We start from the raw sequence: 72,089 nt of genomic DNA, 5'->3' as shown, positions 1-72,089 counted from the left end.
GAGGTAATTAGGCATTGCAGAACCAGGGGGTTGGATGTATAAAACCACATACTAGAAGGATATGTAGCATCAATAAACTAAGTAGTAGAAATACAGTGGTAATGAGTTTATACAAACAATAATGCCTAACAGAGTGGGACTTATCAGGGAATTAACAGCTGCCCGGACAATATTTCCCTGGTAATGCCCACTTTGGAGAGTAAAATTGAGCTTAGACAATGGGCTCTCTGTTAGATTGTTTTATATATATATATATATATATATATATATATATATATATATATATTTTACGTGCTGGCTTGCCGGGCCTAATGCACAACCTTCAACAAAGGAACGCCCATTCATGCATGTCAACAAACAGAAGACGCTCTAACTGAGAATTGAACGTGCAACGTCTAACTGTGAGGCGACAACGCTACCGCAGCACCACCACCGCAGTCATATATATATATATATTTCTTTTTTTTTTTTTACTATATTTTTTTAAATATTTTTGAATTAAAATAGCTCTCACATCTAATGTTTCAGACTTGCTTATGCATTTGTTGTTGGAGGAAGCATTTTACATCCAAGATATAAGTTAAGTATTTAATGTCCACGCATGCACACACACACACACACATGCGCACACACACACACACACACACACACACACACACACACACACACACACACGCACACACACACACACACACACACACACACACACACACACACACACACACACACACACACACACACACACACACACACACACACAGAGAAGTCCAGCAGTTATAGACACTTTGTTGACTGAATATGCCTCAGATGTATCATTGTGATCAAATGGATGAAAAACAATCATGTAGTGCAAGGCATTGGAACTGTCTGTTGCAGTTGTAAAAAGTAAAGTGCTCTGTCTGTCTCTCTTACGTGCATACAGACACACACACACACACACACACACACACACACACACACACACACACACACACACACACACACACACACACACACACACACACACATACAAACACACACATACACATACATTCCTGTTACTTTTCTTATTCATCTTGTTATATGCTTTTTAAACAGCATAACTGCATTTAGCAAGTATAAAAAAGCCCATACAGACTCACACACTCCTGACAGTTTTTCCTTTATTTACTTTTTTGTTTTCTTCTCACTGCATTTAGAGAGTGCAAAAAATAGTGTCCGTTTACTTTTTTTTCTGTCCAAGCTTCATGGTAGTTTAATATGCTGACATGAGGTAGCAGACTTTTTTGTGAGGCTTTATTTGTACATTAGCACCTTCAAATCTCATTGTATTTATAGCATTAGTTATTACAAAAGGTAAATAGTAACCCTGCTTTCTTGTTTTTTGTCTATATTAAAGTAAGGCAGACATCTCATTGCCATTGTCAGCCCAGGCTTTATTATTGATAAATTCATTGTAACCTCTGTCTCTGAGTCACTTGGATAAATTATCAGCAAAATGCATATAATCCTGGGGTTCAGAGCATGTTCTTTTGAGCCTACAAAATTGTCATTTTGGAATAGTACTGAAAATGTGGCAGGGATGACAACTGCTAACATCCAATAAGGAATTCTTAGAAAATGGTTTCCTATATAATGTTGTGGACAAGGTGTTATCAGATAGCCTGTTAACCATTACATCAAAAGAAGTGATGGAGAGTGGTAATCATTGTTTAAACTAAACAGTAGCCTCCATTTATTTTCATTTAAGTTTTTGACAAAATCTTATAAATCAACCACATTAGATGACCAAATCATCCAGTCATCCAGACATCTATGCCACATATTCTTGTTGCATAAAACCAAATTATGTGTAGGATCATAAATAATAATCACCCCCCTTTTCCCATTTTCTACATGGGTCAGGGTGTCGTGGTAACTGCCACCATCTCTCTTGATTCAATATCACACTCCTGCCTTCTTTGACACTCATGCCTGACTGTCACAGATCTTTTCTTACATAATCCATCCACTTCTTTACTGGACATCCTTGTTTCCTCTTAACTTCTTCCTGTCTGTCCCAAATCTTCCTCACCAGGTTGTCTTCTGCTTTCTTGCACTTGTCCAAACTACCGTAATCTGTTCTCTTTGATATTTTATAAAATTAGAGCTACTTTGGCTTCTGCTTTTATGTCCTCATTTCTTCATCTGTCCCACAGTGTGCATCCTACCACCCTTTTCAGGCACTTAATTTCCATCACTTCCTCATCTGCTCTGCATTTACTGCCCAAGTTTCTGTACCATGCAGTAGTACTGGTCACACCACTGTTTTGTACACCTTATTTTTCAGCTTTTTTGACATTCTTTTGTCATACACTACACCTGACACTCTATGCCAATTGGGTGCAGCACTTCTGATTCTAGCTCTGCCTCTTCATTCAGACTTCCCTTCTCTTCGACTACCCCTCCCAGATACTTGAAGTTGTTAATCTATTCCACTATCTTCCCTTCTATCTCAATTCACAGCCTCTTCTGATTTACCAGTTGGCTGCTTTTACCACTGTCTTATCTGTACTTACTTTCATCCCATGTGCCTTCAGTTTTGCAATCCATTCTCCTGTCCTTTGCTGAAGTTCTTGCTCAGAGTCTGCCTGTAATGCCACATCATCTGCATGCAGCAACTTTGTTGATCTGTCCCCTCTGACCTATTTGCTATTGTAGTCCATCACCAGTATGAACAGCAGTGGGCTCAGAGCTGAACTCTGATGCATACCCACTGGGAACCCCTCTGTGAGACTGAACACTGTTCGTACTTGAGTCATTGGGTCCTTGTTCATAGCCTGCACTAATTCTGCTAATGTTTCTGGAACTTCGAACCACTGCAGTACTGCCCAAATCAGCTTTCTTGGGACCTTGTCATATGCTTTCTTCAAGTCTGTGAATGCCCAGTTGGACTCTTTCCTCATCTCTAGCTTCTTCTCAGCTATCTGTCTCACTGCAAACATTGGGTCAGTTGTGCTGCATCCTGATCTGAATCTAAACTTTTCATCTCTCATCTTACTTTCTACTACTCTGAGTATTTGTTTATCAATCACCCTCTCCAGAACTTTCATGCAATGTGATATGAGTTTGATATCTCTGTACTGTCCACAGTTCTTGCATACAGCATGCGTATGCTTACTTTCCAGTCATATGGAATAAGCCTTTCTCTCCACATTGCTATGAGTACCCGCAGGAGCCATTTCTCTCCTATCTCACCCAGTATGTTTATCATATCTGCTGTGACCTCATCTGAGCCTGTTGCTTTCCCTGACTTCATTTTCCTTAGTGCTATTCTTACTTTTTATAGGGTGGGCTTCTCTTCTTCTCTCATTGTAGGCTGTGTCTCAGGCAGTACAGCTTCTTTGGGGTTTTCTTTATTCAGAAGCTGCTGGAAGTATTCCTTCTATTTGCCTTTGGTGTCCTGTGGACTGGTGAGCAGGTTGTTGCTGGCATTTCTTTTGAAGGGTGTCTGACTGTCTTCTTTATCTTTCTGCCTTTGCCTTGCAAACTGATATAGTTTCTTTGTGCCACCTACTGAGTCATTTTCCAGAAGCTAGGAGAGTGCCTCTGATGCCCTGTTCTTTGTTATTGCAACTCCTTTCTCAGCTTCTTTGTTAGGCAATCAGTATTCCTTCCTAGCCTGGTCTTGTCTTTTCTATCTCCCACTTTTTCCTGCACTCCGTTCTTTTGATGACTTCCTGGACTTCTGCATTCCACTACCAGCTTTCCTTTTGTACCTTATTTCCATACCTGGCCTGGCCACATATCTGTTCTATAGTCCTTACACATGCTGTTTTGAGGCGCTGCCATTCTTCTTCATCTCCACCTATTTCATCCTTTTCTTGGGGTATTACAGCCCTGAATAATTCCTTGAACTGCTGTGCTTTCTCTCTGGTCAACTTCCAGGTCTTCATCCTGGTATCTGTTGACCTTAGAGCCTCCTCTGACTACTTAGAGACCACAGTAGACAGCAACAACAGATCACACACGACCAGGAATCCACCAAGCAGTTTTCTAAACAGTAGTATTTTATTTAGATAAAATCTCTCTTAGCACTTTGGCTAAAAAGCCTTTTTTTCAGAGTATAAAAACAGAAATAATAAACATCCTTTATATACAAAACAATTTCCCCTGTTGTAATTTTGTGGTTAGATTGTTCCAAAATATTAATGGAAAAAATATGAGACACAAAATATTTTCAGATGTGACACTGAAGGGGTTGTCTATGTACTTAGATGCCCATGTAATAAATATTATGTTTGTGAAAGTAAAGTTAGAATTTTAGAACATATTAGGGACATAAAGAAATGTAAGATGGAGAGACCATTTGATGCGCATTTTAAAGAATATCGTGGTAGTAATGTGGAAGGACTTCAGGTCAGTATATTAAAACAAGTTAAGGTGGATAGCGTCAATACTTCTCTTTGGAAACAAATTATTATAAAAAGAATTTTGGACTGTTTCCTCATCTCTAGCTTCTTCTCAGCTATCTGTCTCATTGCAAGCAATTCTATTTTTATAAAGTATGAAACTTTAGTTCCTAAGGGACTTAATACAGAATGTAATTGGACGGTTTTATTTGGGTAAATGTTTTGTAATGATATAACTGCTTTAGTTATTTTATTGAATAATTAGGGGAAATTGTTTTGTATATAAAGGATGTGTGTTTTTTTCATACTCTGAAAAGGCGTTTTAGCTAAAGCACTAAGAGAGATGTTATCTGAATAAAATACTACCGTTTAGAAAACTGCTTGGTGGATTCCCGGTTGTGTGTGATCTGTTGCTGCCTTCTCTGACCACTGCTTGCAGCTGATTGTGGTAACCAGTAGTTTATACCATGGGCTGACTGTTTCACTGGAGATGACTTTCCAATCGCAATCACTGATTCTACCCCAGTGTCCTTTCCTTCCTAGGAGGAACTCTCCCTGAGTTAAATGTTGTCCACTCTTGTGTGTTATCTAGTGACTGACTCTCTTTCTGAGCCATGTTTTGGTTACCAACAAGCCATTTGTCAGACAGAAGTCTAGAATGGCCTCTCCTTCTTTATTTCTGTTGCCCCACCTATGTGGGACTAGGTAGGCCTCATATCTGAATGCACTCTTTTTCTCACTATCCTAACCTTGTTGTGGGGCATAGGCTGAGATTATGAATACTACCCTATCATTTTACTGGAGTCTGATTACCATGAGTCTGTCACTAATTTTGATGACATTGATTACTGTCATCTGAAGCCTCTCTCTTGATACAATTCCCACACCATTTCTAGCTTGTCCTCCTCCTGAGTAGTAAACTCTGGATCCCAAGCCAAGTGGCTTTGCTGCACTACCCTTCCATCTTGTCTCTTGTATACATATGATGTCCAGCCTCCTCTGTATCATCATGTCATCTACTTCCAAGCTGCATCCTGTCAGTGAACATACACTGAGTGTAGCAATTCTTAGTTCATGTTTGGCAGGTTGATTGGTTTTACATCCCTGCTTTCACTGAGAGCTATCCCAGGTAACCCAGGCTGAGCAACTGGACACCTGATGGCCAATAGCTTATTTACTCAGGGCTGCTGGACTATGGTGGGCACACACTGGCCAAAAGGGGCACATACACACATCCCTCTATTAGCATGCGTCCCTGACATAGGTTGAAATTGGCCGGGTCCTCAACCCATTTATCCCCAGCAAATACTTATGCCCATTTGGCAACATAGTCAACATGACCGAATCACCTAGATCCATAGTTTACACCACTGAGTGGCCAGTCCTGCCTTGGTGCTCAGCCGGTGATCCGTGTTTTCTTATCTAAAGGATATTGCGCACTACAGTAGATGCCCAGAATAGAAGGTCTATGCAACTCTTCCACCTGTAGGGCAACATGTAGAGTCTATGCTGATGCCCACAACTCCATTCATTGGTAAGTTTGAGATGGAAATACTCAGCACGTTTTTTTTGGAGGTGGGGGAACCCCACAGAGACACAGGGAAAAAATTGCAAACTCCAAAGATGCATTGGTCAGAGGTCAGGACTGAACCTTGTACCTGGGAGGCGAAGACCTTAATCATTATGCCAACTGGTCTCAAAACATCATAACTCATTACCTCTTCAAAAATATCACAAAATAGATTGGTATAAATGGGGAAAATGGATGTCCCATTGCCATCCCATTTAGCTATAGGTAGCATTGTTGATCATAGTAAAATACATTTTAAGTCAAAACATGTTCAGCCAGACAAATCAAGGAATGCATTATATCCTGGAAAATAAATTGTACCCCTATTTAACCAATATTCAAGAGCCTGAGCCATGACCAGTGAGGAATTCTAGTGCATAAGGACATTGTGCCCAATGTACATAGCCATTGAGAATCTATTTGTATATCACTCACCAGTTGTAAAACTGTCTAGAGGCTTTTAAACATAACCTATTATGAGTTAATAAAAGGTCCAGTTGTAAAGCTAGAAAATCTGCCCATGCAAGCCCCAAGTAGTCTCCCAGGTGGATTTTTGTCATCCTTATGAATTTTAGGTAGGATGTAAAAATATTGCGTAGCTGGAATCTCAACAGTTAATTCATAATGAACCTCACCACTGTTCTATTATTCCTTCCTCCACTGTCAATCTCAAAAATGAGTCAATTTAATGCTTAAGGTTGCCAGTGGGATCCATCCTGAGACTGAGATAATGCCTCAGTGTGAGATTGTTCAGAATTCCACACAAACATTGCCACCCTTATCAGCTGCTGAAATGTTAATGGATTTATTTCTCTTTAAAATATCTAAAGCCTCCCTATCTTCCCTTGGCAAATATTTATGACAGAAAATGTCCTGTCTGTGAAAATATACATCACACATCATTGCTTTTTGTAAGGTAGAGATAGTATTGTAAGGAGGTTTAAAGGTAGAATTCCTTAACATAAAAGTTATAGAATAATCAGGGATCAGTCTTGGGACCACTCCTTTTTGGAATTTACTTCTCTGAAGTCAAGGCCAACATCAGTACAGATGATTGCAAATTAGGAGCTGTAATTGAATAGCTCACTGACACAAATGTTCTCAAGGACGGGCTGACAGACGAACAACTGGTTCCAGAGCCATGGACTAAAACTAAATGCCAAGAATGCGTAATAGTATCCTTTAGGAAGTCATCCACTCCTGGTAACTATCATATTGACAACACACCCTAAGAGTTGAGCCGGTGGTCAGGGACTTGGGGCAGACATAGACAGTAATCTAACCTTTGACCATCGCGTGTCTACAATAGTGAGGAAACCATTCTCTGTTGTGCAACTTATAAATGAAGGTATGGCATGTAGGTCCAAGGACATCATTGTTCCACTGTATTTGGCATTCATCAGACCTATCACTGAGTACAATGCCCCCTTGGTATGTACCTTACGTTCATAGGTTCATAGGACCATACTAACCTATTGGCCTGGAGGCCCTTATAAGCCCAGCCAAGAATTTCACCAATGTTCCTACAAAGTCAGCACCTGTTTCCCCTGTCTAACAGGGACTCAGGTGGGATTCCAGGGGTGTATTTTTTGTTTCCCATCCAGTAGTTCAGTTTTCTCTTAAAGAGGGCTAGTGAGGTACTCTGCTTGACATGGAGTGGGAGTCTATTCCACAGATGAGGGAGTCTTTGGGCCACAAATCTATCCTGCCAACAAGTTCTATTAATGTCACATACCAGGTTGAGGCCTTGCATGCAGGTTGCATGAGTGGAGCTTGACTTATAGATGTGCAGCAACTCCATCAAGGCTGGGTCTGAAATGGCCTTGTATGACAGACACAGGTCACCTCCGAGCAGTCTGTATGAGACTGAGTAGAGGGACAGGGCTTTTAACCTATCTGTATGGGATAGGTGTTTGAGACCCAGGAGTTTTCTGGTCAGGAATCTCTGTGATCTCTCCAGCTGCTGCATGTGCTTGGCAAGATACGAGGGGGCATTGTACTCGATAATGGGTTTGATAAGGGAGGAGTACAGGGATGTTATGACCTCCTTGTTCCTGGGTGGAATACCATTATTTATGAGGTGGGCCATGTAGAAAGCCTAGTTGCCTCGTGGTTTGAGCGTCTTTTCAGGCTTGTTGGCTGTTGGTGAAGCACCCTCCAAGAGGAAAAAACGCTGAGAGAAGAAGGGAGCCACTTTTGAGATTTTAAGTATTTTTTCTCTGTTTATTTGCTAAGTTTTTCTGCATAGCTGCCTAGCTTGAGCATTTTCTGGCTTGTTAAACTTGATTTCTGTATTAGTAGCTGTATTTAGAGCACAACCAAAAGCTGTTTGCTGAATTTCCTGTTTGCACTTAATTTTAAATCGTTTTTTTCTTAAAACTTGCATATTTTCTGTCCTTGACCTAGCACTCTTGTGTGGGGTCATTTACTGCACTGTTATAACTTGATATTACTTGTGAACCTCTGCTATCTCTGTAAAAACAAAACAAAAAAAAATCTTGCTTTTTCCCACTTTTCTGAGAGTTAAAAGTTCAGTTACAGGCTTGCTGTTCCTGAACTGTTTGAAAGTTTCTGTGAGGCCATTTTGCTTGGGCTGAAGGAGGGTCTCTGTGTTTATCAGTGGCAGTGACTAACATTGAGCAGCTTCCCTGCCCCCCGGAGAGGTGATTACTGACTTGAAACTGTAGTTTTATTGGCCACTAGGGGTCATTTCCATAACTCCTTCATCTTCCTCTCTTAAAACCTAGTTGCCTCGTGGTTTGAGCGTCTTTTCAGGCTTGTTGGCTGTTGGTGAAGCACCCTCCAAGAGGAAAAACGCTGAGAGAAGAAGGAGAGCCACCACTTTTGAGATTTTAAGTATTTTTCTCTGTTTATTTGCTAAGTTTTTCTGCATAGCTGCCTAGCTTGAGCATTTTCTGGCTTGTTAAACTTGATTTCTGTATTAGTAGCTGTATTTAGAGCACAACCAAAAGCTGTTTGCTGAATTTCCTGTTTGCACTTAATTTTAAATCGTTTTTTCTTAAAACTTGCATATTTTCTGTCCTTGACCTAGCACTCTTGTGTGGGGTCATTTACTGCACTGTTATAACTTGATATTACTTGTGAACCTCTGCTATCTCTGTAAAAACAAAACAAAAAAATCTTGCTTTTTTCCCACTTTTCTGAGAGTTAAAAAGTTCAGTTACAGGCTTGCTGTTCCTGAACTGTTTGAAAGTTTCTGTGAGGCCATTTTTGCTTGGGCTGAAGGAGGGTCTCTGTGTTTATCAGTGGCAGTGACTAACATTGAGCAGCTTCCTGCCCCGGAGAGGTGGTTACTGACTTGAAACTGTAGTTTTATTGGCCACTAGGGGTCATTTCCATAACTCCTTCATCTTCCTCTCTTAAAACCTAGTTGCCTCGTGGTTTGAGCGTCTTTTCAGGCTTGTTGGCTGTTGGTGAAGCACCCTCCAAGAGGAAAAACGCTGAGAGAAGAAGGAGCCACTTTTGAGATTTTAAGTATTTTTCTCTGTTTATTTGCTAAGTTTTTCTGCATAGCTGCCTAGCTTGAGCATTTTCTGGCTTGTTAAACTTGATTTCTGTATTAGTAGCTGTATTTAGAGCACAACCAAAAGCTGTTTGCTGAATTTCCTGTTTGCACTTAATTTTAAATCGTTTTTCTTAAAACTTGCATATTTTCTGTCCTTGACCTAGCACTCTTGTGTGGGGTCATTTACTGCACTGTTATAACTTGATATTACTTGTGAACCTCTGCTATCTCTGTAAAAACAAAACAAAAAAAAAATCTTGCTTTTTCCCACTTTTCTGAGAGTTAAAAAGTTCAGTTACAGGCTTGCTGTTCCTGAACTGTTTGAAAGTTTCTGTGAGGCCATTTTTGCTTGGGCTGAAGGAGGGTCTCTGTGTTTATCAGTGGCAGTGACTAACATTGAGCAGCTTCCCTGCCCCGGAGAGGTGGTTACTGACTTGAAACTGTAGTTTTATTGGCCACTAGGGGTCATTTCCATAACTCCTTCATCTTCCTCTCTTAAAACCTAGTTGCCTCGTGGTTTGAGCGTCTTTTCAGGCTTGTTGGCTGTTGGTGAAGCACCCTCCAAGAGGAAAAACGCTGAGAGAAGAAGGAGCCACTTTTGAGATTTTAAGTATTTTTCTCTGTTTATTTGCTAAGTTTTTCTGCATAGCTGCCTAGCTTGAGCATTTTCTGGCTTGTTAAACTTGATTTCTGTATTAGTAGCTGTATTTAGAGCACAACCAAAAGCTGTTTGCTGAATTTCCTGTTTGCACTTAATTTTAAATCGTTTTTTCTTAAAACTTGCATATTTTCTGTCCTTGACCTAGCACTCTTGTGTGGGGTCATTTACTGCACTGTTATAACTTGATATTACTTGTGAACCTCTGCTATCTCTGTAAAAACAAAAACAAAAAAAATCTTGCTTTTTTCCCACTTTTCTGAGAGTTAAAAAAGTTCAGTTACAGGCTTGCTGTTCCTGAACTGTTTGAAAGTTTCTGTGAGGCCATTTTTGCTTGGGCTGAAGGAGGGTCTCTGTGTTTATCAGTGGCAGTGACTAACATTGAGCAGCTTCCCTGCCCCCCGTAGAGGTGGTTACTGACTTGAAACTATAGTTTTATTGGCCACTAGGGGTCATTTCCATAACTCCTTCATTTGTCCTCAGAGGAGTGGTTTAAGGCAGTAACTTGTAGTTTATTGGCCATTTTGGGTCATTTCCTGTCCTTTCCAGCCCCCTGCTATAAAGCACGCTTTAGCCCGATTTAGGCGGAGTTGCTACTGTTGCACACTAGGGCAGCCGGTTAAGCAGGTTTAAAGAATTAGGGTAACCTAAAGTCCACTCTTGTAATTTTCCCTTAAAACTACCTACCTCGAACTATACTACTGATCTAATCAGCGTATCCTATAATTAAAAAGATCATCTCTACTTGACTCCAAGTAGACTATTTTCTATCTGTTAAACGTAGCACTTGCTCCTACAGTACTTATTACCTTGATACGGCACTCTTGTCATAGATAGTACCCCAAAAGGCAACCCCCATTTCTCGGTCACCCACGTCCCCGGAATCTTTTTAAAGTTTTTTGTCTATTCCTTCTAGCATGTCGAGGGATCAGTTGCTAGTGTCCTCTCCTGCTCAGCTGGTGAACCTGGGAATATTGAGGCAATGTTACAATTGCCTCATGTACATAGACAACCCTCTCCTCCTCCCACAAAACACAAATACATGCGAGAGATGCAACTATATGGCCAAACTGGAGGCTGAGCTCTCTCAACATAGGACTGGCAAGACCAGTCAGGAGGAGAAGGTTACCACACACACTATAGACCCAGTCTCTCATATTACCATTACAACCTCAAATCATACACATAAACACACAAAGACATACTCGGAGGCTCTGGTCAAAAATCTACCAAAACAGCAGAGGCCACCAAAGCAGACACCCAAACAACCACCACCTCAGAACACAACACCTGCAACGCATAGACCTCACAGTCAGAGTGTCAAACAGTCACAGCCCTTAAGGCCAAACACAATGCCAGACACACTAGTCATTGGTGACTCCATAGTCAGACACACTGAAGTCCCGCTCACCAGACTGAGTAAGGAGAAGGTCACAGTAAGCTGCCTGTCGGGCGCTAGAATCCACCACATAACGCAAGCACTCAGGTCTCTCAACAGCAGGTACAAATATGATTCAGTCATTGTCCACGCTGGTGTAAACGACCTGAGACGTACCTCCTTGGACTACATGAAAAGAGACATTGAGGAGCTCTCTGATTATGTAGCCCAGACAGGTATGACCCTGACCTTGAGCAGTATCCTACCTTCACCAAGAATGATGCCACAATACAGAGATAAGATGATCAGCTTTAACAATTGGCTTAAACACTGGTGTCATTCAAAGGGGATCCAGTGTCTGTCTGCCTGGGATGACATGCTGGACAAGCCACGCTGCTTCCCAAGGGACGGCTTGCACCTGTCACCCCTGGGATTCCAGATATTGGCAAAGGCTCTTGCCACCCCATAGTGCCTTTTTAGGCAAGGCTCAAATTCTAAACCTACCACCCTAGAACACAAAAAAGGAAAAAAACTAAGGGTAATGCTGCTCAATGCCAGAAGTCTAAATCTCAAAATGCACACACTCGAGGCCCTTCTCAGTATGGAGAACATCGATGTCTGTGCTGTGACAGAAACCTGGTTCAAGGCTCCTGAGAGCACCCCAGCGCTATCAGGTTTTACCTCATATCATGCGTTCCGGCCCCAAAATCTGGACAATACCAAGAAAGGAGGGGGGGGTATCCATATTCATCAAGGACACCCACACCTCAAGACTGGTGGCAACGACGATGCATCGGAGACCATCCAGGTGCAATTAACCATAGGCAAGACTGCTCTGCAAATTGTAGCATGTTACAGGCCACCCTCACAAACTCAGGAACCTCACATGGCCTTCCTGAAAACACTAGAGGGATAAATGTATCACCAAACACCATCATACTAGGTGACTTCAATTACCCTAATATAGACTGGGAACACTACTCAAGCCCAAACACCCTAGCCCAAAAGTTCCTGGAATTCATAAACTCAAATGCCATAGAACAACTAGTCACCATCCCCACAAGAGGAGATAACATACTTGATCTCATCATCACGAACATGGGAGCACAATGTTCAACACCGGAGGTGTACCCCTCACTGGTGAGATCAGACCACAAACTAATCTCGCTGGAGGTCCTCATCCCACCCCACCTGAAATAAAAAGACCACAGTAAAGAACTTCTCAAAAGCCGACTTCACACTTCTAAAGACTAGTGTGGTCTCCTTTAAGGCCCCGAGCGGAAAACAGTACTCAAGCCGCTGAATCACTTACAAATGCCTTCTACCAGCACCTGCAGGACTGCATGGATAAGGCAATCCCAAGCAAAACAAAGACTCTTTGTACCAAAGGCAAGCGTCCAGTCTGGTGGACCCCAGCCATAAACAAACTCTACAACAAAAGGAGGAAGCTACTACAAGATAGAGCAAAATCCTTAAAAGGTAAGACACCCTTGATCACTATAAGTAAAAACTAAGAGCTCTCATAAAATCATCCAAAGCAAATTTCGAGAGAAAAATAGCTAAAGACTCAAAAGACAATCATAAGGCCTTCTTTAGCTATGTTAGAAACCTGGGAGGAAACTCCCAGATATGCTCAGAGCTAGTTCAAAATGATGTGAAGATTACTGATCCTACAGACATTGCCAACATACTGGCTGACAGGTTCAGTGCAAACTTCTCCCCTCCCCAAAAGGAGAGATATCTATACCAAACGATTGCAGCCCCCAAACATCTCCAGCGCCCAAGTGAGAACTGCTCTCTCCAAAGCAAAAACACAGCATCCATGGGACCTGATGGTGTCCCCGGCTGTGTGCTCCATGAACTCAATGAGGAATTAAACCCACAGCTAGGACAGCTGTTTAATCAAAGTCTTACCTCTGGATACGTACCCAGCGAGTGGCGCACTTCAACTGTGGTACCACTTTCCAAACGCGGCGCCTCCCCCGACCCTGGAAATTACCGCCCATTAGCTTGACAAGCCTTATCTGCAAAGCCATGGAGAGGATCATAATGGACCTCATAAATAAAGACATAGGGAATTTGCAGACTTTGGATCCAACCCAGTTTGGCTTTGTCAAAGGCAGATCATGCCTTTTAAACTTGGTTGACTTTTTGAAACAGTCACCAAAGCCATTGATGAGGGAAACGCAGTCCATACAGCCTACCTCGATCTGGCTAAGGCCTTCGATACAATACCCCATTCGGGTATCATTGAAAAACTCATCAGCTTAAATGTCAACCCATACATCACAAGATGGGTTGCAAACTGGCTGAGTGACAGAACCCACAGGGTCAGAGCTGCTGGCGCCATGTCAGACTCAAAGCCTGTCACAAGTGGTGTCCCACAGGGCTCAGTCCTGGGCCCACTCTTGTTTGGCATCTACTTTTCCAAAGTACAAGCAAACACAGGAGGGTTATGGCTGACAAAGTTTGCAGATGACTGCAAACTGGGTGCCATTGTAGAAAACACATCTGACACAGATATCCTTCAGAAGGGTCTCACAGAAACGGATAACTGGTGCCAGAGCCACGGCCTAAAGTTAAATGCCAAAAAATGCATAGTCATACCCTTCGGGAAAAACAAGGTTACCCCTAGCTACCAAATAGGTGGCAATCCACTGAGCACAGAAGAAGTTATCAGGGACCTGGGGACCCAGGTTGATAGTAGTCTGTCATTCGACACCCATGTAGCTAAAGTAGTTAGGAAGACCTTCTACATTGCCCACCTTATCATGAAGGGATTCTCATCTAGATCAAGGGAGGTCATAGTCTCCCTTTACTCATCACTCATCAGACCAATGATTGAGTACAATGCCCCATTCGAATGTATCTGACCCGACACTTGCAGCAGCTGGAGAGGCCACAAAAGTTCCTCACCAAAAGGATAAAGGGTCTCAAAAATCTGTCCTATGCTGCCCGACTGAAAGAACTCCAGCTCTATTCAGTCGCTTACCGCTTGCTCAGAGGTGACCTTTGCCTAACATACAAGGCCATGTCAAACCCAGATTTGATGAATATGCTTCACCTCAAAAATCTAGATCCATCAGAGCCACAAGGGCGGGAGACTTAAACCTTGACACGGCTATTAATAGGGCGTGCTGGAGGGATAGATTCATCACCCAAAGACTCCCTATGCTGTGGAACAAAATCCCGGTACATGTGAGGCAGAGCACCTCGCTGGCCTTGTTCAAGAGAAATCTTGACCAATGGATGGGAGATCGCAGATATACCCCAGGGATTACCTCAGTGTCACTGCTCGACAGAGGCACAGCAAAATAATGGGTATAGTTCCCCATACTAAAGGGGTGGCGTAAGCCACAAAACGAAGGGCTAGGCTTGTAAATGCCCTCGGGCAGATAGCCTAGTATGAACCTATGAACCTATGAACCTATGTATATTGGAGGCAACATGGTGGTCAAAGGTCAGGTTGCTATCAACCTAGGTCCCCAAGTCCCTCACGACTGATTGCATGTTTAATACATTGTTATTAATGTGATAATTAGTGGGGACACCATTTTCCATAAAGGGGATAATGATGCATTTCTTGGCATTCAGTTTGAGGCCATGCTTCTGGCACTAGTAATTAGTTTGGGTAAGGCCCTCTTGGAAGTTGTTCACATCACTAGGGGAATTTAAGACAGCACCCAGCTTGCAATCATCTAAAATCTTGGTCAGCCACAGACCACTGGTTTTGGCTTGCACCTCAGAAAAGTATATCCCAAACTGTTGAGGTCCAAAGGATAATCCTTGGGGTACACCACTCATTACAGGTCTACTACTAGAGGTGGCTTCCCCTACTTTGACTGAGTGGGTTCTATCAGTGAGCTAGTTATTTACCCATCTGGTAACACATGAGTTGATGCCTAGCTGGGAGAGTTTATCTATTATTATGCCTGAGTGGGGAATATTGTCAAAGGCTTTGGCTAGGTCAAGGTAGGTGGTGTGCACTGTCTTCCCCACGTCCATGGCTTTGGTGGCTGTTTCAAAGACGTCGATGAAGTTTAACAGGCATGATCTCCCTTTGACAAAACTAAACTGTGTAGGGTCAAGTGTTTGGAGGTTGCCAGTGTCCTGTTTATAAGGTCCATGATAATGCATTCCATGGCCTTGCAGATAAAGCTAGTTAGGCTGAGGAGCCTATAATTGCCTGGGTCAGTGGACGCTCCACCTTTGTGTAGAGGGATGACAGTGGCTGTCCTCAATTCAGCTGGGAGAAAGCTAGTGCTCAGGCTTTTATTGAATAGGGTGCCTAATGGTGCTGAGAGCTCTTGCCTGAGTTCATTTAGGATGCAGCCAGGGATTTTGTTGGGTCCCATGGAGGGGGTATTTTTCCCTTTGAGAGGACATTAAAGACCTGCTCCATGATGATGAAGAGAGGGGGACAGGTGCTGGGATGTCCTGGTTTACTGATGGGGGGACAGGCAGGGGGGTGATGTTTTCACTGAACCAGTCTGCCAGCAAGTTGGCTATATCTACAGCTTTTGTGTATGTGGTGATTTTGACTATCAGCTCAGAGCAGATTTGGGTGCTACCTATGATATTGCTGACATATGTGAAGGCCTCATGATTGTCCTTAGTGGATCTGGCCAATTTGGACTCGAAGTTAGCATTAGAGGATTCCAACAATTACCTCATTTCTTGTGCAGACAAAGGAGAGATTGCTTTCAACTTACACCTGCTTCTTCTTGGTCCTGAATAAAATAACTTGAGCACTGGCTGTATCAGGCACACAAAACATGTAATTTATTAGGATAAGTGCTTTCAACTGGTGCACATCACCAGACTTCTTCAGACAAATGAATATATCACCATGACATTTTTATATTAGCAGCTGATTCAAACACACCAATTAAAAGACATATCCAATTCATCATTAAAAAAACACTTAATCATTATTGTGAATTAAAATCAGAAGGACTTATACAAATAATACAATACTTTTACAAACTTATCAAATGTCCTTCACAATTAATAAATATACCTTCATAAAATATGAAATATAATAAATAACATTGGCTAACATCTCATCTATCGTAAACCTTTAACTTTAATGTACTAGTAATAGATACCAGTTCGTTTAAACCTGGGGGGCTACTTGCATCAGTAAAAATCTGCCACCATGTTTCCCTGGTCTCTAAATAAACTTTCCAAGGTCCTCCCCTGTTATGATGTCTGACCTGCTCTAAAACTACACATTTGAAGGTGTGTTGTGGGTAAATTTAAATATGCCTGTATAATGCATTCTTTTCATTGGCCTGTCTGATTTCATACATGTGCTCATATTCCCTCTGTGCCAGTTTTTGTTGGGTTTTACCTATGTAAAATGCTGGGCAGTCCTTACACAATGCCAAATAAACCACTGCTTGGGAATTATAATTGTATTTTCCCCTAATGCTTATTCTTTTATCACAAACCTGAACATAGGTTGTTGGAAAAATGTAGTTACATTGTGAGCACATACCACAGGCTGTCATAGGTTCATAGTTTCATAGGTAGGTACTAGTCTATCTGCCCGAGGGCATTTATAAACCTAGCCAGAGTGTGTCGGCTTTCGCCGCCCCATTAATTAATTAACTGAGCCTCTGTCAAGCAGAGCCAATGAAGTGATCCCAGGGGTGTATTTTCGGTTACCCATCCACTCGTCAAGGTTTCTCTTGAAGAGTGTTAGTGAGGGGCTCTGCCTAATGTAATTAGGAATTTTGTTCCAAAGCATGGGGAGTCTCTGTAACAGGAATCTATCCCTCCAGCATGTTCTATTTATTGTTGTGGCGAGGTTTAGCTCACTAGAGCACGTGGCTCGCAGTGGCTTGGATTTCTTTAGGTGGAGCATGTCCATCAATTCTGAGTTGAGTCAGGCAGAGATCACCTCTGAGTAAGCGATATGCCACTGAGTACAGCCTGAGTTTTTTCAGTCGGTCTGCATAGGACATATGTTTGAGGCCAGTAATCCTCTTGGTGAGGTACTTTTGTGGTCTTTCCAGCTGTTGGAAGTGTCTTGTGAGGCACATCCCAAATAGGGCATTGTACTGTATGATGGGTCTGATGAGTGACGAGTAGAGGGGCACTATAACCTCTTTATTTCTAGATGTGAACCCTTTAGTAATTAGATGGGCCACATAGAAGGATTTCCTAACTACTTTGGCAATATGATTGTCAAAGGAAAGATTACTATTTACCTGGGTCCCCAGATCTCTTATTACCTCTTCTGTATTATGGGGGCTGCCACCTATGTGGTAAGTCATGGGTGTTTTGTTTTTTCCCAAATGGGATGACTATGCATTTTTTGGCATTTAGCTTGAGGCCATGACTTTGACACCAGGTGTCCATCTCAGTAAGGCCTTTTTGGAGGATGTCCGTGTCAACCGGTGAGTCAATTATGGCTCCCAGTTTGCAGTCATCAGTGAACTTGGTTAGCCATAGTTCTCCTGTGTTTGCCTGTACGTCTGAGAAGTATATGCCGAACAGTAGGGGTCCCAGGACCGAGCCTTGCGGGACACCACTTGTGACTGGTTTAGAGTTGGACCTGGAGCCTGCTATTCTTACCACGTGAGTTCTGTCTGTAAGCCAGTTGCCAACCCATCTTGTGACGTAGGGGTTTATGTTCAGGCTGGTGAGTTTTTCCTATAATACCTAAGTGAAGAATGGAGTTGAACGCCTTGGCGAGGTCAAGGTAGGCTGTGTGAACCACCTTTCCCTCGTCTATGGCCTTGGTGACTGTCTCAAAGAAATCAACCAGGTTTAGTAGGCATGATCTGCCCTTAACAAAGCCAAACTGGATCAGGTCAAGTGTTTGGAGGTTTCCAATGTCTTTGTTAATGAGTTCCACGATGATGCGCTCCATAGCCTTGCAGACCAGGCTAGTCAGGCTTATGGGGCGATAGTTACCAGGGTCAGTTGTGGCCCCTCCTTTGTGGAGCAGAATAACTGTTGCTGTGCGCCATTCTATGGGCACATAGCCTGTGGAGAGGCTGAGGTTGAACAACGTGTTTAGGTGGGGGTTAGTTCGTTCTGTAGTTCATGCAAGATGCATCCTGGGACACCATCTGGTCCCACTGTGTTTTTGGCTTTTGAAAGGGCTGTTTTCACTTGTGCGTCTGTGATTCCTGGGACACTACACTTTTCCGGTATTGCTGTGGATCCTTTTGGAGGTGAGAGGGGGGTGAAGTTTGCATTGAATCTATCTGCCAGGATGTTGGCAATATCAGTAGTTTCAGTATATTTTGTGCTATTTTGCACTAGTTCAGTGCGTATCTGCGAGTTTCCACTTAGATTCTTGACATAGCTAAAGAAGGCTTTGTGGTTATCTTTTGAATCCTTGGCTATTTTTCTTTCAAAGTTAGCCTTGGATGATTTTATGAGGGATCTTAGTTTCTTACTGATACTGATCAGGGATGTCTTTCTTACTTGGGATTTGCTTTTTTTCTGAACTAGTTTCCTCCTTTTGTTGTATAACCTGTTTATGGCAGGGGTCCACCAGACTGGTTTCCTTCTCTTAGGGGAGTGAGTCTTGGTTTTGCTAGGGATGGCATGATCCATGCATCCTTGTAGGTTATCATAGAATGCATTTGTAAAGGATTCTGCATCTTGGGCAGCGTTATCCTTTAGCATGGGGGCTGTGAAACTTACCACCTCTGTCTTAAGTAAGGTGAAGTTTGCTTTAGAAAATTTTTTCACTGTGGTTTCCTTGGTTGGGGGTGGTGGTGGGGTGTGGACATCCAGAGTGATTAGTTTATGGTCTGACCTAACCAGTGACGGGTTGACCTGCGGTGCGGAACACCTGTCGCCCATGTTGGTGATGACCAGGTCCAATATGTTTTCACCTCTGGTAGGGGAGTTTACCAGCTGATCCAGGGCATTTGAGTTGATAAATTCCAGGAAGTGCTGAGCCTGGGAGTTTGTACTCAAGTAGTTTTCCCAGTTAATGGTAGGGTAATTGAAATCGCCCAATATCAGGGTGTTCGGTAGGACCTTCATGTTTTCCAGTGTCTCCAGAAAGGCAGACTGGTGATCCTGGGTCATGGAGGGTGATCTGTAGCAGTCCACAATTTGCATTGCAGATTTGCCCGATGTTAGTAGCACATGGATGATCTCAGAGGTATCATGCTGCGGCACTAACGTGGAGGTGTAGGTACCCTTGATGAATATGGATACACCCCCTCGTTTTGTGTTTTGGTCCGTGTTCTGTGGCTGAAATGTGCGGTATGAGTTGTAGCCCAGCAGTGCTGGAGTGCTCCCTGGAGCCTTGAACCAGGTTTCAGTTACTGCACAGATGTCGACGTTCTCCATACTGAGGAGTGCTTCGAGCACATGTATTTTGAGATTTAAACTCCTGGTGTTGAGTAGCATAACCCTCATTTTTTTATTTATGCTGTTTATAGAGGTGGGTTTGTCTTTTGAGCCTTGCCTCAAAAAGGCACTATGGGGGCAGCAAGAGCCTTGGCCAGTATTCAAAAGCCTAGGGGTGACAGGTGCAAGCTGTCTCTTGCGAAGTAAGGTGGCTTGTCGAGCATGTCGTCTCAGGCTGACAGACACTGGATCCCATTTGAATGACATCAGAAGCTTAGCCAATTGTTGAAATTGATCATTTTTTTTCTTTATACTGAAGTATCATTCTTGGTGAGGGCAGGATGCTACTCAGCGTCAGGGTTATACCCGCCTGGGCTACATGATCAGAGAGCTCTTCCATGTCTCTTTTCATGTAGTCCAGGGAGGTATGTCTCAGGTCATTCACACCAACATGAACAATGACAGAGTCATATTTGTACTTGTTCTGGAGTGACCTGAGTACGTGGGTTATGTGGTGGATTCTGGCTCCCGACAGGCAGCTAACAGTAACCTTCTCCTTGTTCAGTCTAGTGAGTGGGACATCAGTGTACCTGACTATAGAGTCACCTATTACTAGTGTGTTAGGTATGTTATTTCGCCTTAAGGGCTGTGATTGTGTGGCACATTAATTTTGTGTTTTATGTGTTGTCTGGTTTGTGATGGGAGGTACATGTTTTTTGGGTGTCGGCTTTGAAGCTCTCTGATGCTTTTGCATGTTTTTATTTAGAGTTTCCGAGTATAATTTAGTGTATTTATGTGTATTTTTTGCCAGTGCTGGTTTAGTAGGTCTATGTGATGCTGGAGGTGTGGTGCAAGTGTTAACCTTCTCCTCATGACTGTCTGTTCCAGTCTTGGGTGGAGAGAACTTAGCCTCCAGTTTGGCTGTATAATTGCATCTCTTGCATATGTTAGTGTTTTGTGGTAGGAGGAGAGGGTTGTCTGTGTACATGAGGCAGTTGTAACATTGCCTTAGGATACCCAGGTTCACCAGCTGGATTGGAGAGTACACCTGAAGTTGCTCTTTGGTCATGCCTGAATAGTAGGGTGAGCTGCTTAGTCGCTTGGTTGGTGAGGGGTGGATAAAGAGCCTTGCCCTGCTGGGCAATCAAGTGTTGGTGTATATTAGTACTTGCTATTAGGTCTGAGCAAGTGCTGGACTGTAGGATGCTTTTTGAGTATTTAGGTTGAGAGTTAGACTAGTTTCAAGGGAAAAACTGAAGAAGAGACTTAGTGGAGCAGGGAATAATTTAACTGTAGCTAACTGGCACTGCTCGGTGTCAAAACCGTGCAAACGCAGTTTTTAAACTACTAACTCCTGGGCTGGAACCACTCCTCCAGGGACAGATGGTTGCTCAAAGTTCCCCTCTCTCACAGGTGAACAGAGAAACTTCTCTAGCCAAGTAAGGTATGGGCAACTCAGAAACTTGTAACACAGCCCTGAATTCAGCACTAGCCTGAAAACTGGACTATACTAGCTTAGAAAGGTGGGAAACAAGGAATGTTTTTTTTTTTTTTCAAAGATAAGGCAAAAACAATAAAAAGTACACTTAAAACAGCTTTAATTGACTACAAGCGATTAGAAAAGGCTACCGTACTTTAGTGTGTAGTCTACAACAGTTAAACAAATTATTTAAACAAAAAACAACTTTTTAAAAGTGTAGGCAGTCAAATAAGTACAATATGTGAAAAAAACAAGCTTTTAAATCACAATAAATGCTGGAAAATCGGTATTTAGGCGGAAAACAGTTAAGTATAGCAAGAAAATACAGAAAACTGATACTTAATCACTCCAAAGACTCTCTTTTAAGCTAGAAGGCTTGTATCAGTTTAAGGCTTTCTAGTGCTTTCTAGTAGGTTAGTTACAGGAACGATGGGAAACAAACGCAGATGTGGTCTTTCAAACCAGACAGTTGAAAGTGATGGACAGCTTCCCAAATGATCAATAAACTACAATTCCTGGGCCACGAACCACTCCTCTTGTGGTGGACAGGCTACCTAGTACTTACCACTCCCACTGATAAGCTAGAAGGCTCCACTCCAACACAAAGGCTTGGGGGGCTCAGAGGCTAACAAACAGTCCTGGATACAGCAAATCTGTACCTGGACTAGACTAGTTATGGGAAAGGTGGGGATCAAGTGCAAACACGGGCTTTAAAACTAGAAAGTTGAGAGAGATGGAAAAACTGCCCAAACGGCCAATAAACTACAATTTCTGGGCCAGAACCACTCCTCTTGTGGTAGATAGGCTACCTAGTGCTTACCACTCCCACTGATAAGCTAGAAGGCTTTCTTGTAAAACAGAAAGGCTTGCGGGGCTCAGATGCTTACAAAGAGTCCTGGATACAGCAAATCTGTACCTAGACTAGACTAGTTACAGGAAAGGCGGGGAACAAGCACAAACGCAGGCTTTTAAGCCAGCAAGTTGAAAGAGATGGAAAACTGCCTCCATTCCACTCCAACACAAAGGCTTGGGGGACTCAGAAGCTTACTAACAGTCCTGGATACAGCAACTCTGTATCTGGACTAGACTAGTTACAGGAAAGGCAGAAAACAAGTGTAAATGCGGCTTTTAAACCAGAAAGTTGAAAGAGATGGGAAAAAACTGCTCAAACGGCCAATAAGGTACAAATTCTGGGCCAGGAGCCACTCCTCTTGTGGTAGATAGGCTACCTAGTGCTTACCACTCCCACTGATAAGCTAGAAGGCTTCCCTCCAACACAGAAAGGCTTGGGGGGCTCAGAAGCTTACCAACAATCCTGGATACAGCAAATCTGTACCTGGACTAGACTAGTTACGGGAAAGGTGGGGATCAAGCGCAAACACGGGCTTTAAAACTAGAAAGTTGAGAGAGATGGAAAAACTGCCCAAACGGCCAATAAACTACAATTTCTGGGCCAGAACCACTCCTCTTGTGGTAGATAGGCTACCTAGTGCTTACCACTCCCACTGATAAGCTAGAAGGCTTTCTTGCAATACAGAAAGGCTTGCGGGGCTCAGAAGCTTACAAACAGTCCTGGATACAGCAAACAGCAAATCTGTACCTGGACTAGACTAGTTACAGGAAAGGCGGGGAACAAGCACAAACGCAGGCTTTTAAGCCAGCAAGTTGAAAGAGATGGAAAACTGCCTCCACTCCACTCCAACACAAAGGCTTGGGGGACTCAGAAGCTTACTAACAGTCCTGGATACAGCAACTCTGTATCTGGACTAGACTAGTTACAGGAAAGGCAGAAAACAAGTGTAAATGTGGCTTTTAAACCAGAAAGTTGAAAGAGATGGGAAAAAAACTGCTCAAATGGCCAATAAGGTACAAGTTCTGGGCCAGGAGACACTCCTCTTGTGGTAGATAGGCTACCTAGCTACCACTCCCACTGATAAGCTAGAAGGCTTCCCTCCAACACAGAAAGGCTTGGGGGGCTCAGAAGCTTACCAACAATCCTGGATACAGCAAATCTGTACCTGGATTAGACTAGTAACAGGAAAGGCAGGAAACAAGCGCAAACACAGGCTTTTAAATCAGAAGGTTGAAAGAGATGGAAAAGCTTCCCAAACGGCCAAAAAACTATAATTTTGGGGCCAGAAACCTCTCCTCCTGTGGTAGATAGGCTACCTAGTGCTTACCACTCCCACTGATAAGCTAGAAGGCTTCCCTCCAACACAAAAAGGCTTGGGGGGCTCAGGAGCTTACAAACTGTCCTGGTGGACTAGACTAGTTACAGGAAAGGCAGGAAACAAGCTTAGAATTTTTTTTTCAGAAAACCAGCTAAAACAACAAAGTAACAATATTACAGCAAATATAGTTTAATTAAATGCAATTAAATTAACAAATGACTAAAAAACAAGTGCAGAAGGCATTAAATTAAAAGGCTACTAACAAGCAGTAATAAGTGCAGAGTAAGAACGACTGAACAGATAGCACACAGAACAGCAACTAAGACAGTTACAGAAAGAACAGCTGAATAAAGTATATATATATATATATATATATATATATATATATATATTTTTTTTTTTTTTTTTTTGAGGGAGGGAACAGAGCAGGATTAAGAGGCTACTGGGGTTGTCCTTCCCAAATGCTCTCTTTGTACACAGTAGGAGTGCCTGAAATCAGAATATGATCTCACTGCACTCAGTTGAGTGAGCAAATGAGATGGGCCCAGAAGGAGTATCCAAATGCAAATTTACCAGAGAGGTGGGCAGTTTCAAAGCCACCAAGATTACCACCAAAACAAGAACAGGGAGGATGGGTGGGAAACACAGTGGAGACAACAAGGGACAGAAACAATACAGCACCACTATAAATAATAAGCAAATGTATAAATACAGCACAGTGCAAATTAAGTTGCAAAAAGTGTACTTATCAGTTTGGAATAGATTCCAACTCTGCTCACAGCAAATCTATCAGCTTTCCACCAGTTCACAGAAATGCAGTCTGTATTGGAATTACAGCAATAAAATACACCTCAGGCAATGACTAGCAGCTAGGATGTGGGCTGGCTCAACAACCCCTTACTTTAAACTAGCTTCTGAGCTACCCTGAGAAAAAAACACAGTGGAGACAACAAGGGACAGAAACAATACAGCACCACTATAAATAATAAGCAAATGTATAAATACAGCACAGTGCAAATTAAGTTGCAAAAAGTGCACTTATCAGTTTGGAATAGATTCCAACTCTGCTCATAGCAAATCTATCAACTTTCCACCAGTTCACAGAAATGCAGTCTACCTTGGGCCCTACACTTACCACTTTTCTCCAGGATACCTTTTAAATTCTGTCCTCTCCTATAAACTAAATTTGGACGGTCTCCCAGAACATTAAATTTTCTTGTAAAATATAATTCCAATTTTTTCTAATAATGTCCTGAATTATAAACATATCCCTGGAATAAACAGTTACAAAGGGACAAAAGGGGACACCTCATCCTAATGACACATTATTAGCATTATTATTATTATTATTGTTATTGTTATTACTACCATCATTATTATTGTTATTACTTGTGCCAGGCATATCCTGGTTACTCACCCCTTGTACATTTACATGAGACTCTGTTCCTTAGGATTCTTCGTACTCAATACTATTTCTATTCATACCCAGAATAGGTTTGTATACCAAGGTTTGCCGCTTATAAATGACTTCGCTCTTAATATTGTCAATCAACCCAACTGGGTAACCTCTCTTTCTAAACATTGTAAAAAATTTTTCGCATTCTTCCAGAAAGTCTTCATATTCCGAGACCATGCGGGCTGCTCTAACTAATTGCCCTTTTATAATCCCCCTTTTTACATGTAAGGGGTGATTACTGGAAAAGTGCAAAATACTATTTGAGTATGAAGGTTTCCTAAAAATAGTAGACTTTATACCCCCCTCTTGCTTTTTAGAGACCATAACATCCAAATAAGATATTTTATTACAATCATACTCATAGATGAACTTCAAAAATTCTGTACTCAGATTGATATACTCCAAAAATTGGGGAATCAGATCACATGGTCCATTCCGTGCTACAAACAAGTCGTCCAAATACCGAACATATAAAGACATATATTTGTAAAAAGGGGATGGGAATAATATTGTTTTCTCCCACCAGGCCATCACTATATTAGTGAATAGCAGGCCACACACTGACCCCATGGCCACACTCTCCACTTGTTTGAAATAATGGCCTTCAAAGAAAATGTAATTATTTTTTAATACTATTTCCATTAGTTGCATATAGACATCAATTACATCTTGATCTAATCCGAATTCCACCAACAAAAATTCAGAAAACCAATCTAATCTGGTCTCATGGGGACTACAACTGTACAAATCTTTAACACCTATTGTTAAAAAGATTCCATCACTAAATGGAAATAAGTTGTTGCACCTTTCCAAAAATTGCCATGCCAGGAATCACGACAAATATGAGACAACTCTAGCAACCCCTGCTTAAGTTTTATGTCTAAGTACTTAGTTATATAACATGTCTTGGACCACCCAGAATCAACTATCGGGTGTAGGGGGGGATTTATCAAGTCCTTATGAATTTTCGGAACTCCGAAAATTGAAGGAGTTTTGGATATTCAGTAACCATGTAGTTATATTTGTCTATCTCTATTTGTCCTTGCGTCGCCATGTCAAACAATTCCCAATCTATTCTGCTATAAGAAATGTTGACTTCATTTACTGACACCTCACAGTAAATATCACTGTAAAGAATATTAAACATTTTTTTGCACATAATCATCCTTAGTCATAATGACAATTCCTCCCCTTTATCTGGTTGCATGTATCTTAGATCAACATGTTCTTTGAGCTCCATCAAAATAACATTCTCTTCCTGGGTTAAATTATTACCAATCTCACTATTACTCAAATAATGTTGGAAATCTGTTTCACAAGCTGATTCAAAGCCTTGTAGTATTGGATGTACTTCGGGGTTAAAAGTACGCTTAGCATTATCACCATTGTCATTGGAAATAACATAATTTCTGTGCAAGTACTTCAAGTTTAAATTCCTCACATACACCTTCAAATCACGTATTAAATTAGTAATGTCAGTTTTATTTCCAGGTACAAAGTTGCCCCCCTTACTCAACAAATCAGCATGTTCACGAGAAAAATCAACATTAGTATAATTGTTCACACTAAAATAATTTGCTGTATTCAAAATTATTTTGAGTACAGGTGAAACAGTCACCTCTGAAACTTGTTCCTGTTGTTGTTAGGGCCCCTCTTCCATTTCCCCGGTACATATGGACTCCATTTCCCCTGCCTTCGATTTCTCAGTCTCTCTGATCTCCTTACCACAGGTGAGTCTAAAGAGTCTTCAGCTTCGTTATTGATATTCTGTCCATTTGTAGCTGTTATACCTGGCCCATTATTTACTGAAGAATGGTTTTCTTGTACTGTTGGTGGAGGCGGATGCACTGTGCCGCTCTCGTAGGGTCGTCAATCCCTGTCAAGCTTCTTAGCTTTTCAATTAGAAATGGACACCACTATACCATCCACTTCTCTAAACACAGCTTCATACCGTGCCTTGTAATTGTCGAGGAACCCTGAATTGTGAATAAAAATGTCCAGTTCCCTAATCTTGACATGCAAAGAATCAAGCACCATTTTATTATGCTTAGTTAAGAGCTCCATGAGCTCACATCCATGCCGGTCAAACATAGTGAGCAGTTCCAAGTGTAGGGGGATTGCTCTACCAGACCAGTAGGGTGGATCTATATTAGATCAGCGAATGCTTAAAAAAGCGAACGCTGATTGATCGACCTTATGTAAGTGAAAGCTTACAATCTTGAACTGCCAGATCAGCGATTTTTTTCCTAGGGAAAAAAATTGCTGATCCAAAACACATACACACAACACAAGCACACCAAACAAACAGAAATCCACATACATACACCTAAAATCTGACACCTAACCCTACACTAAACTATGCACACACCACTAACTATACACTTACCTTAACCCAAACCCTAACCCTGAGGTCCATCACTATCGCACACTCACCTCACCTGCTCCCTAACCCTAACTCACCTAAATCCACCCTAACCCTCATGTCCACACAATCGCACACATACCTAACCCGAGCCCTAACCCTAACTCACCTAAATCACCCTAACACTCACATCCACACAATCGCACACTTACCTGAATCCGACCTGTAACTTTCCACCACAGCACTGAAAATACCGAAGCAACAGAAATGGACAACCGAATTCTTTCCCTAGGAAAAAAATTGAGTTTCTGTTGCTTCGATATTTTTAACTTTCGCTAAAATAAGGTCGATCAATCAGCGTTCGCTTGTTTAAGCATTTGCTGATCTAATATAGACCCCAGTAGGGTACCTCCAATTTATTAGACCTTTTGGGACTTGCTTCAGTTTTAGACATTCCGAAAAATATATGTTCTCTTGCTGTATCTTCTTATACCGTGTTAATTTCTCCTGGAATTCATTTAATTTAGAAATAACAGGTGAAACATTACCTCCAGTCATCATAACAGTTGGTACATCCTTACATAGCCAGGAATCCAATGTAGATAGTAGCAGTCTCCCTCCATTTGCTGGAATGCCCATACTGTTACCGGTTTCACTAGATGTAGAAACCACGACATCCTGAAATCCAGACCCAGGCTCATTCCCTAGTTGTCTCAACACTTCAGGGGTAAGCTGATAATCCACATCTGATCAGTCCCCTCCATTTTCTCCCATAGTCTTAGGAAGCAGCTGCTGAACCAATGCTGTAAGATTTTTCACTGAATCAGATAGTAATCTGAATTCAGCATGTGTAACACCAACATCTTGATTGTTGCCTTCAGCCATAGTGCTCCAAACTACAAACACTAGTAACACCACAAAGCACACAGAAAACTGAATAAAATAAAATAACTTGAGCACTGGCTGTATCAGGCACACAAAACATGTAATTTATTAGGATAAGTGCTTTCATCTGGTGCACATCACCAGACTTCTTCAGACAAATGAATATATCACCGTGACATTTTTATATTAGCAGCTGATTCAAACACACCAATTAAAAGACATATCCAATTCATCATTAAAGAAACACTTAATCATTATTGTGAATTAAAATCAAAAGGACTTATACAAATAATACAAGACTTTTACAAACTTATGAAATGCCCTTCACAATTAATAAATATACCTTCATAAAAACTTCATAAAATGTGAAATATAATAAATAAAATGTTGGCTAACATCTCATCTATCGTAAACATTTAACTTTAATGTACTGGTAATAGACAGAGAGGTGCAGACAAAGGAGAGATTGCTTTCAACTTGGCACCTGCTTCTTTTTGGTCCTGGACAGCAATTTGTTTTCCTTTTATTAGAGAGTTTGTTTATTGCTGCTGCCCACAAGACAGGTTTACTCTCCCTTGAGGAAGATGATTTGGTTCTGTCAGGTATTGCTGAGTTCATGCAGCTATGTAGGTACTAATATAGTTTTTTGGTGTAGGCTTGGACATTAATGTTAATTACAACTGAAGGGATGGTGGCTGTGAAGCTGCTTATACCTGTTTTCAGGAGGCTTTAGTCAGCTTTGGAAAATTTTTTTGTTTGACCTTGGCGCAAGGGGGGTGGGGGTTAGGGGAGATGGCGACTTCATTATTGTCGGATCTTACCAAAGAGGATGACACTGTAGGAGTGCTACAGTTACTACTCATGTTGGTTAGTACCACGTCCAGAGCATTTTCACCTCTCATGGGGGTGTCGACCAGCTGACCAGCTGATCCAATGCACTGGCATTGACAAAGTTGAGGAATCTCTGGGTGTTCATGTTTGGGCTAGAATAGGTCTTCCACTCTATGGCTGGGTAGTTAAAGTCACCCAGGATCAGGTTAGGGGGTTGAATCTTGATGGATTCAAGTAAGTCCACATAAGTGTAGTGGGTGTCCTGAGTCATGGTTGGGGGTTTGTAGCTAGCTATGTTTGTCAATAATTAACTGCACCTGGAGTCTCCTGTCTGTCATACTGTTTGACCAGCCTGGAGGTGTGTATGTCTTTGATAAATATTGAAACTCCACCTCCTTTGGCTTTGTAGCCCTCCGTTTGGGGTCTGAAAGCATGGTAGAATGAGTAACCTGGTAAGGCTGGGGTGCTTTCCGCAGCTTTGAACCAGGTTTCAGTGACTGCACAAATGTCAGCATCTTCCAGGGTGATGAATGCTTGCAATGAGTGCAGTTTCATGTTACAACTCCCAGCATTTAGCAGCATGACCTTTACATTTTGTTTAGAAGAATTTTTCACATTGGTAATTTTGTCCTCATGACTTTGCCTAAAAAGGGACTATGGGGAAGGCGAGAGCCTTTGCCATTGGTCTGTCAATCATGCCCTCCCAGGCTGTCAGTCACTGGATGCCAGAAACAAAGTCAATTGTTAAAGTCAATCATTTTTTGTTTGTACTGAGGCATCATTCTAGGTGATGGTAGGATGCTGCTTAAGGCTAGGGACATACCTGCCTGGGACACATATTCAGCAAGCTCACTAATGTCTCTCTTCATATGGTTCACAGAGTCATAACAGTATCTGTTGTTTACAGACTTGAGTGTGTGCATGATATGGTAGATTCTAGCACCTGACAAACTACTTACTGTGACTTTCTCCTTCTCTAGTCTGGTGAGGGGCACATCTGTGTGCCTCATGATAGAGTCTCCTATGACTAGTATGTTGGGTTTGTGGCTGGGCCTTAGAGGCTGTGAGACACAGGTGTGTGTATTATGTGTGTTGCTTGGTGCTGTGGGTTGTGATGTGTAGGTGTTTTTTGCCTAGGAGATCCCTTTTGTTTACGTATGTTTTTGTTGAGAACCTCCACATATGTGGGAGTGTGTTGTACAGCTGTGGGTGGTGTTAGAGGTGTGGTGTTTGTGGTGTTTGAGCAGACAACCTCTCAGTGCCAGATGTGGTGGCTTCTGATTGAGACAGCAAGGATTCTAGGTTCTTAATGTAATTGCATCTCTCACATATTGTGTTCTTAGGTGGTAGTAGTAAAGGGTTGTCTGTGTATATGAGGCAGTTGTCTCTGTCTCAGGATGCTCATATCAATCAGACTAGCAGAGGAAACCATAGGAAATTGTCCGTCCATGGTTGTCAGAATCTGTGGAAGAGAGGTCAGGGATATTAGAGTGGAGATTATCTATAGGTGTGAGTAGGGCTGGATAAAATCAATACAGTATCTGCAAGGGAGGGCCTCACTTACACAGGAGTGTTGATAAGGGAAAACTTTAGCTGAGATAACTCGCAAAGGGTTAAAACAGCGCAGCGCCAAACAAACGCAAAACCACGCAAAAGCGGGGCTTAAGTACCAGAAACATGGAAGTAAAATAGAAACATTGCAATTGACCATTCAAGCCTTGTCCCTGAGCTCCTAGCCAAACACCCTATGCCAGACCAGTTCCAACCAGTTTACTTATTCCCACTAAGTGAAGGTAGTCTCAGCCAACACAAGATGTTGTAGCAGGAAACACAGGAAATACACAAACAGATACAGCAAAACATGTAACCAGACTATGCTAAAGATATTTAAACTCTGTTTAGGTCAATTTAAAACAGGAGAACTGATACACAGTTAAATATAACAGCAGAATAGTTCACACTCAGTTAATTAAACAGTTTAACAGCAAAACAGTGAAAGAAAAAATACAGTGCAGATGTGATGTAAGTTAATGAAACAGCACAGTTAATCAAATACAAGTGTAGTATAAGTCAGAATAAATTGGAAAATGGCACTTAGTTTTGTAGATTCTATCAGCAGCTTTGAAATTAGCACAGGGTAGGTGGAGAATGCTCACTGCCTTATAGCTTGACTAAAACAATCAAGTACCACAAAACAAAAGTAAAATAGAAACACTGGAATTGACCAATCAACCATTGTCCCTGAGCTCTTAGCTAAACACCCTATGCCAGACCAGTTCCAACCAGTTCACTTACTCCCACTAAGTGCAGGTAGGCCCCAGCTAACACAAGGTAGCATAGCAGGAAAGACAGGAAATATACAAACAGATCTGGATACAGCAAAACCTGTAATCACAGAATGCTAAAGATATTTAAACTCTGTTTAGGTCGATTTAACACAGGAGAACATGTACACACTTAAATATAACAGCAGAAAAGTTCACACTCAGTTAATTAAACAGTTTAACAGTACCTAACCAGGCATAACCAACAATTGGAATGTTCACAGAAGTTATTCACTAAAAGAATACAGGGTGTAAGCAACATGTCCCATACAGACTGCCCCAAGGCCCTATCACTGTGTTGTGTCTTCTACAGACTGTTGAGGCGAAATCAATGCCTGGCATACAAGGCATTGTCAGACCCCACTCTGATCGAACTCCTGTATATCCGCAAAACAAACAACACCAGAATTTCTCATTCTAAAGACTTAAACCTTACCTGTGTTATCAATAGGGCTGACTGGAGAGACAGGTATATATCCCAGAAACTACCCCATCTCTGGTACAGGCTCCCCATTCATGTAAAGCAGAGTTCATCCCCAACCCAATTCAACTATAACTTGGATAATTGGATGGAGAACAAGAAATTCATCCCTGGTTTGGCACCTATGTCTCTAATGGACACAGGCAGTCTGTAAATGTTTCACCTCCCAAGCTCCTGCTTACACTTATCAAAGGTACCATAACTTGTCAGAAATTTGGGATGCATGACTAGGCTTAAAAATGCCCTTGTCATTGTTAACCTAGTAAACACCTATGAACATGACTCCATATTTTTATTTTTATTTAAAAAAAATCCAAGATTGAGTTTAGTGCAAAATGTGTTAAGATTATTAACCAACTTAGTCTCAGTCACAAAGAAGGACAGAATAATATTTAATCCTTTATTAAGTAGTTTAAGCTCATTAGGTTTTAGTTCATAACTAGAAATATTATGTATCAAGCACTTTACATCATTGGATAAAGTTCCAGATATTAGTTTTGTGCTGTGGTCACCATCTTCTTGTACTTGTCCACCATTTCTGGACATTTACTTCCCTTCCCCATCATGCCTCCTGATGAAGGGGTAGGTAAACTATGTTCATTGTACATCATTTTATTAGCTGGAGAGGAAAGGTTAAAAATCAACATTCATATTGATTTGGATGAAAAATTGTTGGTTCCATAATTATCAGAGGATTCAAGTTATTTTGAGAATGGACTTAGGAGTAATACCCCCAAATATCTTTCTCTTATGGCTGCTGCTTCTATATGAACTTTTAGACTGTCCCGTGTTAAATCATGCCATGCTGTTTTGGCACCAAGAAAATTGTCTATTATTCTTGTAGTCCTGTCCAGCCTTTTGATTTCTTAATTTTTTCTGTTTTTGAGTTTTGTCTCCTGTGTCTTTAAGTCTTTTAAATAAACATCCACACAAGCAGAAAAACATACCCATGTTGGAATTTACTTGCTTGTTACAAAAGTGCATCAAATTTTGATTATTGAGATGAAGTCTGCCCATCATATAGATCAATCAGAACTCCCACAAATAAATGCAATGCTCTCTGTTGAAGAGCAGCACTGTCTCCAAAATAAATACTCTGTTTCCCGCACATTAGGATCTAGGACAACCCCTAAGCCCGTCAGAGTAATAAAAGAGGGAATATATGCTTTAAGTAGTTTCCGATACAATTTCTTTGGGGCCAATGTTAAACCTTTAAAAAGTGGGTATAAAGGAAGGAAAGTTGTAGACCCCACTTATATCTTTCCTTATTTAAAGTTATCTGTTTCTGGGGACCAACAAGATTGTTAAATTCCTGGACTGGGTATTCAGAGAGCATCAGGTGTGCAAGAAACATAAGGCCAACATCTACCTACTGCTGACTGCCAGCTTATCAGAGACAGTAGAAAATGTCACAACACCCAAATGAAATATTGCTAATTTATTTATTTATTTATTTGTTCCTGTGTTAACCAGGTAGATGGCCTGGTGCAAGTACCTTTTTCAGCCATGACTGAATCATAAGGCATGTGCATGAAACAATGTAAGAACAGATTGGTTCTGTTCACATAGACGGTGTGTATAGGTTTATATGTTAGTCACACTGGCTACATTTGAGACTGAATGCATGATATGATTCTATTTAAAGGTCTCCATAAGATAAACAGAAGTAAATACATAGTAAAGTACATATAGTGTGCAGGATTACATATTGTTAATTAGAAAAGAATATTATCCACATACATAAGATGTTATACATAATTTACATTTAGTTTGCCTTTGTTGCAAAAAGATTATGCTTGTTAGGTATTTGATTAAATAGGCTGGAATATATTGTTTAAACTTAACTATCTAATGTTTTGAAAACAGCTGCATCTTTTTAATTCTTACTGTTGTGGGTAAATCAATTATTTTTATTCAGGGTGATACAATGATGCTCTTGGCTGCTTGGTAACTGAATAAATCTCTGAATTTTCCTACTGGTGATTTGCAGGATTTTGGTAATTCCTGATAAGTTCAGAACTAAAAAGGGCTGATGCAGAAGATTAAGAATCTGTTAACATGCAGCCTTGTGTGGTCCAGTGGCCCAGGGTTTGATTCCTTCAGCCTCTGCTGCTTGTGTGATTCTGAGCCAGTCCCTTAATCAGACAGAGCTTCTGAGCTGGGTATGAAAAAGGTCCATATTGATCAGTGCTGTACCTGGTTAATAAACACAAATAAAATAGGAAGGGCATATTTTAGTTGGGAAAAGTTTGTTCATTCTTACATATCTGAGCACTCCATATGTTAAAAGATTCCTGAAGTAGTGTGACTGTATAAGCACTGATAGGACAGCTGCTCAGGTCTTAGGATTATAGGAACTTACTAGGCTATTGGCCCTTAGGCCCTTACAAGCCTAGTCAAGAATTTAGCCCATGTTCTGACAAGTCAGCACCTAATGTCCCTGTCCAGCAGGGACACAGGTGGAATTACAATGGTGTATTTTCTGTTCCCCATCCAATTATCCAGGTTGTGCTTAAAAAGGGTTAATAAGGTATTCTGTTTGACATGGATAGGGAGTCTATTCCACAAAAGGGGGAGTCTCTGAGACACAAATCTGTCCCACCAACAAGTCCTATTGATGTTACAGACTAGGTATCCTAGATGTGATGGTTAAACCTTGATGATTAATCTAGATGTGATGGTTAAAGTCCAAGCGCTGGTCAAAGCAAATGCCTGATTAGTTTTGATGGACCAGGTATTATTGAACCCTGGGGGGGTTTATGCTGAGTTTCAGACATTGTGATAGCGTCTGTCATAGTGTGGTGCTCTGTAGAACATCATCACTGTTTTACAGCAGTTTATAGTTCGCTTTCTTTGCTGTTACCAAATTTCATATTGTTTTAAAGTCTTTTTGTATGTTTTTCCACAGGTCATCTTTGATTTCATCTGTTGATCTTCTAGATGTTTTTATAGTTTTACAAGACTGGTTAATGTATTTTCTTTTTCTTTTTAATGATGGTCCTTTGTGATAAAGATATATTCATCCTTGCTGAAATTTGCATTTTAGATGCAGTAACATGCAAAATGTCTTGTTTAAGTATCCCAGGTCTGGTAATTTCACACACAGCACTTTGCCACTGTTACCCTTAGCAGGCTTACTATTACATTTAAACTCCTGATAGCTACAATTATTGGTCAGATGGTCCTTCTGTCATTTCCGTGTCTCACTTATATCGTTATCTTTACAGTTTAGCCACCATTGTTGGTCAGACGGACTTTTTGTCAATTATATGTCTCAGTTGCATCACCATATTTACAGTTGATTTGTTTTTAGTCATCCATATAAAATATTTAATCGATGTTTAAGTTCCTTGTTTAACTAAATAACAGAATAAATGGCTTTTTGTCTAAGTAAGATGATTTACCACTGGACCCCTGTCCAGAAAATTATTATATGAGCCTTTAAGGCAGATTTGTATATTTCACCTAGACCCTTTGTTCCTATATAGAATTACAGTGTTTATTTTTTTCTAGTACTTGAGTGTTTCACATAATCCATCACCAATATCTTTCATTTCTGACTAGTAAAAAAAAATCAGTGTGTTATGTAGAATAGCTTATAAACAGTAGAGAATATTTGCACTTCTGACCAATTAATCCCCAGTAACTCAACTAACTGAAGCATAATTTATGTTTTCACTAGATTTTGTTTCTTTTGATGAGACTGAAATGACATTCTCTCCAATACTTGCTTCAAGATTTGAACTAACACATCTGTCCTGACCCTCATTTTCACTTGTTGACTTCCCTGACTGAATTGCTTTTAGAAGTTCCGAGTGACATTAATTCCCAATTTTATTTGTTACTGTGACATTTGTATGAAGAAAGGTTCATCTCCATCATGAACTGTTAATATTTTTCTATTCCTTGCTGACTTTTGTGCTGGGACATATCAGGGACTTCTGTGGACTAAAATTATTGTAATCCTGCCAAACTGTCTAATTTGTATCGCATCCATACCAATTCTGTTTTCTGTGTACTTCTTGGCTTATTGCGTTAGGATTTGTTTGTAAGGATTCAACAGTATTTTGTACAGCCGGATGTAAGAATTCATATGGCTAAACAGTCCTGCCTTGTATTTCTTGGTTATTTACAAAAATACAAAATTTCAGACTTTAAATAAATAGTATATGAGCAACATTTAATATATCTTTTGCTGCAATAGACAGTGGCCAGGTATCAATGCAGTTATGTGGCCCATCATGTAAGCTTTAAGGTGAAATCCATCAATAGATTATATGTATTATTGTTTTTCAATTATTAATGGAAATATGAACTGTCAATATTAGATGCCATTAGGTCTCACTACAAAGATCCCAGAGAAATCTTGAAGGTGTCACTAGGGTTTAAAATGCATTTAAATAATTCATATTTTTCTCTTGCTGTTCTATTTGACTTTTGACTTAAGCATTTTATGTTACTAAAGGAAATAATGCAGCACTTTAAAACATTATTGGTATGAAGCAAAACAGTGAAATATTACAGTGTTTCAAACAAAGCAGATCACTTCAGTATTAAGTAAATATTGATAAAATATCTACTGTGTCTCTTAAGATTTGAGTACATTTTCTACTATTACATCTACTACAGATATAGGTTCATAGATATTCACAGATTCATAAGTATTATAAGGCTGTTGAGTTATAAGACTATTTATGCCTTGCTAGTTCTCTATCTCCCAGACTGCACCTCCTTTCTCCAGCAGGGCTATACCCATCAGTTCAGGAATAAATTTGTGGATTTCAATCCAGTCAGCCAGGTTATGTTTAAAAGAAGATACGTTGGTTCCAGGAGTTTTGGAGGTGTTGGATTACAAACCTGGCTGTCTACCATGTGTTATTTATCTGTTGGATGTTGGTGAAGATTTAGGTCTCTGGTTCTAGTAATGGTGTAGCCATTGGACTTGCAGAGATACAGGAGGTTCAGACAGCTAAAACCCTAATGGTGTGGTAATAGAGCAAGAAATCTCCCCTGGAAATGATATAAAACACTGAATACAGGGAATGAGTTTCCAGCCTCTCTTAGTAACTTAGGGACTTTAGGCCTATGATCTTTTTGGTTAGGAACATTTGAGATCTTTCTGATTGTTTGATACATTTATTGAGATGCCTCCCAAATTGGTTTGATCAATGCTGAATATAAGGGAGTGACTACTTCTTTACACTATCATGATATTCCTTTGGCAATTAGCTGTGCTAAATAAAAAGATTTCCTGACAACCATTGTCACATGATGGTCAAATGAGAGGCAATTATCAGCCCATGTTTCTAGGTCCCTGGCTATATTTTCATTTTGTAATGATGTGTTGCTTATAAAGTATGATGTGGCGAGGTGTCTATCAAAGTGATAATACTGCACTTCCCAGCATTTAATTTGAGCCCATTATTTGCACACCAAGAGTTTACTAGGAAGAGCTCATTCTGGAGAGTTTAGGTATCAGAGGGTGACTTAACAGTTACCCCAAGTTTGTAGTCATCTGCAAACTTTGTTAGGCAGAGGTCTTGGCTTATGGATATTTATAATGTAAATGCTTAAAAGGAGAGGTCCCAGAACAGAGCCCTTAGGGTGTATCTTCAATGGATATTTAACCCTACTAATTATGGAAATAGGAATATTGTTAAGGTTAAATGATCTTTAGAGATAATGGAGAGTAAGGGACTCATGTATTTCAGGGCTTTGGAAAGAAGTTGGGGGGTGAAGGTGGCACTAAATTTGTTTGTAATGATATTGGCAATGTATATTTTCTCAGAATAGAAATCGTCATTATGAGTAAGTTCAGAGCAATGTAAGGCATTGTTTCTTAGTTTTCTAAAATAGCTAAAGAAGGATTTATAATTATCTTTGGCTTCACAGGCCAACTTAGGCTCTTGTGCTCCTTTATCGGACCTGATAGTGTTTTTCAGTTTTTTGTAATGCATTTGATATTTCCTTGACATTAATATAATTTAAGGAATTTCCTTCTTTTGTTGTAGAGTTTATTTATGGTTGTGGACCACCAGGGTGGTTTATCTTTAAATTTCCCATGGTAATTGACTCTGTTTGGGACTGCTAGCTCTATGGATTTTTATAAATGGGTATAGATATCTTACCTTATCAAGGTCATGAGTATTATATTCATAAGTGAATTTTTATATTTCATTATAGTGTAGGTTAAGTTTGTCACATCTACTATCTTTAAATTCAGTGGGGTTTGCTGTAAGGGCTTTTGAGAGTTTAAAGGAGATGGTCAGAAGTTTGTGGTCAGAATTCCCTGGGAAATGAGATATCAGGGGAGTGGTGCAAGATGGCTACATTTGAAATAATGAAATCAAGGATGCTGTGACCTCTAGTAGGTTTGTTTACCAGCTGTACAAGGGAGTTTTGTTTAGGCCCAGGATCTGGGGTATATCCTTCAATGGAGATATAATTGTTCCAATTTATTGAAGGGTAGTTAAAGTCACCAAAATAATGGAATTTTTTCCAGTAGGGAGCTGATTTGAATAATAGGATATCTTACATGGTTATCAGGGCACAAATGAGGTGTCATTAATTGATCAGTAATCCTGTCTAGAATAATCTATAGTTCAGTGAGCTCAGTTTGTGGATCATTACAGATCTGCCTGGAGGTGATATATTTATTGACAAATATGAAGTCACCACCACCACTGTTGTTACTGGGTCTGCGGACATGAAAAGTGCAAAACCTAAGGTTTAGAGGAAGTGCTATGTTTACATTTAAACCAAGTCACAGCAACTAAATAGACATGCATGATTTTCAAATGCAGGAGTGCCTTTAGATCAGGCAATTTAATGTTTAGACATCTGGAATTGAGGAGAGCCACCTTAATGAAATAAAAGTTTGTTATCGATATTTTAGTTATTTTGGAATGTCCTTCAACTGGACTCTGTCTAAAAAAGACACCAAGGACAGTAAAGGCTTTAGCCAGTATGCAGAAGCCATAGAATGAGAGATGCAGGTCATCCTTAGTGAAGCAACCTGGAATGTAAAGCAGCTCATCTCAAAGCTGATTATATATGCCCCCTGGAATGACACCAGCCATTTAGCCAATGTTTTAAACCAATTATCTTTTCTTTGTATCTGGGCATCATTCAAGGTGAATGAAGGATTCCACTCAGTATCAGTGTCTTACCTGCATTTGTAATAAGCATGGAAGGTTCTGACATGTATGCTTGACTGCCCCACAGTGTTTTATATAACATGTTGTTCACTTCCAGATATAACATGTGTCATGGTCATATTTATTAGAATCTAGGGTCATTTGGGCCCATGCAAGGTCAGAGATCTTAGTGCCTGAAAGATAACTCTCTGTAACACTCTCTTTATCCAGCCTTATAAGTGAGAAGTCAATTTGCCTCACAATAGAGTCACCTATCACTGAAGGTTTTTTTTTTTTTTGCTCAGGGTGACTCTTAGTGGGAAGCATACATGAGGTGAATAAGTGGCCTGAGTTTTACTGAGACTTAATCTTATTTCTAGAAGGCTTTGGGAGTGATTTTTACAGTCTCAGAATAAGACACTTTAGTGTGATAGTGAAGGATTGGGGTGGGGGTCTATGAATCTTACAGTATACAAGATAGCCTCTAGATTAATTAGGTATTTACCCTGCCAACTGATGGAATTATTAGTGGTGAGAATAAGTTCATTATATGTGAGCAGAAGACAGTTTGTACATAGGATCATAGGAGATTACTAGTCTATTGACCCAGAGGTCATTTTAAGCTGAGTCATTTCATCCCAATGTAATACCATAGAAATGCTACTCAATACCCAAAATTGCATTTAGTGGTGACCGCCCATGTCCAGGAGGGTAGGAAAATGGCTACTTAAAACAGACAACATGAAATGATAACAGCTAAAAGACTGTGACTATTAAAATGAACTTGAAAGTATATAAAAAGAAATGAAAATTCTTCAGACACTTAACTCTTGTTGTTGAATAGCCTAGAACTAGTTTAGACTAGCATCAGTTTAAAAGAAGTGCAAATATTCTTGGATGTTGACATCAAATTTACTTATAACCTGAACTAGGCTGGCTTTCATTCCTTTCACAAAAAAGTAACCAGGGTTTAGCTCCAACAGTTAGACCACTTAAATGGCAAAATCTGAAGATATTAATTAGAATGACTAAATATAGGCTAAAGGAGCCTTAAAACACTTTTCTTAGACATTGTAGGGTCAGCAGAACACTAATTAAAATAACTTAATCATGACTTAAAGACAGCTAAAACAGGCACAGACTGTTCAAATGAACTTAAAATGGATAACAAGAAATGAAAGCTAAAGCAGATAAAACATATACAGACTGTTAAAACAAACTTAAACAGATAAACACATGAACATTATTCAGCTATTCTGATTTTGAATGGCCTTTAACTACTAAAAAACAGCAGCAGAAAGAAAAATTCTACAGGCACTTAGCTTTTTTGCTGAATTGCCAAGAACTATCTCAAACCAGCAAAGGTTTGAAAAAATCTGTTGGAACTCAACAGATAAGAACAAATATGCTTCTAACCTGAACTAGTTTGGCTCTTCCACCTCTCATAGAAAAGCAATCAAGGTTTCAATCCCAACAGTTAGACCACTTAAATGGTAATACCAATGATGCTATTTAGTGGAATTACTGAATATAATCTTAAAGAGCTTTAAAACATTTTCCAGATGTTGTAAGGTCAGAATCAGTAGTGTCTAACACTTTATTTTAATAACAGTCTCTGTTCATGCTTCTTTGTCATATTTCAAACACTATATATAATAAGTGATTTTTTTTTCTGCTGAAACTACAAAGCCACTTATATTTTCAAAACATTGGTATCAGGATGTCTTTTCACTTTCAGCCTATAAAGTATGAGTTGTACATGCTCAAAAGAATCAATAAGTTTATAGCCGCAAGAAAGGGAAAGAATGCAGCTATAAATGACAGCACACCATGAAAGAGTTGCAAATTCATAGCTCCTGAATAGCTTTATAGTCCAAATGGATGAGAAAAAAGTACACTAACCTTTCCATGTATGTTTTCCTTGGCTAGAAACTTTAAAATGCTATGAGCAAAATAATTTAAAATAAAGTGTTAGACATTCTGTCAAGAGAATTTCAAAGTTAGCAGTAAGTACTGAGTATGTCATTCTAAGTAAATGCAAAAAGATCTGGCATAGGGCAGTAGGGCAAGATAAGCTAATTTTCTCAATTTTCAGAGTATGTTATGGCACAGACAAAGCTCAGACAAAGAACTCTATGAAATAAGACAGTGCACTCATTGCTAAAGGAATATTTCTATGCAGAGATATTTCTGTAAATGAGCAAGTATGCATTTCAAACTGGGTATTGTACTGAGTACACTTCCAGGAGTAGTTAGAGTTGTATATACTCTGGATTCATAAATGCATTTTCTAAAGTTATTTTCTCTGAAACCGCTGCACAGATGGGAGAAATTAAAAGAGAAATAAAGGAATAAGTTTGCTGGCTTACAATGCAGACTGATCTGTTTGATACATATTGCCACTCATTAGATGAACTCTGCAAGGCAGAAAGTATGATAATCTGACTGACTTAGGGAGGGAAGGTAGGAGGGGTAGCAGTAGCTGTCATGGGACCTAAAAATCTCAACATTTCTTTCTTTTAAAAGGCTCTATTATTTTAGCTATCTTATTTATACCTCAGCATGCACTTTTCACAGAATATGTACCAGATATATGGGTGGAAATCTGTAAGAGTTAATGCAAACCATCCAATGACACTTTTACTGAAGATTCTCAAACTTAGCACTCTCACTGCTTCCTTCCTATGTGAATGGAAACTTGATTTGACAGGGCAGACTAGGGCAAATTAATCTTGCTAACTCTTTACTCACAGTGAATTATGGGTCAGATATAGCTTTCTAAGAAAACCAGATGACATCAGAATGTCTGCCCCCTTGAGGGTCATTGTGCTGCAGGCAGGTTTAGATTGTGCAGCTCTTCATAGCAAGATAAAAATATATATATTTTTTAAAATAATGTTGCCCCTAGTGGTCCTTCAACTAATCAGCTTGCCCATTTTTCAAGATGGTGGCAAATGGTTAGGACAGTATTCTGTGAACTCCTTTCTTCAACAGATACATAACTATTTAATAAATAATGTAACTGCCTTAGAGTATTCTATTACTCCTTTAAATCTTAAGCAAATATATATGTAACACCAGTTTGTGTTATTACAAAAATTGATAACAAGAATCTGGTCTGTGCTTTTGCTGTATCAAATGACTGAGTAAATATGGATCAAGAACTCATAGAACACCAGAATTGAAAACTACATTAACCTCACAAATCACTCTTGATAACGCTACTAAATCGCAAAAAGCCAGAACTGGTGAAAGCTCAAATGCAAAACAGGGCAAGAGAAATAGAAGTCCTGAAGTTAAAAAAAACCCTAACAAACAAAAATCAAAAACAAAGGTATCAGCCACATTACAGGATTTATAAAGAAGCCATGTTCTCTATTTAAGTGTCTCTTTCACAAAAAAATTAAGATAATCGACAGAAATACAAATTTTGAAGATGTTATCCAACAGGATGGAAGAACCTCAGAAAATATTTTAATCTCCGGAAGAACAGCAAAGAATGTTCAACTCTGAAAGATCATTCTATAACTAAAGTGCTCCAATAGACACCCATGGACTTAGAATCAGACAGTAGATGAGACTGCATCATCATTAGTGGTATACTAGCGTTTTTGAAAAAATCCCTATGGAAACTGGGCAAGAAATGTTCAATCACTTTTTTACCAATAGAAGGTGTAAAAGAACTATAATAACTGAGCAAGTGCCTCATGCCTTAATACTTTCTGCAGATCTGTAAGCTCCACAAAATGAATGTATAATACTTTTAAACTATTAATATATAGACTCTATTTTAAGAGGACCAAAGCTAAACATAGACTTACCTGGAAGGATTTAACATTTACTGTTCTCAAGATATACCGGCAGAAGTGAAGCAGAATAAATAGCTCCTTGCCAAATATGTTGAAATGGTAATAAATAAAAGTTTGCATTTCCAGGTGAAGTTCCATGCAGTTCTCCAAGTTATTTTTGAAGTCAAAAGGTACTCAACTGAGTCACCCAAAGAAGCTGCAAAGATTTTTAAAATAATATTTCCAGAGTCAGTTACTCAAAATACTTTCACATGTTATTTTAAGGGCATAGATCTTGTTTAAATGAAAAAGGAACATTGATGTCCTTTTAAGGAGGACTTCAGTAATATAGCTTACAAAACCTGTCCTTTAGCTACATATGATGCAGATTGTTGTTTGTTAAATGGTATCTAGTGTTATTTTATGCACCAGTATAAATACTAGCTAAACCAGCTGAGATCATTGATCAAATGAGATTGTGTACAACTATAACATTACTTGGAAACTAAAATGGGTTACATAAAATTTTTGTACATACCTTATTAAGCCCATCACTGAATGTAATGTACCTTTTGACATGTACCTTGATAAACACATAAACTAGCTTGTGAAACCTCAATATTTCCTTACCAAAAAGAACTCAGATCTCAGTTCCCTTAGCTACTCTGACAGAGTAAAAGACCTATGTCTTTACTCAGCGTGATATAGACTCCAGAGGTTTGATCTCTGTTTAGCCTTCCATGCCACGAATGACAGGCATTCTTCAAACTCCTTCACCTAAATACAACCAGTAATAAAGCAAACATCTACTCTAGAGGCCTAAACCTATACTATAATGTTGACAGAGCCAGAATGAAGGGACAGATACCTAAGCCAACATATCCCCATTTCTGGAACAGGCTGCCTCTTGTGTATCAAGCAGAGTATCTCCCTAGCCACTTTTGAAACCACTTTGTAAACCTGGATGGATGATTGCAAATTTTCATTTAGGATATGTGGGAAAAATCTTCTTAATGGAGGACATTGTTACTTTCTGACCAGTACTGGACGATGTGGCTGAGCTTCTCAGTGGTCTCCCTGGTCATAAGTGAAGTATGAATCTAGGAACCTAAGAACAATGCTAGGCAGGGGATTCACACTGCATTGGATGTATGTGTGTGACAATAAGCATCACCACAAAGGTGGGTTCCTAGATGAAAGAAGAAATGATTACTCTAAAGGAAGGTTTGGTAGCTGATCCTTTACAGATTCCTTGTTGGTTCAAAGGTAGAGACAAATGCAAGGAATGCGGGATTTCGTACTGCAATTCCCAGACAAGGTCAGTATTTTCCTTCTATATGCCAGTTGTTTAAAATAGTAAAAACAGTGAAATCACAAAAACTTGACTGAAAAATAAAACTACAGAAATATTAAATATTTACAAATATCATTTAAATACTTACTAGACTTTTAATACATATCAAAAATATAACTGCAAAATAATAAAATAATAAATTTTCTCTATTAGGCTGCCTTGTTTTCCCCTAGCTCACTTGAAAGCTCACTTGAATGTTAGACATGATGTTCAGACAGTTGCACTACAGGTAGGAATCAAGCTTTTTCCAATAAATTTAAGGGAATGAAAACTGGCAAAAGAAAGTATTGCTTACAGGAGCCACGGGTTAAGGTGCTATTTGTGTAAGCTGTTCTGTATGATAATGTTCATGGTGATCTGCTATTAATAAGGAATTAAATAAACTGTTCTTGCTCACACAAGTGTCTAAAGTAAGCAAGTAAGAAAAACAGACAAAAATAGAACTAGCTTAAATAGATAAAAGATATTGTAATCAGCCCTTATTTTCAAAAAATAAAGGAATCTATTCACATTGCATGGACAATGCAGAATAATATTAGTTTGGTTTATTATACGTTTATTTTTTAGTTGAATGAGCAAAATGATTCATAAGTATTTCTTTCATTTTGCTGATGAAAAAGACATGATTGAAGGGCTCAGCTAATATGGAGCTGTTTTCCAAGAAGACAAAAAGGCCCAGGAAGCATAAGATTAATATGCCATGACTTGCCATTGCAAACCTCAACAAAAAGGCAACAAACATATTGAGTCTTCCACAAGTATTAAAAAGTAGCTTTACATTTGTGCTAAACAGTATACAGTGTATAATACATCAGTAGTAAAGTAAAATCCCTGAGAAACTGGCAGGCATTTTACATTTACCGCACTAAGCTCTCTGCAGCCAAAAACTGGCTTGATATATCTTTCATTTACTCAGTGGTTAGCAAACAAATACGTAAATTCATTTTCTCATGTTTGGCCTTCTTCCACCACTGAAAAATAGCTACAGAGTAACAGTATAAATGAAATACTTCCATATGCTTGAGTTGCATCTCCTGTGATAAATCAGCAGGAAGCTGATTTCACTGTTTGAGAACAAGTATATAAAACATGTGAAGAGGAAAACGTTCTCAGGCTTGGTAAACAGCAAATGCCCTTATTTAATAAATGAGAAATTCTTGGAAAAACAATATATCAATCAATACAATTATTTCTCTTCTGTAAATCTCCAACTGGGTAACTATTTTACAGAAAATGCAAACTGTCTTCCCACTAAAGCCATAAGATGGTAATAGTTGATTACATCATCTTTTTACCAAATTCAAACTTATATCCTTTTTTGCAAACTGGGTTACATTGCTTTCCAACAGAAAATGCTTCTGGAAAGCCATAATAAACAGAAATTCTAAAGATACATTACATTTTATTTATTTAACATTTGTTTAACGGGAAAGTTCAACTTGGAAGAAGCCAGTTTTCAGTGGAGGCTCGGGGAGAAATGCTCCAGACGCATGTCTTTGTAACAGATAAGTGACTTATGTATTCAAGAATCATGCTGTAAGTTTGTAGTCATTTCTGTTGCAAGATTTATGTAATGGAAAAATATCTGCAAAAAAAGCTTAGGTCTCAGTTATGAAGGCTGAAAGTCAGTGCAGGCCTAATATTTTTGTCCGAGCATCTCAGCTATGGCTCATTTTGATTCTGCTTTGAACAATCCATTCTGATAGGCATTGTACTTGCATTTGGCATGTAGTAAAACACTGCCATTGAAATTTTGCTGCCTTTTTGTTTTACAGGTATTTAGTAAAGGCCTTCAGTGCAAAAATGGTATACTACAGCCTTATCTGTGGCATGCCTTCTGTGGATCTGTGGCATCGAACTTCCTTTGATTGGAAGGCATCAGGACAGCTGTGTGTGGCTGCTTGTGGCACTAACTGAATGGAGCAGTACTGCTAAAAGCACTGACATACTTTAAAGCACTCCTGAATCCAGTGCGCATACCTTCCTTTAAGGAGGCATTGCCACAAGTAACTAGTGGGATTGCATCTTTTTTGAGGGTGAGGTCATTGCAGCAATTAAACACTTCCATAATGCCAAGACTGTGGTAGAAGATTAGATATGGAGGAAAATGCTGAGAGATTTGGTCCAGAAGATGGTGTAAAAATTATATTTCAATACCCATGGCAATGATTTAGGATTCTACTTCATGGTGGTAAACAAGAAAAATGCTGTGACTACGGCCCAGGCAAAGTGAGTTTGACAACTTGCTCAGGAACTTGACGGTGCATACAAGGAGGATAGACATGTTGATCCTGGGGAGGGGGAAGGGGGAGTATGTTGAATATTTTCCTAGTGAATCTCTGGTGCATGCCAGAGTTCAGACAGAATGGACACAAGGCTTGGGATGAGTGGGAAGACAGAGCAGGCATAGCCACCCTTTGGACCCTGGGTGGGTCACACACTCAGGTACTCCCCATTGTCTGCCCAGCCTAACAATGATGTCATCATGCTGGGAAAGGGAATTTGGATTAAAAGAAAGTGTCAAAACTGCTTGGCATGAAGGGAATGACAAGTGTGGAAGGAGGGATTGCTGATGGTTCCATCACTGGGAACAAGCCTATTGTACCTCTTTGGTGTCTGGGAGAGCCAGACTACCTGGTCACAAGATGTCTTCCCCAACCCCTTTATGCTGCATGCATGCACACAGGACAGCAAAGGAGTAATAAACAAATGTTAAGGATCACATAGGATGAACTGGGGTTGTTACTGGTTTTAGGGAAGCCTGGTCTGTTTTATTCAGTTTCCTGCCACCACAACTCCACCAGGGTAAAAATTCAGAAGATGAAGGGATATCAGCAGCCAAACCAGGAAGACACATTTCTTATACATAAGAATAACTGAAATGGTATTCTCTCTCCAATTTTTGAACATGGTTGGATGGTACACTCAGACATATTGAGGTGAATCACTTTAATATGTTGTTTGTATGGATTTTGTAGATCCACTCTTCCTGTGTGGCCTCTTCCCTCTAACCTGCCTGCTACTCTTTTTTCTTAGATTGTTGCTTGTACTTTATTTCAGACTGCTTGAAACCACATCATTATAGGAAACACAATCCACGGCTGTCTTTGATATGGCCTACTATCTCACCAGTGGTTAACTTAAACATGACAACTAAAACTGAGCAATCAAATGGAAATAAAACCTTTTTTTTTGGAAGCAAATGTTAAACACACTTACATTTGAAAGACTATTGTTATGTGGAACATCTCGCTGAGGCTGTCCTGTCTTATGATTTGTGTAACTAACAGTTGCCACTTGTAAAGACAGCGCAAGTATAAAACCATTCAGTGGAAGGAAGATGTTGCTCTCTGCTTGTATTAAGTGTGGGTACAGTGGGTTTTGTGGGTCATCATAAGTAAGATGGACTGACTTAGATGGGGATAGTTATTTTCTGTATTTCCTGCTTTTGTATTCTTTTTGTCTTTCTTGCATACACCTCTAGCTATAAACTTTCACGTTTCATTTGCTGCTATATCTAGGCTCTTATATTTACACAGAACCCTTTAAATGCCATATGATAAATTTCAGTGCTGTCCTTCATTTATTCATAATCATGTATGATGGAATAAATTATTGCATTATAAATGTACCTTTACAAATAATGTTTTAGATTTCTCATATAGTCTGACAATTATCCTGTGGAAAGGCAAGTTGTTTTCTTTTTTCTTTTGATATTTTTATGCCTCTGTTCTTTGAACTATGACCAATGTGGGTGAGAGTGTATAAGCTGACAAGTTTACTTAAGAATAGACTTTGGCCTCTTGCAGTTATAACCAGCGACACATTGTAATTAGCACATTGTTTCAAATATCTGAGAATCCCTCCACCCTTATTAATATGGCTAAAATAATTTATTTTAACATCAGTGATCTCAGCCGTCCTGCTAGGAAATTTCTGTTATTTCATTCCATTGCACAACTGGCCCCAGATACTCTGCTTTCGGACAACAGCCACCTTTCTTACCAAGGGCATCAGACATTGCCTAGAAGGAGGTGCACATTTAGCACATAGTTATCCTATAAAAGAAATAAATAAGTATTGTTATATTGATTACAAATACCATGGCTGCTTTTCTTGCCCAGCAGACTTATAAGGTTATGCTGGGGCAAGTTGCTGTGAGTAAAGGCCTATTTCTGTAGACTGTCAAAAAGCCCTTTCTCATACTTTCACCCTAATGTGTCACTCAGTTCTGATAAGTCATTCATAAACATCCTTCTTGATTTTATGGAGAGAAAAATAATTATTTAGGTTGGATTTCAGCACCTTAACTACTTTGCTGGATGTCATTATTCAGGCCAGGTAATCTCAAAAAATTACAATTACACTCTCTAGACATGATTTATACCTAGAAGAAGCTCTTTTCTTTGAATCAGGCATGTTTCTAGTCATTTTACAACCCCTTCCACACACTACATCAACCACAACTAATTAGTTGTTGGTTTCTACACTTTTTTTGATTACTGCATCTTTTACAACATCATACATTCTTCTCAGTGAAGGACTGTCGGTGCTCAGTGACTATTGTCAAATAACAAACTAAAAATTTCAGCACAGGTGGAAAAACTTAAAAGATACAAAGATAAATATAAAAGAAAAGTACAAAATAAGCAATTTATTGATGGCCCAAAAAAAGTTTTGTAGAGAATTGGGAAGTAAGGTAAAAGGAATTGAAAGACCACCATAAAAAGAAGAAAGAGATGCATTTTGGAGAAGTATCTATGAAGATCCTGTGGAACATAAAGATGCTAAATGGATAGAAGATGTTAAAGAAAGAATAAGAGGTTTAAAGGTACAGGATATGAAATGGGATGAAGTAACAACTAGAGTGATTGAAACAAAGTTAAGAAAAGCCTCTAATTGGAAAACCCCAGGCCTAGATGCAGTACTAACTTTTGGCTGAAAGTATTACCATCTTTGCATGAGGATTTAGTCATGAGTAAGAACTATTTATAGGCACACCCCGAACAGACATCAACCTGGTTAACAACAGGCAAAACAATGCTCTTGCTTAAGAGTGAACCTGTAAGCTAATCTAAAAATTATAGACCAATAACTTGCCTTCCGACGACGTATAAACTATACACGAGAACTGATACAGAGACAGATTTTATATTCATTTAGAAGAAAACTCAATTATGGCAGTAGAACAAAAGGGCAATAAAAGAAAGTCATATGGAACAAAGGATTATTTGTTGTTAAATAAAGTCATAGGGGAGAACTGTAAAAAGGGGAAGAATCTAAGTATGGCATGTATTGACTACAAAAAAGCATTTGATAGCATCCCACATTCATAGATTAAAGAGTGCTTAAGCCATGGCTTAAGCTGTCTACTTAACAGCTTAGACCATGGCTATAATTTGGCTCCTAGAAAACAACAAAGTGTAAAGACTTCTCATCTTCTCTTTGTCAATGATGAGGATAAGGAACTAAAAGCACACCTGCAAATTGCCAAAACTTTTTCAGATGATATAAGAATGTCATTTGGTTTTGATAAATGTGAAAAAGCAACCTTTAAAGCAGGAAAATTGCAACACCAGGAAAACATTAGTTTGGGACAAAAATGTGACGTAAAAGAACTTGAGCAAGAAGGAATGTATAAATATTTTGGAACTGATGAACAAAATCCAGGCTATAAACCAATTTGCTCTTTCTGTCCTAACTTATAGTTTTGGAGTGATTGACTGGCCACAAAACATGTTGGATTGATTAGATAGGAAAACAAGAAGGATGCTTCATGCTCACCAAATGATTTATAAAAATCAGTCTACACCAAGATTATATATTCCCCATTCTGAAGGAGGGATGGACCTCCTTGAAATTGATTATATGTATAGATCTGCAATTGTGGGACTCCACACATATCTGCTGACATCACAAGATGCAAATGTAGTGAAAGTTTTGAAACATGAGGAGAACAAATCTAAGATGACTTCTCTGCTTATTGTAGCAGAAGCATATTGGCATCAAACAGAAATGGAAATCAAACCAGAATTAGATAAAAATCAGGCAGCAACTGAATGTGCTAAAAACAAAAGAAAGAATATAAGGTGAAGAATCAAATGAGAAGGCAAGAAATGTGGGGAAAAAAACATAAATATAGTTGCAAGTATAGAAAATTCTGGAAGAACCTCATGTTGATCAGGAATGAACGCAGGAATGATTGAGGAGAGGCGAATTCAAACCAAGAGCTGAAAGGTTAATATTGGCAGCCCAAGACAGTGGGCTGCATACACATTGGTTTACAAAGTCCATTGAACATGTGGGAGAAACAGACAAATGTAGGTTTTGTAAACCCGAATTGGAAACAGTTGCACACCTTGCTGCTGGTTGCGACATACTAATGGCAGAAGGGCTGTATATTGAAAGGCATAATAATGTGGCAAGACTGTTGCACTGGTATTGTGCAAATATTATGGTATTGAAGTGGCTGAAAAACACTGGAAACATAATCCACAAAGCATCATAGAAAATGAAGAAGTCTACATCACATAGGATCACTCACTACCAACAGTTCAAAAGATAGATGCTAGAAAAATGGATATAGTGGTCCAAAAAAGAAGACAAAAGTAGCATTGCTCATTGAAATCGCCACACCTAGTGACTACAGTGTCTTGCATACAGTGAGACACAAAGTTATAAAATATCAGGATTTGCAAGCAGAAATGAGAGCAATGTGGAAGAAAGATACCCAGACAGTTCCAATAGTAATAGGAACAACAGGTCTTATACGTCATTACTGGGCACACTGCGGGTACTGCAAAGAGCACTTCTGGCTGACATCAATGATTGAGACAATACTAATTTCATGAACTTTAATCGTACTTTGACTTAGGAATGGGGTCCATTCCCGTCATGGTATTAGAAACCTAAAAGACTTGGAGAAATTAAAAAAAGTGAGTGACCATTTCCCATTATCCTTTTCTCCGACATACCTCTCTTGTACCCAGCTACTGGAAGTCTCAGTCTATACAGCATGTCTCCTTATTCTAGTACATGCACACATGTCCCACTGCTTTCCCCCTCATCCATGTTATGCATCTGATTAAGTGTTTGCTGCATGATACACGCAGATCCCAGTTCTCCCAGCTCTTCTTCTACCAGGAGGAATTACATCAAATTTGTAATGTAACTACTGGCACTGTTACCTGCTAATGCAGCCCCATGTATTGACTCATTTACTGACTCATTCCAATTGACACCCTTGCCTGTTGTCTTTGCAATTAATTTTTATTTATCTTTTAGTTTTAGAGCTTTTCCCCCCAGGAAATGAATAATAAACACGTAATTGACACACTTAAAGTAAAAACAGAATATATTTTTTGAAACAACAGTTTTTACTGATCAAAACCAGGAAACAATCAAACAAGAAACCCATTAACAGAGCATGCATTTACACAGAAATATATAATGCTGCATATACGTGACAATCCAGTGAAAGCATATCCTAAAAGATGCTGCAGTTTATGACTCTATCTAAATTGACTTTTCTTCTCTAACACAGAACATCTTTCCATCTCTTATCTCCCTGCTCTTTCAAAATTATACTTCTCTATAATATATATTAAATTTCTATAAATCTACAAACATGAGGCTTGAATTAAAAAAAAATAAAGCATTTGTACCACTGATATTTGCCCTAAGTTTCTTGGTTATTTTCCACCATGGTTTTGATTCATATTCTTGTTACAGCTGTTTTAGCTATTTCTATTTCATCTACCTTGACTATGTCATACACCAGACTAACTTCTTTTTCGGCCTTCACTATACTCATTTGTTTTCATGACTTACAGATAATGTAACTTTAATAACTTATTTTTGTGGCTGATCAATCCCAACCACTTACATAACAACATACATAACTCTCAACTTGCAGACATTGAAAATAGGAACAAAGGCCCTTTGTAAAGAATAACATAGTAAAAAAATCTTCTCGCTTCTAGAAGGAATATGAGATACTACTCAGAAACATGTTTAAAAAAAGCAAAGAATGACAAAAATATGGACAAATATAAGCACATCATCAAAGAGACAGTGCAAAATCTGTAGTCTTTAATGAACTGTAATGCAAAATTCTTCCACACAAAGTTGTTTAGTTTTCCTTCAGAAAAAAGGAAGATGTTAAGTATGTATTCTTTCTTTAAATTATTATTGGAAATTGTTGGTCATCTAGTGTGGTGTTCTGTGTACTAGACAGCTTCAAAAATTTGATGAGGGAAATTCAGAAAACTGTATGATGGGCCTGAAACTAGGGATATACCTCCAAAAATAGGGACATCTTGCAGTGGGGTAAAATGGGTCTAAAAATAATAAGGCTCATCTAAAGTAGGGACAGTTGAGAGGTCTGACAACGTATAGCACTTATAATCTTTAAATTATGCATGTCTTACTGACCCTACCAGCATAACTTACTAATTCAAATCTAATCATTACCTCCTAAGACTAAATACATTTTCTTATACTGCATTGGCCCATTGAAGCATAACCTCCTACTTTCAGCCCTCTTACAAGCAATGTTTCACAGTCCTCCTTTCCAAAATAAATAAACAGTAGTGTGATGAAAAAGTAAGAAAACAGCTTTCACCTCTGCAAAGAAGCTGCAAAACTAAAAATAACAGGTCACATAATATTCATTGCCTAGAAAGATGCCCAATGTCAACTATAAAGATGCAAAACAGAAAAAAATACACGACTTATGTCACATCATTCTTGTCACTCCCTGCCACTTAAAATGTCCTTACATTGCTTCCTCTAGTATTCCAGCTTTCAATTCCTTACAGCTGTCACACTTCATAATGTAGAATTAACTTCCAAATGGAACAGAGAACCATATTAAGGGACTTTTTGAATGGATCAGTATGCCATTCTTATAGCTCCTTTCCTTAGAAGCAAGTATGGGAAAAGCTATAGCATAATCCATAATCCAACAAAAATGGCAATGCACCAAGACTTCAGAGTCATCATTATCTCCAGAATCTAAAAAAGCAAGCAAATCTTGAACACACTCCAGAAATCTGTAAGAGCCACGAGTTTATCAGGCTTCCCACTTACAATTCTCCACTTTGCAGTCACCATGCAATTATAACCCTTCTTAAGCTTCACACAACATCCAGTACCCCCCCCCCAAAAAAATAAATGCTAGAATCCTTGGTATATAAAAACAACTTCAACAAGCCTTAGCAATGGCAGTAGTTCCATACATAATAAATATGTCATTCCTGACCTGCGGTGTGCAGTACTCAGATAGGTTCATTTACCCACTATTAAACCTGGTAGCTTCATCCCTCCAAAATAACTAATAACATAACCATATAAACCAACATGGATGTAACAAACAATCATGAAATAAAAAGTAATATATTCTGCTTAGAATCAGGCCTGTCTGCATTAACAGGCCTGTACAAAAACTATTATGTAACAACTCTTTGAAAAACTCCCAGTTCTCACAGACTATCATGTTGTGTTCCACATTGAAAAGCCAAAATATTAGGTTCCAATGCCAAAAACCATGCTTTAAATATTCCTTAAAATGTCTTTTACTGAATTACTGAGTGCTTTTGTCCCTGTATATTATCCCCAGGACTTGTTCAGAGTAAAAAGCAATCTATCATTCCACCCAAACTTAGTTGGCATAATGGTTAAGGTATTTACTTTACAAACATAAGGTGCAGGGTTTGATTCTCACATGGGGTAATTGGCTAGGCTGAAAATGGCCCACAAGGGCAGTTAGCCTAGTACTTATCTATGAACCAATGAACACTCACTTGGTGTTAAAGTCCTTCCATTTTGATGACTTCATTTTACTTATTACAGTCTTAAACACACCACCGCATACAAACTACAAAATCCAAACATTGCAATGTTAAAATATTAATTGAACATTCTGATACATTGAAAACTGTTAGAATAAAAATTAAAAGTTAAAACAATTATATTATATACGATGCCTCCTATCTTATAATGTGTACCTGCCTATTGAACAGTTGTTACATGCTAGAACCTTGGGCAATTTGTTACTTTCTTATCAACAAATAACCTAGCTGGTGAGTGTTTCTATCATCTTCAAACCTTGAGCTGTTGGTTTAAACATTGTAAGCTAAACGTGAATGTGATATATACCTATAAATATCTATCGGTCTTAAAAAATAAGGGATTTTGGTATACATCGCCCACACATATACTCGAGTTGTTATACAAAAGGGTTGGTCTATTTTATTCTCCTATTTATTTTAATAAACCTTTCTGTCACGGTTTGCCGGCTCTGCAATTCTTTTTTCGTATAAGGACTTTTTGGAGCCGTGCAGCTACCATACTTGCAGGAGCTCACCTTCCTTTTATCTCTATAGCTACATGTAGTTTGTCTGCAAATTTCTATACTGGTAAGATGGAAAGGCCATTCAAAGACCGGATCTACGAGCACTCCTATGCTGTCAGAGCAGGGAACCATTCTAATGTCTAGAAGCATATGCACAAAAATCCAGGGCATCAGTTTAATTTTTTTGTGTTGGAGGTGATAGAGCAGAATGAGAGAGGGGGACTGTGGAATTTAAAATTAGAAAACAAGAAATAATACTGGCAAACTAAGACCAATGCCGCAGATCCCCACAGTCTTAATGACACAATTTCTGTATCAAGTATTTTAAAATTTAAATCAACCAGAGGTTTTTAAAACCAGTAGATATTTATAGGTGCATATCACATTTGCAGTTTGCTTACAACACTTAAACCAACAGCTCAAGTTTGAAGACAATATAAACACTCACCAGCTAAGTTATTTGTTTAAAAGAAAGTAACACATGTAGCAACTGTTCAATGGGCAGGGTACATATTATAACATAGGAAGCATTGTATATAACTTTTAATTTTTATTCTAACATCTTTATTAAACTGCAACTAGAACAGTGACACATATACCCATACAGTAATAGAAAACAAACCATAGTACCATAGTAACATTTATGATATATATATATATATATATATATATATATATATATATATATATATGTGTGTGTGTGTGTGTGTGTGTGTGTGTGTGTGCACTTCATTTCCAACTATCAATCAGTGTAGCTTTACATAAATCACACATGTCCTGCCTTCCCTTAAATCTCTGTCTCCTCCTCTTTCCAAACACTATTCTGCTTGCATTGTAACCACAGATTCCATTTACGTCTATGTAATTTGCTATTTCCCTTTTCTAAAGAGCCTACATACAGTTCTTTTATCCCCTTTACAATATTCAGTACATCTGTTACAGCTGGTTTAGATTTTATAGGTTCATAGATTCATAGATTAGTACTAGGCTAACTGCCCTTGTGAGCCATTTTAAGCCTAGCCAATTATCCCTTGTGAGACTCAAACCCTGCACTTTGTGTTTGTAAGGCAAACACCTTAACCATTAGGCCAACCTCCCAACTCGTTTGCATTTTCTAGTAACTGCTTTTTTGGCAGCCAATACCATTAAACTTAGTAAGGCCTTACTATGTTTAAATAATTCAAAGACTATGTCCTAGCTCAAAAGAAACATTTCCTTAGCTACAACAATTTGCTCTCCTAACACGTCTGACAAAATACTCCATAGAGACTTTTTTTTTAAATATGCCAACTCTTTACATTTCCAAGGCATATGTTTCCTATTGCCTTTCTCGTACCCATCGCACCTTCAGCATTTGCTATCTACCTGAGAAAAAATTCTATGAAATCTACTTAGGGTATGGAAATGTCTCTGCAAACACTTACAAGCAAAATTTCTAAACCTTCTGGTCTTTGTTGTATGCTTGGGAGCCATACATGTCTTCCCTTTGTTCCTTGGTAAATTGTCTTTCCGGTCACTCTTCCCAAGCTTTTCTAAACTCCCCTGATTGATTCGTATAGCTATCATACAATAGTTTATATACTCTACTTATTATCCCTTTTTAACAGTTGCTTCTATTCCAGACTCAACTGAAAACTCTACCAGAGCTGGTCTTTCACGTAGCATCCCCCATCCCTTTCCCTTTTTCTTTGCCTATATTCTGTTATCAGTCCGTGTTATGGAAGACAGTCTCTAACCTGCAGTCCAAACCTTTGCTTGGCCTCATGTCATTCTATTGCCTTTCTCTCCCTAGTTATTTGCTCCCAATATATTTGCTCAATTGCTAATTTATCCATTAAACTTCAACTCCCTTTTACCTTTTTCTATACCCCTACTTGCAATCAAACCTACTGACAAATCTCCTTTCTACATTCCCTTATTTGTTTCATTTTTAGAAAACATTCTGCTACTCTATGAATATAATGTTCTATTTGGTTGTTATGATTTTTCTTAAGGACCTGCATCCAAAATTCTGCTCACTCTTTATTTCTCAAACTCCCCACCATGTTTCATCATCATCCCTTTCTAGTTTGATTTGTAAACTTCTGCTTGTGCTATGTATATGAGCCTTAACTGTGTAGCTGTAAAGTATTCCCCTACCATGGTCTATGGACTCAACTTATCCCACTTAACTCTTGCCCTATTCCCATCCCAAAAAGTTGCTTTAATTCCTTAGTAATTACCATCCACAATGTATTCTCTGGTTGACAGAAGTATGTCTGACCTGTATATAAAATTAAAGTGTCTAAAACATTATCAGTGCTTGTATCTCACTATCCATATTCATACTCGAGAGCCTCCCATTTCTCAGTTTTGTATTATCTTGTGTTTGCTCTCTCCCAACATATCTTTAGCTGTCATAACAAAATCTTTTTAATCTGTTCACTAAAATACTTCATTTTATCATGTTCCCATAAATTTGTATATTATGTAGGTATGTAGGTTTGTCATTTGTGATGCAGCCATAATTTTATCTTCATTAATTGTATACCCTGAAGAGACTTGAGCCTATCTCAGAATGTTCCACAGCACTGAAATGCAATTTTTCCTGGATTTAACAAATGCAAAATAATTTCATCTGCAAATACAGCCTACTTCTCTTGTCTACCATTACAACTATATTCTTAAATTCATGAATGATTTATTTTCCTTGTTAGTGGCTCTAAATACAAAGCAAATAAGAAAGGGGAAGGATGACACCTTTGCCTGGTTTCTCTGTTCAAACACAGCTTATCAGAGAGGACCTCTCCAACCTTAATTCTTACCTCCGACCCTTCACATACCTTTCAAATTAACCTGGTTATTATATCAGGAAATGCAAATGCTGCCACTGACCTACTCATAATATCCCAGCTGACTCTATCAAACACTTTCTCTTTATTAAGACCCACCAGTAATAGTGATGTTTTCTTATATTCTGCTTTCTACTGGATCATCATTGTTCAATTAATGCTGTCAAATATTTTTCTCTCTTCTATAAAACTACATAAAAATAATAAAATCACACTGGGCCATATCTATCAATTTTGGCAATACCTTTGCCTTTCTTTTACCTAGTATAGACAAACACTTTACAATCATGGTTTAAAATTTTAATTGGTCTGTATGAAGCTGGGCCTGAAAGGTCTTTGCCCTCTTTGGATAATACAACCACCACAGCCTTTAAAATGTTGTTAAACAAAACCTTCCCAATATTTATCACTATCTTCCCTCAACATTTCCAAACTCCACCAGGAATACCATCTGTTCCTGGAGACTTTCCTGTTGATTGATTATAAATCATCATTTTATTGTACTTCCTCCTATCTCAGATATTAGTTGTTAAGCCTCATCTTCCTCTAACATTGTCATAAATAAGTCTTCCATGAATAGGTCCATGTATGCCTCTTTTTGGCTTCTAGATTACCCTGATTTATACAAACTTTCATAGAATTTCGGAAACATCTCTTATACCTGTATAGGAGTGCAGGTTATTTTTATTATCACAGGCTGCCTAAGTTTAATGATGCCCTTTATACTTTCTTTTGCTTATATCATTGTGCTAAACATTTTGTGATCTGGAGTTGGTATCAATAAATAGTTGCTTAGCAGCAACATTTCTAAGCACATGCATATTATCTAAAATATTCTCTTATTTTCCCTTTAGCACTCTGCAGTTACTACTCTTCTTGTTTCCTTTATTGTTCAATACTTTAACCTTTTTCAATCCCTCTAAACAATTTATATTACTTTTTTCCCATATCTGTTTCTCTTCAATTTCTACCATGTTTTAAACTCCATTTTTCTTTTTACTTTCTCACATGCTATCCCTTCTGGAAAAATGTCTGTCTTCCTAATTACCCTTAAATAATTTTCACTACAAATTAATTCAGCTCCTCTCTTTTTAACAGGCATGTAGAAAAGCACCAGTGTCTCATTCTAACTTCAGTGTCATGCAACTTTATCTTAGTTTTTATTGATGCATAAACTGAAATAGTTATTCAATGTTTGTGGAAGCTTTCATTTAACCACATATACTTATAAGAAATGTAATCGCTATCCAATGTAGACCAATAATATATAAATTTTGTCTGAGTTCCTACTACTGAATTCACATCTTCCATACTAAATATTTTTGTATATGTCTTCAGAAAATTGACATTCTTTTATTTTTTTCTCTAGGTCCCCCTGATGCATTCTCACTGCTGCAAACCAAGTTCCATTCCCCAACCATAAACAATATTCCCTGCTGAAAGCTATTTTTCCCTCCTAAAAGTCTGTTGAGCTCCATAGTAGTAGTTCTAGGTGGAGTATAAACACATTCAAATGTAAAGCTCCTATCATGCAGCAACCTCTTACTACCACAAATCTACCGTTTTTGCCTGTTTTTTTTCTTTTCTATCACTAATGGAGCCCCTCTAGCAATCAGTATTATTACTCCACTTTTTTGTCACTGATATTGTGCTAAATGTCCACCCTGAATGCTTACTTTATCAAATTCACATGATCATTTATATCTAAATGTCTCTCTTGCATTAGTATAATTAAAAATGCTTTGCTTTTTTTGTCTCCACCTGTAAGTCCATTTACATTCCGTGATAATTGTCAGAAAAATATGTATTAATGTGTGTATTAGTAATATGCTTAGTGCATTTAGAGCTTGAAAAGGGTTAACACATTTATTCTATTTCATATTGCATAAATCTGTACAAACTGCAGATGCTTTCTGACCTTGTATTGTTAGCTAAAATCTTGCTTGTGCCTTGGAAATTTACTGAGAAGCAGATGATTTCTGCTTATGTTAGGAAAATAATGAATAGAACAATGCTACTTAGACAAGAAGCTCCGTTTGTGCTGTGAGAAAATACACAGCTGTAGAAACTATAGATAATTAGGACAAAGCCTGTTTGAAAATATGAACTGCAATCAGCATTTGCTTGTATCTGAATTAGAAGAGTACCTTGAAATGTAACACTGTACAATGGAAGCTTGTAAACGAAGTAGAGCCCACCAAGGCCAGGTTGTTTTTCTCAAACGTTTCTCACAAATCTAGTCATGTCAGCAGAAAATCTGAGTAACATCTGCTGTAGAACAATACTGAAAGTTGTGTTTGATTACGTCAGCCATAGAAGGCCATGTCTTGTAAAACAGTATAAGAATAAACGTACTTCCTGTTAGTAGTTAGACAAATCCTTGTATTTGCATGTTTTTGTCTCCTTGCAGCAAGTAAATAAATATACCTTAACTGAACCTTACATGTATTGGTCTTTGAAGTTTTTTCCTTTGACAAATTGGTCCTTCGGACCGGAAATCCTCACTTCGCCTCGGATCAGACAGGCCAGGTGGCTTGAAACCGTACAGGGAAGAAACCACATCGGTTCTTCTTAGTTGAAAAGCCCTCCGACTGAATTGTCGTACAAAAGAGGCCAGCCACTTTCTGATCTGCGACTGAAGGACAGGTTTACTCAAACCAGGTGATCAATCACGAAGGCTCAGGTAAGGTGAATCTACTTTTTTCTGTTTTAGATCAGGGACTAGATTTGTATTTATTTTGTTAAGACTTTGTTTATACAAGTCAGGGACAAAAAGATTACTGTCTTGTCAGAGATCAGGGAAACAGAGCAGGTAGGCAGTCATTCTGAAGAGACTATAACAAAATCCGTGGTACCACGTTAAAAATAAGGAGTTACGTAATGATTAAAAGGGTAGAACAAAATGGGTAATAATTGTACAGAAAGATCCCAAAATCCGCCGTTAACCGAGGATGCTAAATACATGCAGTCACAGCGTGCTGATAATATTAAATACTACTCAAAATGGGTTAATCAGTATGAATTTGATGGTAAATTAGAAAAATCCTCACTTGTCAAACTTGTCAAACAGCTTAAAACCGATTCTAGAGGTTGAGTAAAAAAGCAACGTCAATTAAGAATTCCTCAGGCACACAGGTGGATTGAGGAAGTAAACCGAAGGGAACAAAAGAGTAATAATTCAAAAGCAATGTTTTTAGATAAGGAGGACAATAACTTAGTAATAGCGACAGCCCCTCCACCTCCCTTACCAGAATATGAGGCAAGTGAACAAGTTAGTCCACCCCTGCGATATCCTGCTGTCACTGTAAGTAGAGACACTACAAAAGTGAAACCGTTTATTAGAGATCCCGTCGAGACCAGGTCTCAAACACGGGCAGGAAACTCAAAAGGGGACATTGAGTTATATCAAATGGGTAGAAATTCACGATTTATGAGCGAAGAAGAAATATGCCCACTTATAGAAGTGCCTAATCCTCAGGCACAGCAAGAAGGTCAGGACCCAACTATTCTAGTGTATAGACCCTGGACTCCGGAAGACAAACGTAAAGCCACTGAGGGAATTCCCCATCCAAAAGTTAATTTTAGAAAGTTCTTAGAAGATTTGCAAGGAATGAGGCTACATTATAATTTAAACAGAGAAGAGGTAGAAAAAGTAGTCAGACAAATTGTGGGACCAGATTGGCACATGATTAGTGGCGACTGGAATCCCCGTGACGCTGCGCTCAGGCCCCTCCCATATAGCAGCGCAGAATTAGACAACAGAGTAAAAGGTCTTACAGACCGCATCTCTGAGAAATGGAAGCCTAGGGCAGACTGGACTTGCATTAATCAATGCATCCAACAAGAAGGTGAAGCTATTGACCGATATTATGCCAGACTATTAGAATGTTTTACTAACCATTGTGGAATGCAGGTTCCTGAAGATCAGACACACGATTCCCCATATGAGCAGCAGTTAAAGAATGCATTTTTGAAAGGCAGTATTGCACCCATAAGCAGCTTTATTACAAAGCACATGGTAGATCATCGTACAAGCAGGTTACAGTCATTACTTGAATATGCTAGGCATACTGAAAGGCATTTTAATAGCAAAAAGAAAAAGAAAGCCCAAGTATTTTCTGTAGAAGATGGAGCAGAAGTATATGTAGTACAGTCCGGGAAAAAGGGCAAGAGAAATGCCCAGGGAAACAAACAATCTGATCAGCGATCAGAGGACTTTGAAGGGCGAAAGAAAAGGGGTGAATGTTTTAAATGAGGTAAGAAGGGACACTTGGCAAGGGATTGCAAGAAAAACAAGAAAGCAACCACGGAAGATAAGGAGGGTGAGGACTGACTATATGATAGTCAGGAATCACTAGAAGGGGATAGCAGAGAAGGGACGAATGAGAATGTGATAGAGGGAGTAGAGAATGTGGCAGAAGAAATAGAGGAAGTGCAGGAAGTCACAGATAGTGAAGAAAATGAAATATTAGATTTGGCTTTATTGAGCTTAGGGCTCTATTTAGCAGATACAAAACCAGAAGTTACACTCCTGGTAGAAGGGAGGGAAGTCAGATTCTTGTGTGACTCAGGGGCATCACGGACCCTGATACATCCCTCCAAACTGCCAGAGAACTCAGAGTCACCTGATTACATATTAGTGAAAGCAGCTAATGGACAGCTGTATCAGGAGCCCCTCTCCCATAATATTGTGATAACTGATCCTGTTTCAGGATTGACCCAGAAAAGCAAAATTGTTGTTTCTGCAAAATGCCCAGTAAACCTCTTGGGCAGAGACCTTATGCAGCTATTTGGTATAGCAGTAGTTCCGACTATGCAGGGTATGGAAACACAGCGACAAACTGATACCTTTGCAGTGCAAACGGAGGGTAAAATGTTTTATTGGTACAGCCAGAACTTGGTTACGACTGGTCCAGGGGCAGTGACCGAAGAATTGATGAACATAGCCATCAGCAAGTTCCCCTCCCTTGACATTGATAAACAGCATTTGTTGCACTGTACTCTGTATTATTGTAACACACCAGGACCTGATAAGAATTGTTTAGACATCATGCAAACAGATTGATATTACGTAATCTGTATTGGGACACAGAACGGAACAGTGTAGCCAGCTGTTCATTGCCCCAGGAGTTCTTTGCACTCAATAAATCTAATTGATTACCACGTTAGCTTAACTAAGGACAAGAATGTAAAATGGGTAGACTTAGGAGAAAAAGTCACGAGATGGGAAAAATAGACAGAGTTAGAACTGTCAGAACAGGGAATACAAATGCAGAAGCTGAATTGGATAACTCAGACCCACCCAGCTGTACACTTGCAGTCTAGCAAGGACAGCTGATTAGCACTCCTATTGAAGGAGGAAGAGAATGCCTTATAGAATATACCAGAAACTCTCTGGTCAACAGGAAAATCAGATGTAGGACTTATTCGTACAGTGGGACCAGTTACTATCACGCCAAAGTCAGCATTTAGACCACAAAAAAGACAGTATCCCTTAAGAAAAGATGCAGAGGTAGGAATCAAACCTATTATAGCAGCTTTACTTAAGGAAGGGGTGCTGGTGGAATCTCCTGATTCACCATGTAGCACACCCTTATTTCCTGTTAAGAAAGCAAATGGAGAGTGGCGTATGGTCCAAGATTTACAAGCTGTAAATGACACAGTAATACCAAAGGCACCTACGGTGCCAGACCCACACACCCTGTTGAATGATTTAAAACCTCAACAGAAATATTTTTCTGTGGTAGATATCAGTAATGCGTTCTTCTTGATACCGATACACCCTGACAGCCAGTATTGGTTTGCATTCACATTTCAGGGGAAAAGGTATACATATACACAACTACCACAGGGATATTCTGAAAATCCAACAATATTCTCACAAGAAATGGCAAGCAACTTGGCGGGATTTACCCCATCAAGAGGTAGCCAGATTTTGCTTTATGTTGATGATATCCTGCTGGCGTCCCCCACCCAGCAAGATTGTAAAGAAGACACCATAGCGCTTTTACAATTTTTAGCCATTGAAGGACATAAAGTAAACAAAAATAAACTGCAGCTTTGGAAAAAACAAGTTAAATACCTAGGATATGTAATATCCAAGGGAGGTAGGACATTAGATGAGGACAGAAAAGTAGCGATTTTGCAAGCACCAACACCCACTACCAAGAAGGAAATTATGTCCTTCCTGGGTACAACAACTTTTGTCGGAGTTGGATTCCAAACTATGCCTTGGAATCTGCCCGTTGACTAACCTGATTTATAAAAGCCTATGGCAGCACAGGATTTATTACAATGGACACCAGAAGCAGAATCTGCTTTCTGCAAACTGAAACAGTTAATAGCGTCCTCATTAGTTTTGGGATTACCAAACTATCATAAACGTTTTTCTAAACTGTAGATTGTAAGCAAGGTTATATGACATCAGTGTTAACACAGCAGCATGGGGACAAGCAATGCCCTATTGCTTATTATTCATCACAACTGGACCCAGTGGCACAGTCTTTACCTCACTGTGTACAAGCAGTAGTTGCAGCTGCAAAGGCAGTACAGGCTTCGGCCTCAGTAGTTTTGTTCCACCCTCTCACATTGAGAGTGCCGCATGCAGTCGCGATTATTTTACTGCAAGAGAAGGTAGCATATCTTTCCCCTGCTAGGCATCTTTCCTGTATGACTATATTGCTGAGCCAACCTCATATGACAATTGAACGATGTACGACTTTGAACCCTTCTACCTTGCTCCCAACCCCTGCAGATGACACACCACACAGCTGCCTGCAGGTGATTGAGCAAAAGACACTGCCTAGAAAAGACCTTATGGATGTTCCCTTGGATGATGCCGAGGTGACATACTACGTGGATGGCTCATGCAAAAGGGGTCCTGCAGAAACCTAGTAGGATATTGAGATTATAGAAGCAAAATCTTTACCACACAATTTATCTGCACAGGCAGCAGAATTGATTGCCTTGACATGGGCATGTACCTTAGCAAAGGGTAGATGTGTGAACATTTTTACTGACAGCCAGTATGCTTTTTCTACTGTACATGTTTTTGCGCAACAGTGGAAAAATCGAGGAATGATAACATCTACTGGCAAACCAATCAATCATGCACAGTTTATTTTAGATCTTTTAGAATCTATTCAGTTACCTCAGAAAGTAGCTATTTGTAAATGCACATCTCATACCAAGCAACAGGACAGGATTTCAAAAGGTAATGCGAGAGTTGATACAGCTGCAAAGCAGGCAGCTTCAGAAGTATTTATTTTGAATGAGGAATTGCAACCCTCTGAGATTTTAGACTTAGAAATGTTAAAGACAAAGCAGACACTTACTACGCAAGTTGAAAAACAAAGATGGGTAAACCGAGGAGCAATTCTCGAAAAGGGGCTGTACATCTCTAAAGAAGGAAAACCAATATTGCCGTCTAATTTGTTTAGATATGCAGCTTTGTTGAGCCATGGGCAGTGCCATGTCTCAACAGGGGGGATGGTATAGCTGGTGAACCAAGTGTTCACGACATATGGATTCTTAAATTATACTAAAAAATTTTGTTCGATGTGCCATGTTTGTAATAAACATCATGCACAAGGGGCATTAAAGCCCAAGCAAGGGAGTTTCCTACACCACCGTATCCATTTCACACTATCTGTATGGATTTCATAGAGTTGAATAAATGTGAAAATAAGAAGTATTGCCTTGTCATTGTAGATATGTTTTCCAGATGGGTGGAAGCTTTTCCGACTAAAAATCCAGACGCAGCAACCATGGCCAAAGTCCTTGTTAAAGAAATCATCCTTAGATTTGGCATTCCGGAAAGGATCTACAGTGACAATGGCACACACCGTAAACCAGACCATACAACAGTTAAGTAGACATTTTGGTATTTCTTTAAAAAATCATTGTGTGTATCACCCACAATCTGCAGGGCTAGTAGAGAGGCATAATGGGATTTTAAAGAATAAGCTAAGGAAGGTAATAGTAGAAATGCAGAGAAATTGGATGTACTGTCTGCCCCTGGTACTGTTGAGCATGAGAACTGTTCCGAATACAAAAGGATTGACTCCTTTTGAAAAGTTATTTGGAAGGGCTTATTATATACCTCAGTGGAAATCTCTCATGCCCGCAGACCAGGAAGCTGACAGTACACTAGCTGAGTACATGCGAAACTTGTTAAATTCTAAACATTTGTTGCAGTCAAATTCTGTTTCAGATAACGAACCAGACCATCAGAAGTGGCAGTGTCCCCCAGAACTTGGGTTTGGGTGAAGACGGTAAAGAGGAAGAATTGGGCATCACCAAAGTGGGAAGGTCCATATCAAGTGCTTCTGTCGACACCCACTGCAGTCAAGATAGCAGAGCGCGCCTCCTGGATCCACCTGATGCACTGTAAATTAGTAAAGAACTTTGAACTGGACAAAAACCTTGTCACATGCCAAGAGTAAAAATGATAGAGTCCAGAAGAAACAGGAATGCAGAACAACCCTTTCCTCAGAAGTATTGCATAATCATCCTGTTAACTGTACTGGTGACAATAATCTTTTTGTTGTGGCCTTTCCTTTAACCAGCCACACAGACTGAACTGAATAAACGTGAAGCATTACTCATTGACTGGCATCCAAAGTTTAACACTTACCAGGCAATTAAATATGTGTATGCTGAGACTTTCAATGTTTTGAATTGCTGGATTTGCACAGCTTTGCCGACAGCATACGGGGGTTATTAATGACTACAGTCCCCCTAGGGGTCAATGAGACCTGGAAGAACTTGATTTATGATACCTGAACCATTACATCACAAGATGAAATAGCATTGCACTTGTCTGTTCCACAAAAGGGAACTGTGTGTTTTTATAAAAATGATACTGTTCAGGTGGGTTGGAGCAATTTTTAATGTGACTGTTCCTTATAAATGTTACACTAAAGGTAACAAAGTAGATCTTTATTGTAATACAAACTATGATTCATTTCTTGGATTGATGCATAAAACACTTGATGAAGTAAAACATAATTCTATTCTTTATAAACAACTGTCTATAATAGATAGAAAAATGTTTCATGCAGGGCAAGTGTATATTCATAGCAAAGTTACTACTAAAGTAGAGGATTGTTACTTTGTGTGTGGTAGAAAGGCATACAAATGGTTACCTGAGAATTGGTCCGGCAGTTGTTTTTAGGGTTACCTGGTTCGCGCCATATGACAGACTGCAGTTTTGCCTCGAGGAAAAATTGAAAATGACCGACAGGTCGTCAATCTACCTGTAAATCGAGTGGGACAAATCGATGCGGCGTTGGAAAGACCATCATTCAATAGGCAAAGGACTGACACATATGGACTTGAGTGATAGCGTTATATCATGAGCAGGCATATTACTGGCATATGGAGCAGTGAAATCGATCTGGGAGATGAGAAAACTGTCGAAACTTCTCGAAGTAATGTGTAATGCAACTTTTTCCACTCTCGAATTGGTGACTGATGAACTGAATGCTATGAAAACTGTAGTGCTTCAGAACCGCATGGCTCTCAACTTCACCCTAGTGGCGAGAGGTGGTACTTGCGCTTTAATCCAAGAAGAATGCTGTTCGTATATTCCTGACCATAAATATGAGATAGACAATCATCTTGAGGTAATTCAGCAAGTGTCGGCCATGACCAAACCAGGCCCAAACCCACTGACGGACTTCTTCCAGAAATGGTTTGGGGGGGTACCATCCTAATGAACATCCTGATTGCCATTTGTGTAGGAATGCTCCTACTGGGAGTATGTGTTTGTTGTGGCATCCCCTGAATGAAAAGACTGATTAAAGACCTTATAGACATGTCAGTTTCTGAAACCTTATATCAAAGTGCTGAGTTTGAAGAATTGTTAAAAGATTGAAAATGCTTTCATAAGTTTAAACTGAATGACTCTCTTAACTGCAAATCCTGAGTGGAAGAGGTTAGGAGAAGAAAACAAACTGTTTATGCTTATTTTGAAAGTAGAATAAAAGTATTAAAAGGGGGAAATGTCAGAAAAATATGTATTAATGTGTGTATTAGTAATATGCTTAGTGCATTTAGAGCTTGAAAAGGGTTAACACATTTATTCTATTTCATACTACATAAATCTGTACAAACTGCAGATGCTTTCTGACCTTGTATTGTTAGCTAAAATCTTGCTTGTGCCTTGGAAATTTACTGAGAAGCAGATGATTTCTGCTTATGTTAGGAAAATAATGAATAGAACAATACTACTTGTATGAAGCTTAGACAAGAAGTTCTGTTTGTGCTGTGAGAAAATACACAGCTGTAGAAGCTATAGATAATTATGACAAAGTCTGTTTGAAAATATGAACTGCAATCAGCATTTGCTTGTATCTGAATTAGAAGAGTACCTTGAAATGTAACACTGTACAATGGAAGCTTGTAAGCAAGTAGAGCCCACCAAGGCCAGGTTGTTTTTCTCAAAAGTTTCTCACAAATCTAGTCATGTCAGCAGAAAATCTGAGTAACATCTGCTGTAGAACAATACTGAAAGTTGTGTTTGATTACGTCAGCCATAGAAGGCCATGTCTTGTAAAACAGTATAAATAAACATACTTCCTGTTAGTAGTTAGACAAATCCTTGTATTTGCATGTTTTTGTCTCCTTGCAGCAAGTAAATAAATATACCTTAACTGAACCTTACGTGTATTGGTCTTTGAAGTTTTTTCCTTTGACAATAATATAGACAGAGCAATCATTATGACAAAAAGCTGTTACACCCACCTGCTACATATGACAGTTGTTTTAAATGTAAATATCCAACCTTTAGCACACAGTAATGTTTGGCATGCTGAGCTCTTATGTAGTTGCTTCTTCTCATCTCCATTTGAATCTGTGTCACAATGTGTGAATATATATTCTTGTCCTATAGTTAACAACATGTCTACCATGCCATTAACCAGCTAGCCATCACAAAATCTAAAGCTGCAAAACATTACTTTTTATAACTTTTGAGTTTTTATAGTCAATTGGGGAGTCAATAAAGCATACATGATAATATCGACCATGTGCTGTGAACATGGCCTCAAAAACTTTAGATGCAGTAAACTTAACGTAGCGGTGTGCAGCTTCTCTCACTCACATGCAAACATGGAAACTTTTGTGACATGCAAATTACAGCATAAGTAGCTGAACTTTATGAAAATGAAGCAAACCAACATGGTGGAGTGATTCAACAACCTCTAAAGCAATCATGTAGACTCCATGTTCGAGTTGACACAGATTCCAAAACTTTCTGAATACAGCAACAGAAAGGAGTCTACATGGAAACAAGAGCAAGTAAAAGCTCTTACATTTGTACAGAACTGACCTTAACATGCAGTACCACACATATTATTACCTAATTACACATTGTGGATGCTAGAAAATCACAGTAAAAAATATAAAAAATACATTTTTAAGTGCCATGACATAAGTGTAGCTTCACTTTCCCACCCCCAAATGAATAATATACTTTTAAGTAAAGCAGGCTGCTAAAATTTTAAATGAGGTGAAACAGACTATTATACTGTAATGCAAGAACATGCATTATGTAGCTGATGGATTACAGTCCCATTTTATTAAAACATGCAGTCCTCTGTTACAACATTGGGATCCTGTGCAGTTTCCCTGGCTACACGGTTTAGATTCCAGGCTGTCAGCACAGTGAAGATGCAAATGAGGTCAAAACTCATTAGACTTATTGAATGTTAAAAAAGAGTAACCATGTTAGACTTGTTGAATGCCAAAAAAAGAGTAACCATGTAGGGGTGTCCACTTAGTGTAGGCACTTCCACAATGTTCGTGTTGAATACATGGCAACAGTGAATGCTGACATCAGGGGGGCTGTGTCAGGTAACACTTGTAGAGGTGAACATGTAGGGCTGTAAAGGGTGAAAGTGCATGTAAGCAGTGCACAATTCACAAGTTCTGTGTCATCTTCTTTATTTGGTTGTTAAAATGTGGTCTCTGTCTGGTTTGATTTTTTTTTAACTTTGCCATTGTTTGCACAAAGCAACACTTAATGCAACCATGAGTAACAGAGTAATAAATGGCAGGTATCTCTGGGTTGTTATGTAACTATTCCTGTGACAGCATGCGTATGTGCTAGGGCTGGAATATGGATGGTCCTGGGTTTGACTACAGGGTGTGTAACCTTTCCTTCAATTTTTACAGCCCATGTTTGCATGATATCATGAAAATGGAGGAAATATTAATTTTGCCTGTGCTTACTTTGTTTATGCAAAGGTGCACAGAGGTGCACAGTGGTGTGCAGAGTGCACTAATGAGCAAGCAGCAGCTGTGTTTAATAAATGCTATTTATAGCATAAACATGTGAATTGCATGTTAATCAACCAATCTGACATGGTGGAGCTATTCAACAATGTAAAAAGCATCCATGTAGCCTTCATTCTGTTTTTTCCTCAATCCTTCAATACCACTGGAGTAGAGACAAGGACATTTTAACCGACACAATGCTAGGGGCTGCTGCAGTTATTCTACATCTGTACATGCTAGAGGCTGAAGCCAATGTTGCTGGTGCTGTTGACAATTGGCCTAGGCCAAAAAGGAGAAGTGTTCAGGCCCAGGGTAACTTCCCAGGTGCTACATGAGCTGGAGATTGTAGAGCGCTACAGGGTGGACAGGGACACGTCACAAGAACTCTTTGAGCTCTGCTGCTCTCAACTCAGAACCAGAGCCAATTGAGGGGAACCCATCCCAGTGGAAACTAAGATATGTGTAGCCCTTAGAATATTAGCTACTGATACTTTTCAAAGATCAACTGGGGACATGTTGGTTGTGTCACAGGCATCAGCCTCCAGGATTCTCCACCAATTTCTGGATGTTATGCTCATACGTGCCAGTGAGTACATATTTTCCAGCAATATGGAACTGTTTTACCATGTAGTACAGTACCCTGAAATACTGGGTGCCATAGATTGCACTCATGTACACATTAAAGCACCATCTGGTGAGCAGGGTAGGATCTACATTAACCGCAAGGGATATCACTCCATCAACTGCCAAGTTGTGTGTAATGTCCAGGGAATTATCATGAATGTGTGTGCTGGCAACCCTGGCAGTTATCACGACTACCATATCTGGCACACATCATAGCTGTTTTCTGGGGGGGGGGATCCCACAGGGACATTTACTGGGGGATGCTGACTATGTCTTGAAATTGAGGCTGATGACACCCATCAGAAGTGCACACACACACCCATGAAAGAACACCATAATGAGGCACATGCTCAAACTAGAAACATCATAGAGCATTTATTTGTACTTCTGAAGTCATGGTTCTGGTGCCTCGATATATCCAGTGGAACCCTCCAGTATAATCCACGCACATGTACACAAATATTCACTGTATGCACTATGCCCCACAATCTCATCCTGCAGAAACAGCTGCAGCAGGATCAGCAAGGGGAAGGGACACACATCCCCCCACCAATGCCTAGGTCACCACAGCCACAGTCAGAGGAGGACTCAGAGGAGGAATCCCAGCTGCTGTCCCTGTAGGCAGATATAGGCGTGCTCAGTATACCCTTGCTTTGGACTAGAGATCATGCATAGCACATTTATTTACCACCTAGGGACCAAATACCTTTCTCCTACTCACATACAGATAGTAATATTGATGCCAGGCAACTCAGACAACCTTTACCTCCCCAAGTACTGGCTGTGTACTGGTTGCATCAGACAGAGTCAGCTGTGAACTAGAGGTGTGTCAACTGCTGCATTTGCAAGGTATCCTAAACCTAGAGTGTATTCTTTAATAATATTATGGCCTATCCTTGTATTTCCTAACTTGGTCCAGTAAGCAAGTAAATAGTGATGGATTTGCACAGAAAGTACCTTAACATGTGACACCAGACACTTATTTTACTTATATTTGTCCATTAGTAATTAGTAGGCTTCAGGCATTAAAGATTCACACAGTCATACCTCTGCAAAATACTGATGTTCCATGCATAGCCTCAGTTTAGCACCACACCTTTGTGCTGGTAAATCATTAAAGACAGAAGTTAGAAAGTGATGATACACATTGCAGTTGCAGACTTTAGACTTGTTTGTGTCATAATAGTAACTGAGCTTTATCTCCCCCCCAAAAAAAGAGGAGTGCACCCCTTTTCCTGCCATAACAGTAACTCAGCTATGCTACCTACAAAAAACCAGTATATTTGAGCTTGTGCCATCCATCCTGGACTGCATATCATATTATTCCCAGTTAATATGCTTGCACATGTTAATGCCAGTGATATGGATTGGCTCACACACTGCATGTGTTAGATAACTGATGAATGACCAAGAAACACAGAGCTGTATATTTGTAAGCATAATTGTGCTAGGTTGCATGATCACTAACTGCTGTATGTCCAAATATAGTAAAGAGAATTAAATATACAAATCAGAGCTGATGGTTTGATAGCAGTGTACATTCTGATGCAGTTGGTTGTGTGAAGAATGACTTAATTTCATTGATGCAAAGCTGTTTGTATGGCAAAGAGGACTAAGGCATCCCTCCTGTTTTCTGAAGCTGTATTGGTGTGAGGGTTCAAATCCTGGCATATGTAGAAATTTGTGGTGTACTATCAATTTTTACTGTGCTTTTACAGATTTTGTGTATGTGTCCTGTACTTTTTATTCTTTTTCCTCTTTGTCTTCTTTTAATTCCACTTTTTGTGTGATGTGATGCATCCAGAAAAACAGCTTGGCTAAGCTTAACTTGTTTGTGCAAAGTGCAACATTGCAGACAAAGGGAAAAAACAGATTGCCTAGAAAGCAGACACCCCAAAATAGAAAA

This window comes from Protopterus annectens, chromosome 1.part2 (assembly GCF_019279795.1).
Source record: "Protopterus annectens isolate FY-2018-M chromosome 1.part2, PAN1.0, whole genome shotgun sequence".
NCBI lineage: Eukaryota > Metazoa > Chordata > Ceratodontiformes > Protopteridae > Protopterus > Protopterus annectens.
Note: the sequence above shows the minus strand (reverse complement) of the source record.